This window comes from Euphorbia lathyris, chromosome 7 (genome assembly GCF_963576675.1).
Source record: "Euphorbia lathyris chromosome 7, ddEupLath1.1, whole genome shotgun sequence".
Classification (NCBI taxonomy): domain Eukaryota; kingdom Viridiplantae; phylum Streptophyta; class Magnoliopsida; order Malpighiales; family Euphorbiaceae; genus Euphorbia; species Euphorbia lathyris.
The window spans coordinates 28845308-28917396 of NC_088916.1; the positions used below are offsets into that span (position 1 = coordinate 28845308).

The following is a 72089-nucleotide window of genomic DNA, read 5'->3' on the forward strand; positions in this document are numbered from 1 at the left end:
TGTTTATTTTAGTTAGGGTTTTTGCGATAGGATTTCGTATATACGATTTTTCTTGTACGATGTTGCAAATTTGTGGTCATTGTTGTTAAGGTTGCATGTTAGTGTTAATGACGTTTGTTGATTTGGGTTGCCTTTAATTTGATGCCTTGTTAGTTCAGAGTTGTGTTTGTAATGATCGTGAGATCAGAGTTGTCTTTAATTTGATGCTATTTCTTGTATGATGTACAGTGATAATGAGACAAATGAATGTTTATACTTAGATGTTGTTAAGGTTGCATGTTAGTGTGAATGAATATTGTTGATTTGGACTGTCTTTAGTTCGATGTCATATGAGTTCAGAGTTGTACTTTAGTTCAATGTCATGTTGATTTGTTCTGTCATTAGTTCGATGTCATGTGAATGAATATTGTTGAATGAATAGTGTGAATGAAAATTGTTGATATGCTATTACTTGTTTGATGTACAACAATCATGGCTACAATGCATACGTTGATTATTCATTACGGTGGTAAATGGGTAGACATGGACAAACAACTATACGTTGGAGGTAAAACGAGGATGGTGAAAATGGATATTGACTACATGAGCTACTTTGAGCTAGCGGATATTGGGAAGGATGTAGGGTACAAACACTCAGTACAAATGTGGTACAAGATCGCTGGGTTATCTGGATCAGAAGGAATTGAGGAGATTGTTAACGATAAGAGTGTTCGAGACTTCATTGACTTTAATGCAGGGTATCCGCATACAGACATTTACTACATGGAGATAAAGCCATTACAAGTTATTGATGACAATAGGTGTGACATAAACGATATCCCAAGCACAAATGTTTACCCTTCCTTTAATGGTGAGAATGATTGGAGTTTTGATATTGGTGCGAATGATGAGAATGTTGAGGTTGATGCCAGTAATGAGAGTGTTGCGGTTGGAGCCAATGATGAGAATGTGGAGGTTGGTGCCAATGATGGGGTTGGTGCCAATGAGGGGAGTGTGGAGGTTGGTGCCAATGATTGGAGTTTTGAGATTGGTGCCAATGAGGATAATTTGGAGGATATGGGTGCCAATGAGGATAATTTGGAGGATATTGGTGTCAATGAGGATAATTTGGAGGATATGGGTGCCAATGAGGATAATTTGGAGGATATGGGTGCCAATGTGGATAATTTGGAGGATATGGGTGCCAATGAGGATAATTTGGAGGATATGGGTGCCAATGATGATACTGGTATCAATGTTGACACTAATGAGGGAGGGTCTGCTTATGACGACAGTGATGACACTAATGAAGGAGGGTCTGATTCTGATGACAGTGATGTCAGTGATGCGGAGGATGAGGATGTTCACACTCCTAACAATGATGACATGGGGTCTGATTCTGAAGATAGTACTTATGTTCCAAATGGTGGTAGCAATGAGGAGGATAGTGAGTCAGAATCACTAGAGGAAGAAGTAGAGCCGATTGGAGATATCCCAAGGACATATGCAGGTGGCAATGATTTGGAGGATGACGATATGGCAGAATTTAATGAGAGAGGATATGATAGTGATGAGTTGCGTAGTTTAAAGGGCTCTGATGATGAAGGTCCACACTATACGGACTTCAATGAGAATACTGGTTCTGCCATTCCCGAGCTATGTGTAGGTATGAGGTTTACTAATGTGCGTGTGTTTAGGAAGGCTCTGAAGGATTGGTCTATTCATAATGGCTATGACTACATCTTCGTGAATAACAATCAACAGAAGGTGACAGTTAGGTGCAAGCATAAATGTGGATTCAAAGTGCATGCTTCTAAGCTACGTCAATATGACACATTTCAAGTGAAGACATTTCAGCCAGTCCATCAGTGTCCTAGGGATAACAGAAACAGGCTTATAGGTTCTTCTTACATTGCAGAGAAATATCTAGAGGATTTGAGGGACAATCCCAGTTATGATGTTGATGCGCTAGGTAATAAGGTCCAAAGGGAATTGGGATCTGAGGTGTCTGTAGCAAAGTGTTACAGAGCAAGAAATCTTGCAAAGAAGTTGGTTGATGGAGCTGCAAAGGAGCAATACAGGAGATTGTTTGATTATGGTGCAACAATAGAGAAACAGATGCCCGGTAGCAGAGTCAGATTTAAAACTGAGCTTGAGTTGGAAAGGGTTGAAGTGCTTAGAGAAGGAGAGCTTTGTACCCAAGGAGATAGTTACTTTCCAATATATGTATATGAGGTTCAATGCACAGTTAGAAGGTTTTAAGTCTGGCTTGAGACCAATAATAGGGCTTGATGGGTGCTTTCTAAAAACACCATTAGGTGGCCAGATTTTGTCTGCCATGGCAAGAGATGGAAACGAACAAATGTATCCATTGGCTATGGCAATGGTAGACAGTGAATACAAAGCATCGTGGGAGTGGTTCTTGGAGAATCTATTCAATGATTTTGGGAATCCCAGGGCAACAAAGTGGATTTTTATGTCTGATAAGCAAAAGGTAACAATACTTTTGTTCCTTATTAAGTTTGATCTAATTATTATGGAATTAGATAGATTTTTATAATTGTTTATGTATTTGCACAGGGTTTGGTTGAAGCTATGGAGAAGTTGATTCCTGGGGTAGAGCATAGGTTCTGTGTGAAGCACATGTATGACAACATGAAGCTCATATTCAAAGGACTAGAGTACAAGAAGCTGTTGTGGGATGCTGCTAAAGCTAGGACTGTTAGGCTGTGGGAACACTATATGGACAAGCTTAAGGCATTTGATGGAGCAGCATGGACATGGGTGATGGAGAAAGATCCCAAGACATGGGCTAGGTGCTATTTCTCAGTTGAAACAAAATCTGATGCTGTGCAAAACAATATGAGTGAGTGCTTCAGTGCTTATATTAAGAAGAGTAGGGATAAACCTATGGTTAGTTGCTTTGAGTGGATTAGGAAGAAAATGATGAAGAGAATTCATGTGAATACTGAAGGTATGAAGAAATATAGGGGTGATATTTGTCCTTACTATCAAGAGAAGCTGGAGAAGCTCAAATTGAGTGCTAGAGGTTGTATCGCGACTCCCGCTGGGCAAAAGCTTTATTCTGTTGATTGTGGGGATTACACAAGCGTTGTTAATTTGCAAGATAGGACATGTAGCTGTAGGATGTGGGATATAAGTGGTATCCCTTACAAACATGCAATATCCGCTATTTTCAGGAATAGGGAGATGCCTGAGGCATATGTGCATGAGTACTTCTCCAAAGCTGTTTACTTAAGTGTATACAGTCATATAATGGCACCAATACCAAGCAAGGAGGAATGGGAGAAAACAGATCTTCCAGACATCCACCCATGGGTTGTGAAAAAACCTGCAGGAAGGCCTAAGAAGAAAAGAACTAGGCAGTCCGATGAACCGAGAAATCCATACAAAGTAACAAGAGCAGGAGGAATTGTCGTATGTGGTAATTGCAAGAAAGAAGGGCATAATGTTAGAGGTTGTACCGCGTCTGTTACAGGCGAAACCGGCTGGCAAAGGAGGATGAGGAGAGCCAAAAACAAAGAATTGAATGTCCATGTAAGGTTATATCTAATGAGAAATGGTCATTTGTTTACATTATCTAATTTTTTGTGCATAATGATTTAGTTTTCATGTTTTTTTGTAGTCCTCACCCCCTAGACGGGCTAGAAGACCAAAGAAGAACGCTCGTACATCTGCACCATCATCTCGGCCTTCATCATCTGCATTGCCAAGTAGGCATGTAAGAACACCATTATCACAGCCACAACCAACATCAACTCCACTCTCTGTAAGAATACCTACAGTTTCAAGTTCGCAGCCCCAACCAATGACGAGTTCACAGCGCCAAACTATGGCGAGTTCACAGCCTCCAAGTGCAAGTAAGACGACACTCGAAGATATCTTGCGGAGGCTGAAAAAATGAGCTTGGGATTAGATGTTTTTTTGGATGCTTATAGCATGTTAGATGTTTTTTGGGATGCTTATAGCATGTTAGATGTTTTTTTGTGGGTCTGAAGTACCCAGAGCAGTACTCTGTTTATGTGGCTATCGGGTCTGAAGTACCCTGTTTTTGGATGCTTTGTAGTAAAATTTCTATGTCTAGTGGGTATGAAGTACCCTGTTTTTTGTGTATGTTATTACAGGTTTAGTTAAGACGATTGAACGATGTTGACTTAACTGCTTTTGTAATGCATCTTTGATGTTTTTTTTATAAATTACAGGTCTATACAATGCTTACAATTATGTGTCAATTACTGCTTCAAGAGCTTACAATTATGTGTCAATTACAGTTTCAAGAGCTTACAATTAAGTGTCCATTTCTTTTCAATTACAGGTCTCTACAATACAGTTGTGTGTCAATTAAGTGTCCATTTTTTTGTCAATTACAGGCTTCATTGCAAATACATAATGAATGTGCTTGCTAATGTCGCCAATATCAACCTTAATCCATACCTAAATAACCTACTCCAGTTTACCCAATACCTTTACATAATTCTAACCAAAACATTAAGCAAACATTCCCATTTTGTGTCAACAAGAACAACATGAAATTTAAGCAATTCATATCATAGAATTCCAATACCAATTCATAACACAAATTAACATTTCATACAAAATCCCATTTCATGCCCAATTGGTATCACAGAATACCAAATACATACCAAAAAATCCAAGAACAATTCAAGAACAATTCAAGGTGCCAAAGAATTCCTATCATTGTTCCCTAAATCCAACCAATACATCTCTAACCCTATTATGACAATAACCAAGCAAACTACATTTCCTATACAGCAGTTCCATGTCCATCTTCTTCCCTGCCTCTCACTCTACACAGCGATTTCTTTTTCTGCCACCATCTTTTTAGCCAAACTCAACTCCACCTCCAACTCTTCAATCCTTTTCTGAGCAATTGCAATACCTTGTTCGTATATCTTTCTCTCCTCCTTCAATGAAAATAACACCATCTTTCCCCTCCTGCATGGCAATTCATCAATCCATTCAAAGAAATTACAGCCCTTCACCTCCTTAAAACGCCCACAACCAAAAAACCGTCTGCCCATGTTCCCCGGCGTCTTAGCTGTTCGTAGTGGTAAAATGAATCCGCAATTGCATCTCACAGGTCCTGACCATTCTTCTTGACTTCCCTGCACCCACGAATTTGAGGATGTTCGACTCATCCTACCTGAAACGCGTTCGGGATTACAATACGGTGGACAGAGAGTTACAATTCGTGCCAGAACGGGAGTGTTGGGTATCCAATTAAGGAATTAGGGTTTGCAATTTGGGAGAGGGTAATTGAATTAGGGAAAGGGGGAGAAGAAGAAGGGGTGCGATTTTGGGGATTTTTGTTTTTTGGGTTTATATATAAAATATTTAATTTAATCCCTGTTTTGCCCCTGGTCAACGTTTGGGTCAAAGTGCCACGTAAGCAAAAATGACGGAGTGAGTGAAAAAATCCGTTCTTTGCTAACGACGTTTATCACAGACCTCCGTTTGTAAAAAAAAAAAACCACAGGTCCCAGTTCGCAAATCCGGTATACCACAGACATTTTTTTGTACTTATCCCTATTAATTAATCAACATGATTTGAAGGAATTTGGATTTTAGGTTTTCGATTGAAAGAAGAAATTGAGAAGTAGTAAATTGGGGGAAGAAGAACACGATCTGGAGCTTATATAGGTCCCCCAATAATTTCAGACAAATCTACCCTTTGCCACATCACCAAGTTAAACGGTGTTTTCTCCTTTTCCATAATTCTTGTAACGGCGTAAGGCACATTCTTTTTTTTGGTAAAAACAAACCACATGAGTTTTTTTTTTTTGAAATTCATGAAACCATGAGTTTTTTTTTTAAATTTACCATTTAAAATAATACTTTGTTGGTCTCCAAATATCTAATCAAAATATCCTTTATGGTACATTATACAATATAACCATTATTCACTTAGAGTTAGTTTATAATAAATGTTGGTGAGTAAATGATTCATTACTTGAGATAATGTTGACTATAGTTAAGGGGAAAAGAAACATCTATAAGATTTACCCAATTTTGGAAACTCTAGAACCATATATTCACATATGGACAAGTGTATAAATATTGAGTGGTAATAATCTCTAAGTAGGGAATGACATGCATACATTCACATTTAGTAATACAGATAAATTAGGAACACATGACATGCATTAAGGACACATAGTATGCATTAAGAGAGTAAGATATGTTTTAAACCAATTAAAACCAAATTAATAAGACTATCTAGATATTAAGGTTTAAGCACACATGATTCTGATTGATTCTCACTTATTGGAAGCTCTATCCAAAACTTGGGCTAGTAGCTCTTACCTAAAATCTGTTCGTAACAAAAAAATTCCCTAATCATCCGGGTTTTGTGGCTACCAGCTCAAACTAATTCAAACCGAGTAGATTCTTTTGGAAGTCAAAACTATTTCATCAACTATTTTAATCACGATTGCATTTTCATTTCAAAGATTCGAATCATGATCGAATTGTTAACTAATTCAAACTAATTTAGTACCTTCACTCGTGCTTGGTCCGCTAAGCAAATCATTGATTTCTTAACCATCATGAAGGGTGTAGGACATTAAATATCTTCCATTTTTCCAAGGAAAAAGCTCCGATGCTATCTTCATCATGATTTTAAATATTCTGCTGCAGCAAGTAAATATTTGATACAATTAGTTGTAACATCATTATTTGATCAACGATTTTCTTCAAAAGTCACAAAGTTGCATGTGCAGGTCTTCATTCCTCCACAAGCATCAAAAGAAACCAGAACATAAATTTCAAAAGGGGATAAGATATGAAAATAGGACTATTGTTTTTTGGGAAGTATCAATTTAGGTTCCACGTACAAAATAGCACTACCATAGGCTTAACGTTTAAAAAAAGATATCAATTTTGGCCTCGATAACAGAATGAGACATGTCATTGATATTACTCCGTTAAGTTCTGTCATTGACATGTCTCCTTCCGTTATTGGGGCCTAAATTGATACATTTTTTAAATATTAAGCCTATATTGGTGTTATTTTGTAGGTGTATGCTAAATTGATACTTCCCTAAAAACCATATACCTATTTTGGTACCTTATCCCTCTAAAAAATGAATCCCATTCATGGACCATAACCAAAATTCTACACATATACAAGATAAAAGACCAACATATATGTATGCCAACATTAAAGTTTATAAAGTTTGCTATTTACAAACATAAAAGTCGTTTATGAAAGTAAATGACCGAAGCTAATTCTGCTCTAGCAAGTGCATTGATGATAACAGTTACCATGGTAGATGGGGAGAAAGGGAAGAGTAAAGATTTAAAACATTTCTCTCACAATGTATGTTAGAGCATCATAAGGCTCCTTATTCAGGTACAATGGTTTTCTTCTGCGGACTTCAATATCATGTAAAAAAAGGCTTAAGCATGGTTCTCTTTTATTAATTACCTCATGCTATCAAAAACTATAAATGTCCAAAAACCTAGCTATCTACATGAGCTTTGTGCAGTTAAACATAACAAATTTCAACATCAGATGATCTAGGCTTCTAGCAACATCTGCAGTAAGAATTATCACTTGGATTTCCAATCAAAGGGTGTACATAAGAATCAATTTCCTTTTAAAAATTTAGCTCTCAAGTCTCAACTACCACAAATGAATACATAACAAACGCAATTCATTTATTTATAAAGGGAAATTAAGAAAATAAGTAAAGGAAAGAAAATAGAAGGGAAACACTTGTTAACAACCAATCAAGCAAGCACAGAATAGAACACAACATTCACACCAATTTAGATATCAAGATGCCTAAAATGAAAGATCTAAGCCCACATTCACACTAAAATGGAATCAAATTAAAGTGGAATTAACTAAAACTCACACCATTCACACCAGTAACATAATAAAAAAGTAGAACACATCACTGGTTCAAAAATAGATGGAAACTGCTGTTGTGGTGAATGGTGGTAGAAACTTTCGAACCCAGCCACCACTTAACCTATGAAATACAAAAAAATTGAAATCAGAAACTAAACAATTAGGAAAAAGAAAACAGAAGATAGAAAATTTAGGGATAAATAACAAACCCACATTGACCAAGTTTAAAAGTTATAAATTCATCAGTATCTCTTAGAGAATCGAACTGTGGAGATGGGTTGCTGGAATAAGGTCGTTCACGTATTTGTGCTAAAGAGCAACGATGGCAATGATCAACGCGGTCGTCCGGCCAGTGATTGAAGAAACTGATGACCAGGGTTGGAAGCAACAGTCATTAGAAGAATTAAGCAATAATTAAGAGCAAGAGAAATCAGGTGATTTGGTTCCATTTTCACAACCAAATCAGGACCAAGAAAACCCGAGGTGGAATTCTGAAAGTCGTAGCGTTGGGTTTGGAAATAGAAAAGAAGAAATTTAATTAATACTTTATTTTTTTTTTGGAACCAGTTAATACTTCTTTTTTCTTTTTAACTTTTAGTAAATATGGAGGGAAACGAAAATTTTATGTGGAGGGAAATGAATTTTTTTTTCAAAACATATATTGTTGCAAAATTTTACAATTTTCTATAATAATAAGGTTGTTGGAAAACATTGTTGTTTGATAATATAAAATATAAACTTTTAATATATAAAATATAATCTTTCAACGAAATAATTATTATTAACAATATTTGTAAAATGTAAATCAGATAATATTTTATATATTTTACAATTCATTTTGAATTATGTAATTCAATAGTTTTTTAAATTTATTTTTTGCATTTTTAAAGTTTAAAAGTAAGTTGAAATTTATTAATACTAAACAAAATAAGGAATTTTTTTTTATTAACATAAAAAATAAAAACATAGTTCCTTCAAAAAAAAATAGATGACATTAAATATATTTTAATATTGAATTTATATTATAATATATATTTATTGTATTTTTTAAATTAGTTAATTTAATAATTTTTAAATGTTTTTTATATTAATTGAAATATAAAATAAAAATATAATATTAAATACATTTAAATATTAAGTTTATATTATAATATGTATTTATATTTATATTTTTTTATGAAAGTATTTATATTTATATTAAAACATTAAATGAACATTAGTATAATAAAGATATTTATATAATTAATATATATTAATTTATTTTCTTGAGTTTTGGTAACAATTGATTTTGAAGCAAAATATTTCAATTTTAACGCAACAACCACTAATTACTGCTATTATCTTTTTAGGAGATGGCGCATCCTATTTGAACTACGTGGGACTTGTGTATCAAGTGTCTCATCAGTCGGATGGACTGCGCGTTCTTAACATTTGTCTCTGAGGCAATGTGGTTTGCTCGTATCACATGAACAGTCTATAGGGTGTTGAACTGGGACACAAATGTTTTCGTGGTTAGGATGATATATAGCCTCCTCCGCCCTTCTGAATTCTTTGATTTTTGCCATTTGTGCCTCGTGGTCAGCCCTGGTGATGTCCATCTCTCTATGGACTTAGTTAAGGTCATGGGTAAAGTGTTGACTTATTTCATTAAAGAGCCACTAGTGATGGGGGGTCTAGAGGCTCTTCATGGCGTTGGTCGTTAGAGACCCATTGAGAATCCGGATGGGATTCTACCATGCTTTTTTCTTAAATAACTGGTCCTAAGGGTCTACTAGATGTCTCTCGATGGGTGAACTTTGTTGGAGGAATCATTGTTTCTGAAGAGGACTAATAATTCCACGCTCATCACACCAATAATATCATTGCTTCTGAGTAGTCTTTTAGATTCTTCTTCCTCTAGCCTAAAATAAGATTAACAGATGGTCAGAGAGGGCCCAATGTCTGATGAACATGTTCCGATACTTAAGTTAGCAATGGTTGTAGGAGGGCCGAAAATATTAAGAATATTGATACTATGTAATTTTTTTTTGATAGAAATTGGGACGAGATAGAACTTGGACGGGGAGAGCACCCATGTCCCAAAAACTGTCAAATCCGCAATAAATTAATAAAAGAAAATGTGAGTATTTGAATAAGAGAAGAGGAAGGAGAACAAACAAGAAGAAGAGGGAATTGATACTATGTAATTCACATACCTTGTCTGTGTCATTTACCTTTGCTCTTTATAGTGGTTATCACATTTGTCATTCTGAGAATGTACCCTTATGAGTCATAAGACACGTGCCAATCTTCACCTAGTTCTATCGTACTCAGTTTGTGACATCGTCAGATGGTGCACTCGGCCATGTTGCACACGCTTTGTCAGGTGGCTAGACTTCATTGAACATACAGCCTTCAGACCTCTGGTGTGTCAGACGACGTGCACTGCTCCTTGTCCCTTGTTCTTTGCATACCTTGATCCAACTTTGTTCTTCTTATATCTATATCTATTCACGGACTCAGGTACCCGTCCGCTCGTCCGCCCCGCCCTGCCCAGGTCTGTGTCCCCTAGACTGGACTTGGACATGAAAATTTATCCTTAGGCCCCGTCCGGCCGAGACGTGCTAAAGCCCGCTTGTTTTTTGGACGGACTTGAGAATTATAAAAAATAGCATGGGCTGGTCCAGCCTGACCCGTCTATTCCTATTAGTTAATAAACACATATATATATATTAATATTTATTTTTAAATATAATTTTTTATTTTTTATTATTAAAAATTAGAAATATATATTTAGGCGTTTGATTTTTAAGCTCGAGCCCAGTCCGCTTAAATCAACAACAGGTTGGGCTCAGCTTGGACTGAGCATTTTTAGATAAAAACCCGATGAGCCTGGCCTAACCCGACCCACGAACAAGTTTACTTATATCGTACAACTGCGTAGATGGATGGTAGGGATCCTTTCACGTGTCCAGACGATTTCATTCGCATCATTCGGGAATATTCTCTTCTTAGATCGAATGAATTATTTGACATTTTCCATATTAAGGGGTGACATTGATCCACGTATCCAAGGTGTTTTCATGGAACATTCTTTAGGGTATCACTAATAGAGTGGTCTTCTTGTTTAAGAGTAAGATGGGCCATGATGTTAGTAATATGTAAAGTTTAGGAGTCATAATGTTCTATGATAAATATAAGGACAAAATTGAGAAGTTATGAGTGTAATTTTTCCGTGATAATATTGATACATAAAACTTTTTTGGAAAAAGATACAAAAATACTCCAATGATGGCAACAAGAGCAATTTTACTTCCTAAAGTCCAAAAAACGTACAATTTTACCCATAATGCTTCTAAGTTAGGCGAATTTTTCCTTCAATGTTTAAAAGTTAGATCAATTTTCAGATTATTAACGGAACATTCTATACATTCATGAATCTCGTTATCTCCACTCCATTTGTGTTTTATGTTTTCAATAACCAGAAACAAATAAAAAACTCATGTACACGCGCGATTTAAAAAAAAGTTCAAAAAAGTATCTCGTGTTCTACACCAAATTAAAAACACGTGTATACACACGATAAATGATAATATAATGCATAAGTAAAGTAGCGATAAATATATTCATGACTGTGCAGAGTGTAAAGGTAGTTAAGAGCAAAATTGATCTAATTTATAAACATTAAAAATATAATTACATCATTTATGTCATTAAAGTTAAAAGGAAAAATTGCAAAAATGGGTCAAATAGGAGACCCATTTACATATTTAACACATTTACTCAACCTACTACATATCTAGACTGTTTTTGTGTGACTTTCCCATTATACCCCTAATCTTTCCACTTCCCCTTTACGCGAACGGGCTCTCCCCTATTCTCATTGGTTACGCGAAACGGTTGGCTCCTCCATTAATGATTCCCAGACTTTTGATCTTCCTATTTTCCTTTAAATTGCACGAAATCTGCACAATTTCTCCAAATCACAATGCATTTCTCTTCTTCCTCTCTTCATCTCTTAATTCTTCATCTTCCTAATGCTAGAAAACGAAGCCATGGTTCTTCATCTTCCTGTTCCTGCTCGTTACTTGGTTTCTTTCTTCTTGTTACCATCAAAGAAATGGCTATTCTACGTTGTTTCTATCGTTTTCCCAGTTTATCATATTGTTATTGTCACTTTTATGGGCGAAAGGTGCGAAAAATGTAAGTATCTACTGTTTTCTCTGCGTTTTTCATGAAATTACTTCGCGTAGTCGATGATTTCGCGAAGAGCTGCGATGAGAAAGAGCCTGAAACGTGACGATCTGCCTAGCGAATCGATTATTTCGCGAAGTCTGCTAGTAGAAAAGTTCATAACTTCATTCGCAGCCTTCGTGAAAGCATCGATTCGCTAAGTAGATCGTCACGTTTCAGACCTCGCAGACTTCGCGAAAGCATCAATTCGCTAAGTAAAATAATCCTCTTCCCTACACATTTACATTCGCGTGCTTCACTAAGCCTCATTTCACGAATCCAAATCGTCATTTTTCCTGCCTAACACGATTAATTTTTTTTGAAGGTGATTGAATACATTACATCCCTTTCTGGAAGTCAGTGTCCTCGGATGCATAAGAGATGACTTTCCTTCCTGTATAGGGAGAAATTTCCCTCAAGATTGGCACATTCACTTTGAAATGATTGGTTAGGAGAGATTGTGCCAATCTTGGTGTGCACCATGGGACACATTCATCCCAAAAGGCCTGGACTTCCATTTCCCATCCCAAAAAGTCTGGACTTCCTGTAGAGGGAGAAGTTTCCGTCCAGATTTGTTAGGTTCACTTTGAAGTGATTTGTTAGGAGTTTATTGTGGCAATCTAGTTGTAAATTTTGATAATGTTATGATTTTAATGTTGTTATTGTGGCAATCTTATTGTAAATTTTGATAATGTTATGATTTTAATGTTAGAACCCGTTGTTGTTTGGCATTTTTTGTTATACACCACTTAACGAATTTTGTTAAACACACAACCAGACTTCACATATGCTAATTGAAATCATCAACTAAACCAAACATTAGTTTCGCATGCTTCACATATGCTAGAATATGCAAAGTCAGACGGGAGGGAGATAGTCTCGCCGTAAATATTGAGGGTATTATGGGAAAGTCACACAAAAACCATCTAGATATGTAATATGTTGAATAAATAGGTTAAAAATGTAAATAGACCTCCTATTTGACCCATTTTTATAAATTCCCAAGCTAAAATGGCTCTTATTTATTACTAATTTTAAATGTATTTTATATCATATGGTTTTTATTTTTTTTACGACGGTGATCATCTTTTTTCTTCTATTCTTTTTAACTTTTTTGTGTTTGAAATTATCGTGACTTGTGAAGTTTGTGCATTATTTTTCTTTTTATTGGAAAGATTTGTATGCTTAGAAAGGAGAGGTGGACTTAATAATGGACAACAATTGTTCCTTTTTATGCATGGTGATGCTCCTTACATTAAAATGATGATTCTCATTATTATTATATCTTATTTTTAATTTAATTCTTTATTGTTTTGTTACAAAAGCATACTAAATTCATTTCTTTTTATTTTAAATGACTATATACATCAATTACCAAACGAATCTCATTCATAAATTCTCATTCTCACCGACTCTCTCCTCAAAAAATCGCTCAAATGGAATTGAAAAAGGTATCCAATGATATATATATATATATATATATATATTGATATATATTTTTTGAAAATAATAAGACAAATAGGTAATGTTTTCAACTTACTTTTGTTTTCTTATATTAATTCTGAATGTCCATTTAATTTATTATATTAAGCCTATAACAGAAGGAATGGCATTCGCAATTCTCATAATCATAAATACGCTTCAGTTCATCAGATTAGGAAAAAAATAGGTATCGCGGCTCTCCTTAAACCCTATCGCCGATCTCCTTCAACCCTATCGCCGCCGCAGGCTGCCGTACCTGTGCCGGCATGGACGAATTTGCAGATAAACCGCCAGACGATGGAGTGACCCTGAATGACTTGGATGGTGGAACCACTTCGACAAACACACACCATGTTGCAAGTCGGTCGTACAAAGACTCGGTAATGAGGGAGCCGAGGTCGGAAGAAGCAAGGCAACCTGTCGACCTGCTCGCCACTGGTTTGGTTGAAATTACGCTGGATAATCCTCTGAAGCCGAAGTTCACTGTTCCCCGGAATTATTGGCCACTTGGGGGAAGCCCTGGAAGGATGCATTGGTGGTAAAATTGCTTGGTAGAAGTGTTGGGTTTATTGCATTGCAAAGAAGAGCACTTGAACTCTGGAAGCCAGCAGGGAGTGTGGATATCATGGATGTAGGACATGGCTTTTATCTGGTTAGCTTTGACAAACCTGAAGACAGAGGAAAAGTCATCCAGGAGGGACCTTGGATTGTCCAAGGACACTACCTCACGGTAAGAACCTGGTCTGAAGATTTCAATCCTTCTGATGCCACAATTGCTTCCACTCTGGTTTGGGCCTGATTCCCTAAATTGCCTGTTCACTTATATAATGAAGATTTTATCATGACAATTGCTAACACTATGGGGAAAGCGGTTAAGGTGGATCGTAATACCCTTAAAGCTTCGAGAGGTAAATTTGCAAGAGTGTGTGTGGAATTGGATTTATCAAAGACGCTTATTGCTGAATTCGAGGTCAATGGAAGGTCTTACAGAATTGAATACGAGGGGTTACATGTGGCTTGTACTAACTGTGGTAGATATGGGCATGTAAGGGCGAACTGTGTCGCTCCTAATGTGTACGATGGTACTGTAGCAGGCTCTGGAGAAGGTCCTGCAGAGGCTAGTCCTATGGAGATGGGGGGGACAACCTGATAGCACTCCCTTGCCCAATGCTGGCTGCTCGACGGATAAAATAGGGGCAGAATATGGACCGTGGATGATGGTGGTTAGGAGAAAGACCCCCTACAAAAGGAAGAAGGTGGCAGTGGGAGATGAACAGGTCAGCATTCAGCAGCCCGTCGCACCTGTGAAAACTCTCGGGACCAAAGGTTCAGGTAATTTGCATAGTGGGTTTGTTGAAACCAGCAAAGCTAGTCCTTCTTCAGGACATATATTCTCTGCAACCAAGAGAACTGATCAAATTGGGAGAGGCAAAACATTCAAAGAACAATCCCCTCTGTCTAAGAATGTCTTTGGGCCTCTTCAAATTGATTTTGGAAATAAGATCACTGATATTGAATTAGAAGGTAACCCACGAACTAGGGGGAAACGAAGCAGAATTGACGAAATGGGAGGGAACCTCCCGTCTAGGCATTTGAATGTGACAGGGAAACCTACTAGGGCTGATGGGGAAATCATGGCGACTACCACTGGAAGAACAGTGCTAGCTGACGTGACTAATAAAAAGAGAATTGGGGAGAAGCCGTTGCCTGCGACTGACCTTCCTGCCGCGCATTAGCTGTGAGTGTGGGCTTGATCCTTTCTTGATTCTGTTATGATGAAAGTTATTACTTGGAATTGTTTCGGTGCAGGGGGCTCAGCTTTCTATCGTGCTACCAGACATCTTTTATCGGTACATGATCCTGACATTTTAGTGCTATTAGAGACATGGTTACCTAGCAGTAGGGCGGTTGTCCTTTGCAGGAAGCTCAATTTCTCTCAAGTGGAGTGTGTTGAAGCAGATGGTTTCAGTGGGGGCATCTGGATATTTTGGCATACAGAGCGAGTTCAGATTGACATTCTTGAAAGAAATAAGCAGTTTATCCACTCCAGAGCTATGATTAATGGAAGGACTTATCATAATCATTGCTTTCTGATTACCTTTGTTTATGTGAGACCGCAAATGAGTTTCAAGAGGCAGTTTATGAGGGAGCTCCTGGAACTTAAGGAGACAATCGATGAACCGTGGATCATAATTGGTGATTTCAACTGTATCAAGTCGCCTGAGGAGAAACAGGGAGGTTCCACACGCACGCTGGATAAGTGTGCTTTCTTCTCGAATTGGATAAATTCTATGGATTTCATTGATTTGGGTTTCTAAGGTCCGCGATTCACTTGGTACCATGGTCTACTAAAAGGACCAGAGTAGCTTGTCGTTTGGACCATGCTTTATGTAACCAGTCATGGAGAGCTAGGTACCCTGATGCGATGATCCGGCATCTCCCGAGGAATAAGTCGGACCACTCTCCACTGCTCCTAACCTTGGATTGCATTATTCCTGCTCCGGTTACTCGTCCGTTCTGCTTCCAAGCGGCGTGGATGCTGCACGAAAATTTCATGCAGTTTTTCAAAGATAGCTGGAATTCGAACGGAGGGATTAACACCAATCTTGCGTAGTTGACTCCGATGCTTCAGAACTGGCACACTATGGTTTTTGGTATGCTGTCCAACAGAAAGAAATGAATCTACGGCAGATTGGCTGGGGTTCAGAGAGCTCTGGGAGCATAGGTGAACAATGGGCTGTTAAGACTTGAGAGGAAGCTATTGGCAGACTTAGACACGATATTGGATCAGGAGGAGATGATTTGGTTCCAAAAGTCTCGAGTTAAGTGGCTGAACTATGGGGACTGAAACACTTCTTTCTTTCATACTTCAACCCTTATTTGAAGGCGGAGAAACAAAATTGACGGCCTTCGAGATGACAGTGGGTGTTGGTGTTGGGACCACAATAGCGTGACAGATATGGTGGTCGATTATTTCCATAAATTGTACACGGAAGAGGAAGACATTCGCGGTCCTATGTTCACTCTAAATTGTTTCCCTACCATTCCCGAGGAGGCCAAGAGGACTCTGGATGATGTTTTTGTGGATGCAGAAGTGCATAGCGCCATCTTTGGTATGGATTCCGTTAAAGCACCCGGCCCAGACGGCTATCAGGCCGACTTTTATCAGAAGCTCTGGAAGTTTGTCGGTAAGCAAGTCTGCGAGTGCGTCTTGACGGCACTTAATACTGGCGTGATTGCTCCAGCTCTCTCTGAAACTCTAATCTCTATTATTCCAAAGGTACCGAACCCTGAATTTATTTCCCAGTTCCGTCCTATTAGTCTCTGTAATGTCTTGTACAAGGCTGTTACTAAATGCCTGGTTAACCGCCTTAAGCCCCTTCTAAGCAGTCTAATTAGCTCGGTATTGAGTAGTTTCATACCAGGTAGAAGCATTACAGATAATGTTATCTTGGTTCAGGAAGCCATTCACTCCATGCGCCAGAAAAAGGGAAGAGTTGGGGATATGATTCTAAAAATTGACCTTGAAAAGGCTTATGATCGTATCAGTTGGCATTTTCTGAGAGAGACGCTCTCTCTCTTGAACCTGTCCCAGCACTGGATTAATTTAATAATGAATTGTGTTGCCGCTTCTGAGATGAAAGTTCTGTGGAATGGAGAGGCCTTGACCGGATTTGCCCCCTCTAGAGGGCTTAGACAAGGAGATCCCCTCTCACCTTACCTCTTTGTCTTGTGCTTAGAGAGGCTTAGTCATATGATCGAGGATGCGATTCAGTGTGAGAATAAAATGAAATAATTAGGACAAAAGTAGGGGTTACATCTATTGAGAATAAAATGAGGGAAAACCGACTAAGGTGGTTTGGCCATGTAAAACGAAGAGCGTTTGATGCGCCGGTTAGGAGGACTGAAGAGTGGCAAATGGATGTAGTGGTGAGGGGTAGGGGAAGACCTAAGCAAACTTGGAGGAGGGTGATCGAGAGTGATATGAGTTTATTGGGGATTGAGGAAAATATGGTAGTGGACAAGACAGAGTGGAGGGGGAGAATTTGTGTCGCTGATCCGACTTGATTTCACGGTTTTATATGATGGTTCATGTTAGCCGATCCCGAATCAGTTCGGGACTAAGACTTTGTTGTTGTTGTAATGTGACTAAGGACTCATTTGTTTTCCATGTCATTGTTTACTGTTTGCTGTTACTATTAACGGTTACTAATAGGTATTATATATTAGTTTATTTTTTATTTAAAAGAATCTGTTTCAAATTTTTACTAAACACTTTTTTTTTTGTTTCCTTTTTAAAATTAAAAGATAAAAAACAATTCTAAAAAATAGAAACAAAATAGTTAACAATTATATTATTCTCAGATAAAAGGACAAATTTTAGTACTATAGTTATTGGAGAAAAATATATTAATTTAGGCCCTTAACATTTATCGGACGGTTCACTATCATGACTCATTAATGAAAGATGTGTTTCTTTCTTGTACAGTTTGATGTTCTGTATATCCTTCAAACTCTAGCATTTTAACCATTCAATAAGATTTAAAATTGCAAATATTCTATTAATAAAAAAAAACAATCTTAATGAGATTTGAAAAATTATACTGTCTAGTAAATATTAGATATAAAATTATATTGTTTTATACATACACAATAACCGAATGACTAAATTGATAATTTATTCGTATTTTTATAAAGAGAGATTGTGGAATAAATTTTGGAGGCGATTTTATGAGGCAATTATTGAAAAAAAGAATGACAATATGTGTTACTCTTGCCGAATTTTAATTCGATTTTACTAAATTGTATTTTTATATGATTATTATTATATTTAGATATTAGATAATAATTATTTATGAGAATAATTTTAATAATTATTATATTATAATTAAAATAAAATTTAAATTTTATAAAAATATTTTGAATCAGTGCTTCTAAATGGGAGGCCCTGGGCTGGCTTACCTTAAAGCAGTCCTGGAATTAATTGGCCTAATAACATAATATATATATTATTTTTTTGGGTTAGAAATGTGATGTAATTTTTATTTATACGTTACTTATTAAGATTAAATCTTTTTTTTTTTTTGAAAGATTAAATCTAATTTTAATTTAATAGAATTTACTTGGTTCATTTCTGTTATGAATGAATAATTAATTAGACCCACCTGACCTAATTAATTCTTACCATGTGTCCAATGGTGAAAACACACCAAGTAATGGTACTTTATAAAAAACAAAGTAACTATAGAAGGCACCAAAACAATGCTTATATATATTATTTTTATTTTCTTTATATTTTATACTTATATGACCGATGAGTCTAAAAAAAAAAAATAGAAGTCTTATAAACTAATACAAAGTAGACCGAATTAAAATAAAAGAAATCTAAATTATGTCAAGATTTATGAAAATGTTATTATTAGTTTTTACTTTTTTTTAATTAAATTTAAAAAATATTAAAAAAAATTCAGACCATCTTGACTTCCAATTGGATCGTCATGTCTCTGGTTGTCCTAATTTTTATTGGAAAAGCAATACCTCTCCGTCCCAATATTATTCAAAAGCAATACCTCCCCGTCCCAATATTTCCCCGTTGCTCAGCCTATATGAACCACGGGATTTCCGGATGTAGTGCTTCCGTCACTTTAACGATCCTTGATGACTTTCTGTTGCAAAAATTCATCCAAACCTCATACGTACACACATCTTCCTTATCAATCCGGGCTGTCCATGACTTAGGTACAACAGGTGCTCTAGGAACGGTGAGACTCTGTGATACGACAATATCCATGCTCTGAGCTACCTTCTCAGCTAATTTCTTAGGTCCCTTCTTGGCTACCTTCTTAGTTTCCTTCCTAGCCACCTTCTTAGACAATTTTCTTTTCTTTTCCTCGGTGTATGGTGTTGTCACGTGATGCGATCACTTCCTTTGTCGCACCGCCCTAAACGGCTGAGGCTGATGCACATCATCTATTACGGCTTGTGTATTCTCGTTTAAACTGGTAATTTCTTCCTGTCAAAACATAATGACCGAACACACTTTAAGGGACATATTTAAAATAAATATAAAACTACATGTATATAAACTATCGTATACCTTTTTATGGAGTATCTCTTGTGGTTCCGTGTCATCGCCGACTTCAATCACCTCCCCACACTGCTCTTCCTTCCTCTCACCCTCTTCCTTCTTATCCTCTCCAATCTGCTCTTCTTTCCTCTCACCATCTTCCTTCTTATCATCTCCACCCTGCTCTTCTTTCCTCTCACCATCTTCCTTCTTATCCTCCCCACATTAATCTTCTTTCCTCTCACCTTCTTCATTCTTCTTTTGTTCTTCACTATGTTCCTCACCATGCTTTTCTACAACGTTCTCCTCTCCCACATCCCCACCTATTTCCCCCACAAAGTCTAAATTCATATACATATCACCTCCATTACGCTCTCCCATCCGATCTGCCTTAATCTCATCCCTTAGCTCCGCCATCAACTCCTCCATCAACTCCACCCTCAACTCCTCCTTCAACTCTGCCCTCAACTCCTCCTTCAACTCCACCCTCTCCCGCTTATTAGACTCATTTAACTCCGATCTCATCTTTCGCACCAATTCATCCTCCAATGAATCTTTAAGTTCCACCTTCAACATTTCAAATCTCTCCCGCATCCTTGCCTTCCTTTCTTCTTCCTCATTTGCCTGTACATTCACTTCATTCTTCTTCTTACACCTCTTCTCGTTTCTAATTCTCTCATCCTCATCCATCTCATCATACTCTTCCTCCTCATTTTCCACAGCCTCTTCGCCCTGATTACCTACAACATTCTCTTCCTCATTCTCTTCCTCATTATGTACCTCATTCTCTTCCTCATTGTTCTCATCTTATTCACTTAGCTCAAACCCCTTATAAGGTTCAAATAACACATCAAGGTCTATGGCTTTCCCATCTAAATAATCCTTGATTGGCGCATACCAATCACACTTTGCCTCGTCTTCCTTGATAACAAGTTTAGATGCTTGCACATCAGATGACTGAACACATGAAAAATCAAACCCAACTCCATAAGCACATGTTACTTACCTCCAAAGCACACACTAATTATTTACATAAGACATATGTACTTATCTTAAAAATTTCTTCAGCTTCTGAGAAAGTTATATTCTTTGCATTTATCCACCGATATATACGAGGGTACACGGTCTTTGATCTCCTCATATAGTATTTAGAGGGTGCACGCAATATCTCCAGTATCCAAGCCTACAAAGTATTAAATAAAAATCATTACAGTTGAAATCTAACATGAAGTAAATCAAATGAATATAGGAAACATACATGGAACGCTTGTGCTAATCCATGAAGCTGATATGGGATGACCTTCTTCTTTCCTTCTTCCTTGTGGAACGCCTCAAATGCCTTTTTCCTTGATGGAGCCAAAACAGCCCGTTCCATCATCTTGTACAGCTCATCCCAAGCAGACACACCCCATGGAAACGAGTTAAACACAGTGGGGAAATCAGTTAGGTTGATGATATTGTCATCAACCTTTTTCAATGGATCAGTTGTGAGTAGGAACCTATGTATAACGAACAACATAGCCATTGCCACCGCATCATCGTTATTTTTGTTCTCCTAATTAGTCTCTAAGAAGGTATCAAATATATTTTTGTGATTTATGCTCCGTCTACCTCCGAAGTAGAGATTCCTCAATTTGTTTTCCCTTTTGTAATTACTCATCTGCTTCAAAATTAGCAACGGATCATCTAGTCTCAATCCGGTTATGAGTGCGAATTCACGCTGACCGAATTTCACTTCAACACCATTGATGTTGAACCACATTTCTCCGAATTTTCCCTCTTTCGGTTTGATCTCCATTGTAAGAACCCCATGGCATAGAGGAGAGGAAAACGAATACACTTCGAAGTCCACCAAATGCTCGAAGCATGTTTTCCTCAACATGTCCAACTGCATTGTAGATAATTTTTCTTTCACTTTCGTCATCACCTCAACATCAGAACGAACTGTGATAGTAGCTCTTATATCTAAGGTGTCAAGTAAATAATAACTTCACGAATATAACATTCGCGAACTGAAAAGATTATTTGCGAATTAGCATATGCGAAACCTATACATATGCCTCGACTGATTCGCGAATATGATTTGCCTTCGCAGATTGAGATGTTCGCGAAGTAAACTCATATTCGCGAATTGGTCGATTCTACAAAATTAAGTCGCCACAACTGATTTTAACTATTTCTAAGTGTCATTCTTACAAAACGAAGCTATGAACTAATGAAAAAACACAATAAATTTGTAAACCCTACTTGTAAATCGCAGGAGAAGTAAAAAACCGTAGTATAGAAATAGAAGCGTTAAAACCTAATCAAAAAGCACAAAATAACATAAACCTAATCAAAAAGCACAAAATAACATACCTTCTTGCCGGTTCTTGCCATTGGAATCGGTTTGGAAGACGCTGGAAGAAAAAATGTAAAGATTGGTCGTGTTGAAAATGCTCGTCGTTTGAGTTTTTGGGCTGGCTTTTCAAATTCGCGAATGTTAGATAGTTAGGGGGGCGGGGTGAAAAATGCATAAGTTCTTATATATATATGAAGGGCATTTCGAGGAAGTAGCCAACGTATAGTCTATGTATGTAAGTTGGTTGATAATGAGTCTGAAAATGTAAATGAGTCTCTCATTACACTCAATTTTGTAATTTACCCTTGTTAAAAATGAATAAAATAAAGCCAACGAGACCTAATCGGTTCATCGGTTCTTGGTCCGATTGGTTCGGTCTGATATAGCATTACTCATATTAGTTCATTAACATACCAATTTAATAAAGCAGTCCTAAAAAAAGGTTAGGAAATTAAAAAAGGGATTGAAGTAATTAGTTGTAGTATTTACTTTTATATTAATTAGTTAAAAGAGTGGACTTAAAAAACAAGCAGCCATAAGCAACCAAACAAAAGCAAGCTTTCTCTTTTATAATTACTTCCATAAAAGTGATTAGCGAGACAAGATAAATAATAATAATACCCATCGCTATCATGCGCCGTGGAGTCACTATCCCTATCGTCCTTTAAATAATTCGAACCAGATGTATGCTCAGTCTTTTTTATTTCTTTTTTCTTTTTAATTATTTCTCCTTTGGTTTCAATTTTTCCCTCTTCAATTCATCGCCGATTTATTCGAGCCGACATGCCGGCGCCGCCGTTTTAGTCTCCCACAATCTACTTCTCAGATCTGTAGTGTCACTTTCAGGTATTCGATTTTCTCTTAGTTTCCCGAGAAAATTTTGCATGTGAAAGACTTGTGTTGATTTGGAAGTAAGAGAAATGGCTTTTTTGATTTTCCTGTAAAGCAAACACGGTTTTAAGAAGTATGCGCAATCAACGTTTTTGTTCCAATTTTTATTTTTGCAATTATTTAGATCTTTGCTGAGGATTCTATAGTTAAATTGTCGATCATTAGCTGTAATTGTCTAAACTGTGTATTTCATTTACCCTCTATTTGTTAGTTCATTTAGATCAGTTTCTTAAACTGTCTGGTTCTGCCATTGCTGTCAAGTGTCTCATAGAATTCAGCCATTGCACGCCTTTTGATTCTTTTGATTTTGTGTTTCTCAATCATGCTTCGATAAGCATTTTGAGTCATCTATTGTGTTGGTTGAGTTTGGATGCGTATATTTTGTGGTTTGCTACATTACATGATCAATCAGTTGCGAACTGTTCTTTCTGTTGCATAGTGGCGTCTCAATCCTGTAATTAGTGCAATCCTTTTTTCTTCTCTTTTCTCTTTTTCGTGCTTTTTGGATTTTGAAGTATATGCTAATGCTAAGGTTGATGGCTTTGTAATATTGATATATTATAATATCGGCTTAGAAATCGGATTAGATGAACTGCTAATGTTAGCAAATTCATTAGTTAGAAACAGGTTCAGAGTTTAGATGATCCTTGCAAACTTCAGAATTCTGTTTTTAATTTTCAATTTTTCATTATCAGTTTTGCATTGTGATGTTATTTTTCTTAACATGGCTATATCCTTTTTCTGAATATCTGGAGTGTCATAACTTGTCTAAGTGACATATAGGTGGTGTATGAAGGGTGGATGTGTTACTGCAGAACGGCAAGAAGGGAGCTTCTTTTGAAATTGTAGCTTTGGTGCCCAGATGTTTAGAACTGATGTTATTTGCAGTAGAAGGAGGAGGATTTTTCTCTTCTTCAGCTTCTGGGTATAGCAAGGGCCTGACCCTTCTTCTCTTGGGTCATAATCACGAAGACAAACCCATGAGAGTTACGCCGTGGAATCAGTACCAGTTGGTGGAAAACGATCCAGACCCTGACCTCCAGCTGGCTTCCCTCAAGAACCGGCTTTCCCGCGGGTGCGCTTCCTTGGTTTGCTTTGGTCGCACTTCTGCGGGGCTTGATTCCCCATCCCCTCTCAAGGTAGGTCCCACCCAACAGCAGGATGCCTTGCCGGAACCTCTTGCCGTGGACAAGGACAAAGATCAAACAACTGAACTAGATGGTGATAATAATGTGAGAAGATGTAGTCTTAAGAGTAGCTTGAAGAAGCCATCAAAAAGTATGCCTATTTCTGCTGAGAATGCAAATCAGCATAATTCATTGAGTGAAAAAGGTAGTGATATCCCTGGTCATACAGAAAGGAGAAAAGTGCAGTGGACAGATGTTTGTGGGAGCGAGCTTGTTGAAATCAGGGAATTTGAGCCAAGGTAGGAATATGCTTATTCCAAATTAAGATTTTATGAGCAGGGAGCAGTTCATTCAAGTTTAAATCATATTTTTTTTATCATTTCAAGAGTTATGTTTTGGTGTTCCTTTCATTGGTCTGCTTTTTGTGCATGTATCATGGGAATGAGTTCAATATGCAAACATGATAACATCAAAATCCTTCTTATTTTTAGGTTTTCATCTGCATAAGAATTTTCACCCTGTCATTAGTTTTCTATGTGGTCAAATGGTTCCTCTTAGTGCATCCTTGGCTGTTTAATTAAGATATCACATTATAGATTGGTTGGGTTTTGTTCTTGTTCATCAACTTTTATCCATAGACGAGAATGTAGAGCACAGCTCTGCTCCATTGAGGCTTTTTTGCGCACTACTAGGCCTGCTAATAATGCTAAGTTTGCTAATAATGTTGATTTTAGATCTTCTGAATTTGTAATTGGAAAATTTTAGGTGTTTCCTGTGAAGCACATCAACATAGTTGAACTTAGTGAAATTATTGGTTTCATGCATGTCAGATTTTTCTCCTTATAGGTTCCTCACCGAAATGTAGTAAAATCATGATAGTTGTTACAAAGACAATATGCATGTGTAAGGGATGGGCATAAGAGACATACCTTACCATGAGTTCATATACAATGAATACTTGAGATACAGGGACAGCATAATTATGAGTTATGTTGGTATTGGCAATCTCTGCTCAATACTCTGGAACTTCAGCCTGAACATGATTCTGTTTCTTCTTTGTTATTTATGAATACAAATAGAAACTTCCACTTGCAAAGCAAACATTTTATTTTTTACAGCTAAGTTTCACCTTTTTCTTGCATCTGTTTATTGTTTTGGTTGTGGTTTTGTCATAATATTTTGTCTTTTCCTTGCTTCTTGATTGTGTCTCATCATGTTCAAAATCACTAGCACAATACTTCATCAATTTTCTCAGGGACAAGGCCAATTTAAAGTGTATATTGGATATCTAGCTGGAAATTAATGTCAGTTACAGTGCATTTGTTGCTAATTTGGAAGACTGCATAGTGCGTCCATGTCAGATTTCTTTCATTGTGTGAAACTAGATGAATGGGGAATAATTTGATACTCCCTTCAAAAGAAAATACATCTGTATTATACTAGTAAAGTCATGTAAACTAGGAAGGTTAAATAGTTAGGCCTATGATTAAGCTATATAGAAACTCTAACAGCTATGCGGAGCTGTGTACATTCTGTAACACAGTGCATCAACTATTATAGACTTGTTTTTCATACATCAAATGCATCGAGCTTATTGGGGAGTAGGACAAAAACTTTGATGATTAGCCATTGTGTGACCATTCATTTCTGAATATGATAGATAGGCTTCCCTTAATAGCTCATATATCCGAAGCTGTAAAGTTAATCTAACGTGCTGTATGACAAGTCCTTGAAATACGAGAAATAAACAAAATTACTAATTGTAATTAACCCTGGTCTTTTATTTTTCTTTTTTGCTTGTGACTTCAACAGTAACTTAAATGTTGGTTACTGTACATAACAATAGAGAATATAATATCTGTTTAACAATATCTTAAATGTCCTGCCTAATAGAATATTTTGTAAGAATGGATACTACAGGGCCTTTGCCCTTCTACCAGCAATAAAATGGTGGATGCACATTTTTGTTTACAACCTAACTTACCATGGTATTGCATGTGACATATTGAGTATGTCTTTAGGTGTGAACTCCTAAGAGTTTCTAAGTTAATTATCGTGACACTGGAAGAATTATTCACTAACACTCATACTTGAAAATTTGATCTGTTCAATGTATGTTTTGAGTTTTATGGATGCCCTTGTTTTGTATAACTAGGGGCAATCGTCAAATACTTTTCTACTGCTTGAGCCAAAGGTCTTGAGTATTTTTCAGTTTTGGCTTGATTCTTACCGGTTAGTTATTATTATACATATTTTAGAATAAGTTATTAGCCTGTACATTATAGGATGAATTTGAGAAGCAATGTTAGAGTTTGAGGATGCTTTAGAGGTTTGATAATATCCTGGGATCTGTTAGAACTTCTAAATTGGAATGTGTTTTCTTGTTCTAATAGGAATATCTCAGGGCATTGCCCAGGTGCTGTATTCTTCATTCACCATGGAGCTGGTGTCTCAGGCCTTCTATTTAATAATCAGTTCAAGCTGGAAAGTAAATTTTGTGCATCATTAGCAATTCTTTGTTTTTCTAGTGAAATGTGGTTTGAAAATTTTGTGGTCATGTTTGAAAGATTGACTGCTTCCAATCATACGTAAAACATCAATGTCAGCTTGCATCCTGCAATCTCACCATAGTCTGTGTTTTGAGTAGAAGTCTCTTACTTGAGACTAGATCATTTTCCATTTTTAGGTAAAAAGAGAAGTTTTAATAAAGTTTGAATTGCTTGTGAATATATTATGGTGCTGAAATTGAAATCTGACCCTGTGGCAGTGAAACAACGGGATCGGACGATGAATTCGAGAATGGAACCGAAAAAACTTGTTCGTGTGTGATTATGTGATGAATTTTTATGAGCAAAAGAACATATAATGGGCCAAGGTATGGTGGAAACTGATGATGGGACATCGAAATTGGCATTGAGTCTGTCTAACAGAGGTTATCTGCTTTCACCCGGATCAACTGATTTATGGGTAGAGGAAAAGAAAAGTATAGAAAGAAAGAAGCTGTATCCTTGGCCTGCTTCCTCGTTGGACTCTGATAATTTGTGTCTATATTAAATTGATGATGATTTCAATTTTGTTTTTGTTCAATTGTTTTGTTAGTTGTGATTGCTTTTATTTTTCAATCATGAGTAATGTGCTATAGTATTTTCTCAGTTGATGTCATTAATATAAAAGATACATTTCATATCCATTTCAGGAAAACCTTCTGTTGTTGTTATGGTTGCAGGACAGGACACTTCCTGTTTGATCTCTGTTAGTTTGCTGTGTTTCTTTCTGGTCCCATTTGTCCTTTTTTTTTTATATCCTCCTATTTTGTTTGTGTATTGGAAATTCTGTACTAGACAAGTGTTTTGCCTTTGCTTTCTCTCAAGTTTTATGCAAGAGAACTAATATGATTGTTATTTTCTGACCTGTATCTATACGAGACAGTGATAGATTTTAACTCGCACTTAAAAACTTATTATGGCTTTTTGGAAATCTTGTTTCATAATTTATTATTGTTGGAAATACAAGCAAATGACCCTTGACGAAGCTCATATTTTTCTACCTAACGCTTTGTTTAAATCACTTTCTGATTCATAATTGATAAAGTTGGATATATTAACTTATTCCACTAATTAGAAAGTATATCTTAATTCAAACACTATAAATATTTTATGCTTACTTTTTTTTAAAAAAAAGAAAAAATCTCTTACATTGTCTAATAGCATAAATGCAATATTTTGGTGTGTAAAAAGGTAAATTTACCCCATAAAACAATCATAAATTAATTTTACATCTACCTATGTGACGAATAAAAGCATTACCATTAAAAATAATTACAAACAATTCATGTTAAATAGATGAATGCGGTTTTTTTTTTATATACAAAAGCAGACATATGTTTCATAAAATTAGTAAAAAAAAAAAAAAATTTGACTAATAATACAATGTAGTTAGATGACATGATATGTTGGACTATGTTTAACTTGATGATAAGTTAGTTAATAAAAAAATTTATTTGTTTTTTTTTTATTCACAAGTGTATCCACCGTCGACAACAGTGACTATAAAAAAATTTATTTGTTAATTTTGTAAATAAATTTCTTTATTTACTTTGTAAAATAAAAAAGAACGCCCGGTTCTTTTCTTTTTCCTACAATAAATTGGAATAGATAAAATTGAATTTACCTAATAGGCAAATTTTAAAATTTCAAGCTTAACATGTAAAAATGATCGATTAATTAAAGAAATCCGTGTATATAAATTAGAGTTTGAGAGGCTGTGGGTGGAAGAAAGGCAACTAATGCCACCTGTTGAGACTTGGCTACACCATATCCACACACCCCTCTTCTCTTCTGAGTCCTCCTGATAGAACAAAGCAAGAAGAACGCTCCACTCATCCATACTTTCCAGAAAAGAAAAAGATTGGATTTTGTAAAGAGAAGGAGCAAGATGTCAGTTGCAACCTCAATGCCATATATCAAAATTCCAAACCCATCATCATCATTATTATCTTCTTCATCTCCATCTTCATCTTCGTCATCAACCTCAACCTCTTCTTGTTTCAGATTCTCTTCCACCACTAAGCCTTGTACTGTTACTATCAGGAGCTCTCAGTCTGAAGGCCCTATAAGGAGACCTGTTGCTCCCTCTCCCCCATCCCCATCCCCATCTCCTCCTTTGAAGCCTGTTCCCCCTTTTTCTCCTTCTTCTCCTCCACCTCCTAAGCCTGCTGCTCAACTGCTTGTGGACACTAAAACTGCTGTCACTTTAGAGTTTCAGAGGCAAAAGGCTAAGGAGCTTCAAGAGTTTTTTAAGCAAAAGAAACTTGAGCAGGTTAATCAAGGTCCTTTCTTTGGCTTCATTGCCAAGAATGAGATTTCTAATGGAAGGTATATTATGCTACCCTCTTCACTACAAGTTTTTTATCTTTTTATCTGGGTATTTGTGGAAAAGTAGATTCTCATCTTAGTTCTATTCTGGGTATTGAATTTATTGAGGATATAGAGGGTTACTGATATTGTATTTGATTCACGGAATTATAGGAGAGAACTTTTACAAATCTTGCTTATTGTGATTTCTTAGCCATTTCCAACTGAAATTTGCAGAGCAGTGCTGTTTAATTTTGCCTGTTCATACTTGGACAATGAATGCCTATTCAGCTTTTAGGAACAGGCGTTCTAAAAATTACTTGGATGAGTTAAGAATTTTTGTTTCAATGATGCATACATTTGACAGAAATGTATTGTTACAACATGATAATTGATTAAAGCTCATTGAAATCCCATAATGATATGAAAGTGAAATAGAAACTTGACCTGATATTGCTTCTTCTATTCGACAACTGTTATTCAAAGTGAGGTCTAGCTTACATTTTAGAAGATAAATTAAGTATTGGAAGCATTCCTTCCTTTTTGGGAATTTGTAATGCATACCTATTTGGAGTAGAAGGTTGAAGCTTCCAATTAGTTTGGATCCTTTTCTGTTGAGTCATTTAAATATTATGTGGCGGTGTTATGAGTCATTTGTATGGTTAAACTCTTTTGTTGATGGAAAAGTCTATGTTAGAGCTTGGTCCTTGGGATGAGTAATGGCCTGTGATTGACAAGGGGCTATCAATCCGGTAAGACAGAAAATAAGGTGAGTGATACCAGAGGTCCCAACAGACTCACTTTATTGGCGAAGTCTGGGCAATGAGATAGGAAAAAGGGTTCTGGGTATATATTGAAGACTAGGGTTCTAAGATACCTTCCGTGTTGGAGAGCATTGTCTTGGTTATGGATGTCCTTTGATTATGTCATCTTTGCTTCTTTTTTTTATCAGATTGAGTGATTTAGTCCTTCAATTACTGTTTCTGACTGAGTGTACATGCCTTTTAAGGATAGGATAGGATAGATGTTTCAGATATCAGAACTCAAACCACATATATAGGCATATGGCACTGTCTAGAAGATGCACTTTGGTGAATGCGTTATTTGCATTTCTTTCATCTTCCTCCTTAGAATTAAGGAAAGAAAGAGTCTTGGATGCTGATTTGAGTCTCTTAGCCTACATTTAAAGGCATCATTAGTTGCATAAAGTTGACCATAGTAATAACCTGGCATTTATGGTTATGATTGTTTATTTGAACAGATGGGCAATGTTTGGGTTTGCTGTTGGGATGCTAACAGAGTATGCAACAGGATCAGACTTTGTTGATCAAGTAAAAATCCTTCTCTCCAATTTCGGGATACTTGATCTAGAATGATTCAACTCTTTCTCTCCACCGGCTAAAATACTTACTTTTTTTTTTTTTTTTTTGGTTTTGTGCATTTTTAAAGGCAACAATACATTTTAATTTTCTGTAATTGCTGTATCATATCCAACAACTTGTTTCTTCTATTGTTATTTATACACTGTTCCATATTTTGAAGAATACAACTGCATTTTGGACTATGAGCTTCAAAAAACCCCTCCTTAACACAAGAGAAAAATGTTTTATGTCATCCATGCAAGTATATTTTAAATGGCATTGGAGGGATAAAGAGTTAATTTGCTATTTGGTTTTTAACTTGGGTCAAACCAGTCCAAACTCACGAATTATATGTTGACACGTGTTATGCTCGAAGTATAATCATATGGGATCATTGATATTGATCCTGTAAGACAAGTTAAAAGGGCTAAATTAACTTTTTGTATAGTATCTGAGAAAGTTGTTATGAATCCTTTTGTGCAACGGGCAGCACCTGCAATTCAGTTGATCTTCATATTCCTACTGTTAGTGAGGGTTGAATCCAAGTGTTTTTTTGGTGATGACAAAAAAAGATTATTATTCAATTATAATTAAATGAAATTTCGAGTCTTGAAAGGAAACTAAAATTAAATGCATAATGTCGAAAAGTATCTGTTCCAGACAATTGTGTTCAAGCAGGTTGAGGTTGCTCAAAGTGTTAGTCAAAAACAGAGAATTGAACATCCTCTGTAACTGTAATGTGCCTTTCTGGGACACAAACAGGCTTATGAAGTTGAACTACTCAATTAATTCTCAACAGATTATATTCTCATTCATTCAATGACAATTAGGATTATAATCGAACCAAACTTTGACTTGTTGATGCTTGGTTTGATAGAAAATTAACAAGCTTGAAGCTCAAAATCCTATTCGGGAGCAGCTCGTTTATTTTGTATTGAAAGTCCACCACCGACTTTGGTTATTTTGTATTGAAAGTCCACCACCGACTTTGGTTGTGGACCAAAATACAAATCTACAATTTGATAGAAAAATCTAGAGAAAAGCTAATAAGATATTTACATCAATAATTGCATCTAGAAGATGCATAATAATAATAATAATAATAATAATAATAGAACCACATAATTTTTGCGGTGCATAATAATAATAATAATAATAATAATAAAAATAATAAAAGAACCACATAATTTTTGCGGTTCATGTGATAGTGTCAACCGACACACTATCACTATAAATAGGAGGTTGGTTTGTTTTTGCAAGATAAGCGAGAGCACATACAAATCAGAATAGAAATAAAGTGTGAGGAGAATAGTGAGAAATTAATTAAGTGGTGAGTGTGAGCTAATAATAATATAAATAGCATTAAGTAGTGGGTTGTAAATTTTTTAGTTTTCATACAAATAAATTTTATTCAATCTAGTCCTTTACTTTTGTTCTAACATTTTGTTCACGAGTTTTGCTCGTGAGCAGCTCATTAATTCTTTTTATGACTTTGCTTGCGAGCAACTCATTAATTCTTAGCTTCTATTTATGAGTTTTGCTCTCAAGCAACTCATTAATTATCGGCTTGATAGAAAATTCACAAGCTCGGTTTGAGTTCAAAATTCTATTTATGAGCAGTTCACAAGCAACTCGTCAATTTTCTTTATGAACTTTATTCGTGATCAACCCGTTAATTTTGTTCATGAATCTTGCTCTTGAACAACTCATTAATAATGTTCATAAGCAAGCTTAAGAGCAAAGTTCGTAAACAAATAAACAATATGTTCACGAATAGTTCGTTTAATGTTCATTTATTATGTTCTTGAACGAGCTCATCAATTTAAATAACCTAATAAAATAATAAATATTATGTAATTTTAAAACCTACAAAACTAAAGTTCCATACAAAACTATTTAGTTTTACATTTCTCCCCTCTAAGAATAATAGTAATATTATTATTAAAAAATCCAAATCTAGCTTGTTCATGAGTCTATTCATGAATATTGTAATCAAACTTGTTCATGAGCTTGTTTATTAATCTATCACTGAACCTACTTTCAAGCTGGGTTTGATCTTGTTTATACTCGGCTCGTTTATAAATCAAACCGAATTTATCGAACCGAACGCCGACATGCTCATGAGCAGTTTGACTTATTTACAATGCTAACGCCAATCTATAGGAATGAGTCGATCATACAAACTGACATGGCATGACACCTCAAAATGTCTGTATGGCTAATTTTTAAATTTTTATGTAAAAGAACTCATATGTCATAGCACCTCTAATGCATGTATTATGTATCTATATTCAATCCTTTGAAATATTCATGATTTCCCTTGTTTCCTTGATAATAAACATAGCCTTAAGGTGTAAAAGTGTTTCAACTGAGTACTTAAGCCATATAATAAACATTCTTTGTTGTAAAGCCATATAACTCAAGGGTACATAGCATTGCAAATAAAAGAAGTTGTTTTGATTTGTCAACTTATTTTATATTTACAAATGTGTGGGTAAGATACAAAAGAATGAGATTTGGTGTTAGATTATGCAAAGAAAATGTGATATTCATTTCCAAATAGCATAGACAAGAGTAACAAAAAACAAGCCACAAACTAAGCGCATTCCCTTGTGCAAATACAACATCCTTGCCTCAAGTCTTTCAACCCTAGCTTCTACATTTGCAATCCTTGCCTCCAACCTCGCCATTTGTGTTTCCCATCTCCCATTTCCTCCTCTACGTTCATCTCCGTCCGCTAAATCGTCTTCCCATGGCTCATACCGGCACATCTACTGTCATCAGTAACAGACTCTATATCAAGATGATGGAACTTCTACTACAGTCTGTCTACACAAGTATCATGCTAGTTAAGGGTGTCGATTTACGGAGACAGAATCCCTATTGGCATGGAACATTTGGTACCTTTATCAATTTCGCATCTTATCCCACAACTGCAAATGGTATAACTAGCAAAAACAAAGATTATCTTGACTCAATGTGTTACATCCAATCCAATCAAACACTTTGAAATACAAAAAGTGGTATTTGCACAACACATTTGTGTCTAATGGTTTCAAAAACTTCATTTTGTGTCTAAAGAGTTTTACAGGGATCTCAAAGCCTCTGTTTTCTTACAATGGCATTCTATCGCTACACATATAGATAACCTAACAGGAGTAGAGAAAGATGCAGTTATTATCAAATTTAGATTTTTCCACACAGTCAAGGAAAACAAACACAAATAAAAAGATCCAATTTGAAGAAATACGATGAATTTTTCGAGAAAACTAAACTAATAAGTGATGTCTCCACTCCAGTGAGCGAATTGAAAAGTTAATCCTGCAGTTTTCCTTGGAACTTGAAATTGATAGAAAGCAAAAGATAAGAAAAAACCTTAAAGATGAAGAGCTCGAAACCCTACCTAGCTAAGAGAGACGAAGCAAACTCCTCCTGCTCAGCTTCAATTCAGGGTATCAATCGAGATTTTGCTTGGATTAAGATTGAGAGAAAAGCATAAAACCCTAGACTGGTAGGTACGAAGGAACCCGACAAAATATGATACTGAATCAGGTTTAGGCCCACCATCCATCTAAACCAAAACTTTACGAATTGGGTCCCCTTACGTGGCAAAATCCTTGAGAAAATTCCCGCCATACCAGATTGAGGAAAGAATGTGTTTTTTGTATGCATACTGGGTAAAGTCATCAAACTTTTACTAGTATCGAAAACCACAAAGAGTAGAATTTCAAAGATTTTCACTCCGTTTCTCTCGATACGCTAATGCTAATATTCCAAAAGCATAATTGCCGGCTGGCCGAGGCCGGCATTTTCTTTTTTCTTTTCTTATTTTTTTCTTCCTCTCTGTCTCTCTCGAACTTGAACACTTGTCCTACTGTCTTTTCTCTCATGTTCAATAAAGAAGCATTACTCATCCATCCTCTAAAAACACCAAAACTGGTCTCTCTGGACTCATTCCCGCTTTAAACCATACCATGGGTTGTGCACAAAGCAATTCTTCAACAAATTCATCCCCAAATCGCTTGCACAAGCTCAAAATGGAAAATGGGTATGTCCCAAAAGGAGCTCTTGCAGGCCATAGAAGGTCTAATGCCCAAAACTACTTGGGTAGTAGAAAGAATAACTCCGATCCACCTCCCAGGAAGTTAAGCGATCAAATTGGTGTTGGTAAAAAAGATTCACCTTTGGAGATTGATGCAGTAGAGGTAGTCAATGGCTGGCCTAAGTGGCTTACTGATAATGTTCCCGCTGAGGTTTTGGCCAATTTGGTTCCAAAAAGTGCTGAAAACTATGATAAGATTGACAAGGTCAGTATATAATAAATTGCAAAGTTCTTTCCTTTTTCATTAGGGTCAGCTTCACTAAATTATCATATATAGGCAGGGCAGGGTACTTACAGCAATGTTTATAAAGCTAGAGATAGGGATACAGGGAAAATTGTTGCCCTCAAGAAGGTCAAGTTTGACACATCACAACCTGAGAGCGTCAAATTTATGGCCAGAGAGATAACTATATTACAGGAATTGGATCATCCAAATGTGTTAAAGCTTGAAGGATTAGCTACATCCAGAATGCAGTATAGTCTTTATCTTGTTTTTGATTTTATGCAGTCTGATTTATCATCCATCATTAACAATCCAGAAGCAAGGCTTACTGAACCACAGGTAGTAGATTCATACACAATATTCTCTGGTTTCGATTACATGGTTTGAATGCTTATTATCTTTGGTTTCAGGTGAAGTGCTATATGCAGCAATTGCTTTCAGGTCTGCAGCACTGTCACGAGAGGGGAATTCTTCATAGAGACATTAAAGGGTCTAATTTGTTGATTGATAAAAAGGGTATGCTAAAGATTGCTGATTTTGGACTTGCAAACTATTATAATCCTAAGCGTCCTCTTACAAGCCGGGTTGTGACACTTTGGTATAGAGCTCCTGAACTTTTGTTGGGTTCTACTAATTATGGAGTAGGGATTGATCTTTGGAGTGCTGGATGCCTTCTGGCTGAAATGCTTGCTGCCAGGCCAATCATGCCTGGAAGAACTGAGGTAAACTCAATTCAATTCGGTTAATTCGGTTTCTGTTGTTGATGAGATCTCAAATACTAAATAACTAAGTTTCATATGAACATTCCTTCAGGTTGAACAGCTACATAGGATTTTTAAACTGTGTGGCACACCCTCAGAAGATTACTGGAAAAAATTGAAGTTATCTACTACATTCCGGCCTCCAAAACAATACAAACCTAGTCTTTTTGAAGCTTTTGGGGAGTTTCCTGAATCATCTTTGGGTCTATTGACTACTCTTCTTGCTCTAGATCCTGCATACCGTGGCTCTGCATCTTCAGCTCTTCAGAGTGAAGTAAGTATCACCATAAATAACATATCTTGTCTCTTGTTTTGCTCAATTCAGTTTGGTGGATTAATTCTTTGTTTATGCAGTTCTTTTACATAAGCCCTTTACCATGCGACCTGTCAGGTTTACCGGTTATTTTGCGAGAGGAAGACGAGATTGCCCAAGCTAATCAACTCAGAATGTAATGTCCTTGACAATGACAACTAGTGTAACACTAACATTTATTGCAAGAATTAAGTTTTGTGGTTTGATCTTGCAGCCACAGAAATAATTCTAAAATGAAACGAAGGTCTCGAACATATCGTGAGCAAAGAAGTAAAGATGTATTAGCTGAAAAACCAATAGCAGATTCAACAAACTCTGAAAAGGTATGAATGAATCCTTCACCTTCATCTTGTTGCACTTGTAATCTTACAAATTCAGTCATATATAATGAACTAGTACTGATTTCAGGAGGCGGAAAACGTTGAAAAGCCAAAAAGCCAAGAATCAGCAGGAGGTAGCAGTAGTGGGAGCAGCTCCTCCGCGCGGGCTGAATTGTCGCCGGTTCCAACGTGGAAGCAAAAAATGTCTCCAAAAACACAAGGGCTGCCTCCATTACCAGGCTATAATAAAAGCAGCAGCAGCAATAAGTACAGTAATCAGAGCTTGTACAACTTAAATAAAATGCATAGGTCTGCTTCCACTAGAGAATTCAGAAAACTAAATCAAACTCAGCATTTACAACTCTATGCCATTGAAAACTAAGGCAAACATGCCCAGTGAGTGGCGGTACAGAACCAAAGTTGGGAGGGTCAGCGGATAAAAATTTAGTAAGAAAACACAATTTTTGAGATTAATCAGTCACGGAAGAATCCGTACTTATGTTTAGCGATAGAAATTTCCATCAGTAAATCTAATTTTTCGTTATTTTCTTATGGAGTCGGGAATGGACAGACTCTTAGTGACCCTGTAGTTCCGCACTTAACCATGCACCTTTGTTTTTGAGTTTGTTATTATAATCTCATACTGTATCCTCACATTTTGTCATTTTTTTATAATATATTTGTTTCTTACTATTTTCAACCTTCAAAAGAATTAATTTATCATCATACCAAAAATGTATAAAGAAAATATAAGGACGCATTAATAAAAGTTTAAATTATGGTACCTCTAGTTGGTACTGGTAGGTAGTATTAGTTATAATAAAGGCAGGTAGCATTATTTAGTCATTTGGTATATTTAAAATGTTGGTATTTGATCTAGGTTTTGGTAACATTTACTCATTACATATTAAAATTAATAAAATGTGAACCAATTTAGATAGAATAATAATAGAGAGCGAAATTGATCTTTCGATTATACGCGGTAGAATTGAAACTTACAAAACATATGAATTTTTTTTTATATATTTATGGAAAAGTATTTGATCTAGCATGCATGTTTCAACAGATAAATCTAACACATACTTCTGTTGGATTAAACTTTTGGCTAATCTTGCAATTTTAATGCCTAAGAAGTATTTTAGTTGACCAAGATCTTCCAATTCTAATTCAGTTGCCAAGTATTTTTGAAGTGAAATAACTTCAGTTGAATTCATTCCCTGTAATGACCGTGTCATCAATATATAAAATAAGTGTGGTTTGCCCTAACATTGGGGGTGGGTAGACCTATCCTTACCTAAATTTTTCACTACAACAAAAGAATCTTCCAAAGCAAGATAGAGGGAACTGTTTCAATCCATACAAAGTTTTATTTGGTTTGCACACTTTGTCATCACAATTTGTTCTCGGAGGATCCAATGTATACTTCTTATTTAAAAGCTCCATTTAACTTATCAAAAACAAAAAAAAAAGCTCCATTTAGAAAAGCATTCTTCCAATTAAGATTTTATGTATACATTAAGAAACGAATCTGAGACCTAATTTAAGCGATTAAAGACCCTTTCTACTCAATTACAAATTTTAGGCATTTTAAAAGTCACCAATTGTTATTTGAAAAATGTTACCACACCTACTAAAAGTTGTTTGAGATAAACGCACTCTAACCGAATTTAATTGAAAATTAAATGAACAAAAATAGTGTATATTTTAAAAAACGGAACCAAACCGATAGAAAATTTGTAAATAACCCAACACAAATAAAATTGCTTTATTATTTATTTTTCACTTTTATTTATGTTAAGAAAAAAATAATTCAATTAACAAACTAATATTTTCTAGTACACATAAAATATATTAAAATTTATAACTAAAACCAATAAAATATGAGCAAAATTATATAAGTTCTAAAATTGGATTGGTTCGTTTAATTTAATTCTTTTATAATTGGAACCGAACAAAAAACTGAACCAAAATTTTACTTAAAATTAAAATCGAAATGAACCGAATTAGAAAAATATTTGAACCAAAAAGGTTTTTTTCGTTTGATTAATATGTTATAACTAATTGTTGCTCTACCCTAGTTTTTGTATTTTGAGAGCTCGAGTAACTTGATCTAAAAGAGATTAATGCAACATACAATAATAATAATAAAAAGAGATGAAGGGAGTGTTTGTTTCAGCTTTTTGGAGTGTTTAGCGTTTTACTCCAAACCGCAGGAAATACAGTGTTCGGTTAGGTTTATATAACCGCATCGTTTAGCATTTTTTATAGAAATGTCAGCATTTTGAAGCTTTTCACGAAAAGCTCCTGTTTGGAGCTTTTCATAAACAACTATTTATAGTTATTTGTTATTGACAAAATTATCCTTATTATTTCCACAAAATATAATTATTCTTTAACATTATTTATATTTCTACAATATAATTACTGGAAGAACAAAGTTTTGTTGCGTTGGACAAAAAAATTTCAAATATTTCGCTGAATTTATAAATATTAATTTTCAATTTTATTATTAAATCACAAAAAATATGAAATTCCTTTTTTAGAACTAACTGATATGTGCAATTAGTGTAGAATAAGAAATAAAATATCTGCGCTTTATAATAATGTCTAAAATTGACTCAACTTGCCAATTTTAGAGGTAAAATTACTCTTAGATGCCAAAATTATGGATAAAATTGCACCATTTTGGACGTGTAGAGTAAAAGTGCTCCTAGTTGTAAATGTTATGAGCTTTTTTTCACCTTATCCCTTTTATAATTTCTTTGTTAATTAATTTAAAACATGTCCATATTAGACATTTTAAATCCGAACAACAACAGTTCAATATAATTACCAAACACTAATAATTAAAAAACTAATAACAAACAGCAAACAGCTGCAAACAGCTAACATGAACCACAATATTTATTAGCTAACAACTGAACCAAACATACCCTAATTCAAGATGAACTAACTATAAGAGTCATTTAATTAAGTGTAATTAATTTAGTGTTGTCAATCTGAGATGAACTGATTAAGAGTTACTCCCTCCGTCCCACACGAATATAGACATGAAAGTGTATGCACACTGAACAAGAAAAATTAGTTAATTTTATTAAAATAATACATATTATTCTATTTTGACTAATTTACCCTTTTCTTCTTGTAACTCAAAATACTCCTATGTTAATAACATATTGTTAATCCCAATATATAAACCTTATTTCTATAAAAAGAAAAATATGCTCCAATAGAATTTTTTGTAGGTGTATGCGTATCGGTCTTGATCACATGCACCTTAATGAGCATGTAGAATTTGCTCATTCACCGTTAGATCTAGGTTTATTAAATCTAAGCTTCAGGATGCTTTGAATGAGCATGTGATTAAATGCATGTTAGATAAAGTCAAGGTTAATATTAAAGGTATTTAATTTTAATGTATTGGAAATGTAAATTTCCTAATATCAAAATAATTATTCATTTTATTTAGGGGAAAGTTCAAATAAAACCCTTGTGGTTTCACTAATTTTCAGATAAAGGATTGTGGTTTACTTTTTGTCAAAACGAGGACTGAGGTTTCACACTTTTAATAATGCTATTAAAACTATCTTTAACGACCTGAAAATGAAAATTTTCAAGAATTAAAGTTGTTCAATGTCATATTTTCTATGGAACTACATTTTCGATTTTAGAAAATCATCTTTTTTAGAACTTTCTCTCTCTAAACATTAACTTTCTCTCTCTTTACCAAACGTTATCTAAATAATCTCGAAATAAAAAAGTTGAAGAATTAAAGTTGCTTAGAATATTATTAGTTCTTAAAATATGTCATTTTTGAAGTTGTTAAGGGTGATTTTAATAGTATCAATCGAAAAAGTCCTTATTTTGCTAAAGTTGAAAACCTCCGTCCTCGTTTTGACAAAACGTAAACCAGTCCTTTATCTGAAAATTAGTGAAACCACATGGGTTTTATTTGAACTTTACCCTTTTATTTAAGCTTCATAATTAAGGGGTATATTAGTAAATTAATAAACTAAAGTTGGTTATATGTCTATTTTATGGGACATTAAAAAAAGATGAATTTGTATCTATATTCGTAGGACGGAGAGAGTACTAATATTTGAGTAATATCAACTATTGGATAAGATTTTGAAAATATAAATGAGTTTTTAATTTTTTAAAGTAGACATGTAACTCAAAAAATTTCATACAAAATATGAAACCTTTAAAATAAAAGTTTGCGTGCAAACATTGTAAATGATGTAATGGCATAGCTTAATATACAAAAACTATGTGTAAATATAGAGGTAGCAAATAATAAAGTGTTTAATTTATTGAAAACAATATAAACAAAAACATCAACTTCAACTAACCAGAAATATGATAGATTATATTATTACTGAGATTCGATTTCTCGAATCGATTAGTTGCAACTTACAACATAATAATTATAGGAATTAGAGAGAGGGTCAGAAGATTATATTTATTTTTATTAAAACTAACAATCTTTCTTTATCCAACAAATGATTAAATATGAATCTAAGTATCATAATCAATTAGAGAAGAAGTAGTTATGATAACAATTGCTGGGCTTTAATAGGGATATCTTATCACAATACTCCATTTCTCAACTTTCCCATATCAACATGTGACATCATTTGATTCTCTTCTTGATATTGTATGTGGCGTTTTAGAAACCTTTCGATCAACTGTCACATGTTGTAATTGGAACCTTCGGATCTACCAAAGACTACCATGGACCTTTGGATCTTACAACTAGTCCTTACTCTTCAGCTCTTTCAAAGCACCTATTGATTAGGCATCAGAGAGGGTTCACCGGACTCCAATCCCTCTCAGACCTTAGGTTATTTTTTACAGGTTGACACCGGAAGGCTCGGCAAGACATTCAGACTCCCAGTCACAAATTTAGATACACAGTTATCTTTGGTGCGGTGAATGTGAAGCCCGAACAAAACACGTAAAATTCATAAAATTCAGCAATGGCAAAAGAAAATCGCATCCAATCATAATTGCACAGAGAAAATAGAGTAGAATCCACTCATGAGTCTAGACACCAATCGCAGCTGGAACCTTAGTACCAGTGACTGGTGGATGAAGTGTCTCAACAATTTTGCCAGAACTTGGGAGTGAAAAGGAGATAGATGACATAATGTCGCGCACGCGTTAGAGATGGAAGACCTTAAAGAAAAATTAAGAAACACTGAAGAGAATATGCAAAACAATCTCAACAATATAGCAGAATCCAGCCATCAATTAACACAAACACTCATGAGGTACACCTGAAGCCCGTCACCAACAAGAAGATATTCCAAATCAAGAAGCCTAACAAAAGGAAAGATACAAAAAATCCCCAAAACAAGCCCAAACATCATTTAGAGGAAATGAGTAAAAGTAGGAGGTGATCCTTTCACGGGAAACATGGTGACAGAAACAAGCTGAAAGAAGAGGATGAAGATAAACCCATCAGCAAGAAAGAGATGTACGAAATCCTCAGGAAGGAGATTTTGGAGAGGTCCAACACACACACCGGAAAATGAGAAAATGGGAAAATGGGAAAAACAAGCCACAAAAAGGAAAATGGGAAAAACAAGCCACAAAAAGGATTTCAATTTGATTATGTAAATTAAAGGTATTTGGAGGCTTTCAAAATGTAAATAAGAGTTTTCAACTTCTTTTTGTTCCAAATGGTTTTCTAAATGGCCTGTTTTGAAACCTTAATCCGTTCCAACGACGGATTAAGCGAGCCTTGTAACTAAAAGCGTTTTTTGTAAATAATAGAGTTTTGAATCATTTTTTACGGTTTAAACGGTTTTTGTACAAAAATAAATGGACTTGTATGCGTAATCACGTTTTCGGTTGAATGTGTATTTTCCACATTTTCGAGCACTCGAATCGTTCCAACGACGATTCGAGTGAGAAGCAAGTAAATCAACGGGGTTTTGAAACGTGCCTAAATCGTTCCAACGACGATCAAGGCACGAACCATGTAAATAAGTTGTTCTTTGGGGAGTGAAGATTAGTTTAGACTTAATGTATAGCTTAAAGTATATTTCATGTTGTAATTAATCAATTCTTCTACCTCCCCCATTCTTCTACATACTCTAAATTTATGCAAATGGGTGATTCTTTATTAAAATGACTTTCAATAATATATGCTTAAAATGGTTTTCAAAAACGAAATAGAAAAGGTTTCAAATGAATTTTAAACTTAAAGAGATATACGATTAGTCCGTTAGCGCCTAAGATGCTAAGTAGGAGGCCGGTGGTTCAGAACCGGGCGATGTTGGGGTGCCTAGTAGCCTTTCTCCGAAAAGGAGCTAGCCTTCTCGGCTCGTACCCAATTTCCCGAACCTTCACCGATCTCCCGCAAGGGATCGGTGTTCATTTCCCATTCCTGGGTGGCGACTCTTCCATACTCCGAGCTCCAGTCCTGCCGAGCAGCTTGATTCCGCGATTGGTTGCTTTCGGCGCCAATCACAGCATCTGTCGTCAACGGTGTCCACCCCCGGGTCTTCCGGGCGAGGCCGCGGCACCTACAACATGTCAAGCTTCAAGTGTAGTCAAGAGAGCGACCATAATCATGCGTATTCGAGAGGTGGTTGCATGCCTACTTGCAACTATATTATGTCATCCCGTGTAACAATCCACCACGGGAAATTTACGAATCACACACATCAAAATATCATTCTCATTTCTCCCAAAAGAGACGAGTAAATGGGCCCTATGAACGCTTCCAAATGAATGAAGCCCTATAAGAGCTTCTAGACTCTAGGGGGCATCTTATAACATGTGAATTAGTATCAGTACACATGTCTCCATCCTAGCCAGCTAGGAGCATTGGGAGCCGTCAGATTCAACTAAACAGGAATACATCCATTGCTCTAACACATGGACCAATAGGAGAAACTTCAAGTCTGAATCATACTATAGCTTGCTATATTGGCCTAGAATCAAGGTAGTCTAAAACGAGCATGATATGTGTTGCCTAAATTATATACAGTTATCTTGCGATGAATCTAGGGATAAGTGATTCCCAATAAATTGTAACACCCTAGTCCAATACAATGTAGATATTGTCCGCTCTGGTCCAAATCCAACACCTTAGGCCTCACGGCTTTAAAACGCGTCTGCATGTATTGGATTCACATCTTACTAATAAACCCCAATCACTCCCTCTCCATTTCCGATGTGGGATTCAATTCATTCCTGCCCCCATCGCCATCCCTTAGGGTCGCTCTTTGCACAAGCCTTCTACCCCGGTGCCACCCAGTCCGGACCGGGTCGTTACAGAATTGTAACATCCTGATCTAATACCATGTAGATATTGTCCGCTCTGGTCAAAATCCAACACCTTGGGCCTCACGGCTTTAAAAAGCATCTGCATGTATTGGATTCACATCTTACTAATAAGCCCCAATCACTCCCTCTCCATTTCCGATGTGGGATTCAGTTCATTCCCGCCCTCATCGCCATCCCTTAGGGTCGCTCCTTGCTCAGGCCTTCTACCCCAGCGCCACCCACTCCGGACCGGGTCGTTACATAAATACTCCTAGAAATCCCACAATCAATGTACGTACATATATATTCTCTACAGTTAATCTCAATTGCTTAATAATTTATCTTATACATGACTAATTCAATCATCAGGGTGGATTCGCTAGTGACCTCGCTCTAACTATCTTTTTGTCTCATGGGAAGCACTAGAAAAATCTCTTTAGTCATCTGAGTATTACTTCATATAATCTCTTAGGTATCAATGACTAACAACTAGTTTTAATCTGGATATATTTACTTTTACATAACAGCCCTTACTTTTTAGTGAGAGAGAGTCCCGCTTCTTTCTAGACTTTGCCCCTTGGTGTGGGTTTTTCTTTTTTGCCTTTGATCTACTCCTCCCTCTTTTTTCTATTAAGTGGGTTCTCTCCTACCCAGATCTACTCCATCTTTGGTTTTTTCCGACAACTGCCCATTGGATCTGCTTCTCCTCGGTCTAATGGGGAGGTTTAGGATGATGGGGGTTGTTGCACGAGCTAGAAAGAACTCGGGATCTCTTCGATTTTGAGGGGAGAATCGTCGTCTTTGGCCGGATCTGGCAGATTCTTGGAAGGTAGTAGATCGTGGGAAGGGGAAACGGAACAATACTCTCTTCAACGGGTCTCTCTTCAATGGTTTCTCGCCCTCATCAACATGTTTGCTGTTATTTCTCAGGTTTCAGTACCTCCGTGCAACCACATGTGGTTAATACGAGATTTCCGGGTCTGTTCTTGGGATCTTCATTTTCAGTCGACTGATGGTGGCCATGAGGTTCAGAAAGCTTCCTACAAGCTCAAGGATAGGGTTTCAAATGTGTTTTGTCCCTTCACAGATTTTATATAGGGTATTCCTGACCTTAGTGTTAAATCTGATGTTGGAATTTTGTCTGTGGTATTCAGATCCTTATTAGCTTTGTTTCGATACTATATCGTAGCAGGTTTATTTCCGTCAGCGAACCGGGTTGTCCTTTCTGTTGTTCGGACACCGGCTCTCAGTCTGACCATCTATTGTACGTGTATGATTTGATTTTTAATGAATTGTCTCTTTGCGTAAAAAAGAAAAAAGAAAAAAACAACAACTAGTTTTATAGGTATTTGATACTAATATAGTTAATAAGGAGTTCTACCTAGGCGTGTACACATAAGGGACTTCTACAAATCCCTCCATACTACTCATGATATTAATTTCCGTTTGTGGTTCGTGGTTGACAATCATAGAGCAAGCCTCCTTGATAATTCAATGTGTTCATTTATTTCCAAAACCTATATCTTCGTTAAAAAAAAAAAAAAAAAATTTGTACAGTCAATTTAACTTTATGAGGATTGAATCTTTATTTCCATATACTCCATATAATACTCTACTCCATCCATTCCATTAATTATATATTCCTTTTAACGTGTTTTACACAAATTAAAAAATATAATTAATATAGAATCAAATTAATAAATATATATTTATTACCTAATAAAATGATTTGACAAAATTTAATATTTAAATTTTTTTAAAACTAAAATAATTTATATTTAGAGAATGGAAGGACGTAAACTTTAGAATGACTTGTAAAGTGGAATGGAAGGAATATATTTTATATATCTTAGGATGGATGGATATAAACTAGTTTGGTTTAAACCGAACCATACAAAACTGATAAATTGATCAAAACGAATCAAATTGAAAACCAAACCGAACCATAATCAGTTTGGCTTTTCAGTTGTCGAGTTACAATTGGTTTTGCTCACCGTTAATATCTACTAATTTAGTCCTATTTGCATTTGGTGGATTTCTGAATCTTTTACCATAATCTCAAAGCTATATAAGAATTGAGGTTATCATTTTCATAATCAATTATTAATTTTCTAGTTGTATAAAATATTTTATAGTGTTAACAATATTAAAAATAAAGTAAATCAATGAAGTTATAAAATGTAATGAATTGGATGTGGAAGGCATGTGTAATTGTTGTGTTGGGTTGATTAGGTATATGTTTATGTTTATGTCTGCCTAACAGAACCATATCAGGTGGTGGAGCCTAATCTGTGTGTGTTTAATTAGGTTGGTTTTGGCTTATACTGAACACACACATATATATATATAAAACAATTGATGATTAATATTGCCTTATGATCATACTGTTTGTAATTATCTAATCCATAAATAAAATTTACATAGATTATATAAAAATATTTTAAAAAAAGAACTCTTGGGCTGTTGGAAAGAAACAAAAGAAAAAACAGAGAAATTTTGAATTAATTAACAAACAAAGTTAACTTCAAATTTTTGTTATAAAAAAATTAATTTCATCTGAATACTTAACTCGTAATTATTTGATCCAAAAATTAAAATTGATAGAACATGTTTTATTATTAATATTTGAACAATTATTACATGTTTCATGGCTTGTTTAAAAAGAAGATGAAGAAAGAAAAAAGAAAAAAAGAGAAAAGCTCAGCTTGCTGTCCTCCAACATAAACATGGAAAAGGCATAGAAATGCATGTAAATGTATATATGGATTGAGAGGTAGAAATCAAAACTACATATGTACATAATTAGAATAACTAGAAACCATAAGGAGCATGAGGGGGATTGAACTTGTTCTTGATCCACTTGAAGCTGTTTCTAACACTTGATTTGAGCTTTCCTTCGACACTGAATATATTATAAGATGCTATTCTTTTCTTTCTTTTCAATTCAGGATCATTTGATGCTGCAAATCCATTTCCCTTCCCGCTCCCGTTGAAATTATATGAACTCGCTGATTCCAACTCACCTGAAAAAGACGACGAGTATTCTCCTACTCCTGGATATGACTTGCTCTTCTCCATCATCTTAATTTCTCAACTATATCTATATAAGACCCTTATATATATATATATAATGTTGCAATGGGTGGACACATATGATATATTGAGGATGAAGGGTTGTGATTTAAGGGGTCCACGAATGATCCAGTGTGGTGGCAGACCATGTGGAGATGTTGGAATGGATAGATGTGATTTTTAGAATAAACCACTAAGCTAGTGGTGGATTGTGGGGCCGGTCGGTCCATTTCAATTTTACAATTACAAATATGCGGCCATCATCATCATCATTTAAGTGACATGCTTCAAAAGATATATTCACATGCTCTCAAAAACGCTCCACTCAATTTTTCTTATAAATAGGAAATGATTTTTTTTGTTATATGAAATTGTCTACACTTCCTAAAAATCCACCTATTATAATATAAAGGACAGTGAATGTTTAAATAAAAGCAAAGTAAATAAGTTTAACACTCTTTGTAAAGTATTTCTATTCCTCTTTGGTGGCGTATTTGCACTCAACTTCGCTGGCAATGGCAGGATATCCTCAAATATCATACTAGTATTTTTGCGGATGTTGGAGCAACTGATATTCAGCCAGCAATGAGAAACTTTAGACAAGGTTTGGTATTTCAATATTGGAGTTAACAAGGTGTCCTTATACGAACATAAAAAAAAAAAACATGACTATCACCGATAATTTTGGTCATAGCAGAAGGTATGTAGGGTCATAGCAGGAGTTGCGATAGGAATAAAATAAAATCGTATATAAGATAATAATAGACACGAGTTTACAACTGTAAATAAAGTAGTTAATTTATTTATACCATGTTAATGACAAACCATGGATAAACCTGTAATTCTTGCACCATAACTTGTCATCAAAATTTTGGATACTCCTTTTGCATCTTGGACATGCTCAATACTATCTACTGATGCGGAGCATCTCCTTCAAGAGTCGAGTCTAGATGAGGGAAGCCGGAGAGGAATGAAGCACAGAGGATCAAGAGAAAATGGGCCAAAACAGCCCCACATGGTGTGCCAATCATTCCGCACGTCGTGTTGAGTAGGGTCTGATCCGGGGGAGTGGCACGAGGAGCCAGCATGAAGAAAATGCACTTATAAAGTCAGAAACTGACCCACATGGCGTGCCACTTAAGTGACAAGGCGTGTGGGCATGCTCCTACCAAAATTGGTTGAGTTCTGAGGTCTTTGCGGCAGTAGCTCCATCTTTGGCGACGAGTCGATTCGTTTCGGTGACGGAATGTTAATTTTCACCCCTTAATTACCATTGTGTCATTTTAACCCTATTGTTTGTACTCTCCTTTTATTTGCCTAAATGTCATTTTGACATTCCATTCTCATCCTACCCCTTAGCACTCTTGTTAAGGTTTCTAACCTTCAATAATGGGGGATCTTTGATTTCCTAAGGATTTAGACCATAAAACCGGGATGAACTCATTCTAGTTTAGCTAGAGAATAAATATTTTTATTAGTTTACGATTAAAACTAACACGTCCCGATTTAATCTACATCGTCTACCTTTCGAAGAATCTATTTCTTTAAGCTTTATTGTGCACGTAAACTTCATTCCTTATAACATAGACAAATTATAATTGAAAGAAATGAATTATTTGCTTAAATAGTTTTTATTTTCCAAAAGTTGGTCATTTGACCTTGTCGGTGTGTATATCAATTTGAAGCAATTCATAAATAGTTTTTCAGTTTAACTCCTTTTCATCCTCGATGTTAGTAATACGTGCAGTCCGGACATGATTTTTTTTTGCAGAAAATGGAACGGTTTTTTTACACTATATACAAAAAAAAAAATGTCAGTATGAATAATGTGGAAGTAGATATTTGAAAAATAAAAATATGAAATGAATATATAGTGTACGTCTCTCTGAAGGATATAATCTTTCAGATGTCTAAATTTCTGAAAAATTTGGCCGCGCTAGACCTATTAAGCGTGAATACACTATAAAACGAACATATGTTTTCACAATAAGAATGAGTGTATTTGACATGCAGTAACTAATATATATATAAAGATTGGATATCATTGAGAGAAAAACAATCACAACTGGCTTGTCTTTGGAAATCGAAGAAACAATTCTTCGGGAAACATGGTCTTATCTCCAATAGAGTAACTCGCATTTCTGCCCCTCTAAAAAAGTTTTGCTATTGTAAGCGCATTGGTTTGTATAAGGAAGACCATATGTGGGTATTTTTCAAACATTAATGTAATTCATGGATATTAATGTCATGCTTTGTTTTTATTTCGTCTAAAGGTCGAACTTGTTCAGTATTCCCAATTTTTGTAACCAACCCGAATGCATTTTCCATATGAAAATAAAAATAGTGTGAATATCTTTAAATAAAATCTAAAAAAATCAGTCATGTTATCTTTAAAAATGATGTAATATTCAATTTGAATGGATATACATGTTTGTATATCAAGTAGTCTATCAGTTTGACGCATGCTTCAGCTTGAGAGAAATTGAGGAAATTGAATTTGTAATAGGAGACATCTATATATTCATGTTCGAGGTACTTGATATGCACATCATATGACAATCATAGTAGGAAAGGATGGATAGTCAATCGATACTTTGTAAGAGCATGTAAGATTGTGAATCCGAATATACACATTACCTTCTAAGATCATGGCACCAAACTTTCCAGCTACCTCATTTTAAACGGTCGTCTAAATCGTATCATCATAATATAATAAAGATAATTGGAAGCAATGGAAAGTAAATTTTAAACAGAAAAAGCATACAAAAAAGGAAATGCATTTTTTAAAAGGTAAACTCACTTGTTCATCAATGAGGAGTAGTTCAAGACTGAATACATGCTCGACATTTCTCGAATTGAAGAAGTCCCAAACCCTTTCTATGTGGACTCTGATTTTGATGTTCTTGTTGTTCTTGTTGATGTCGAAGACATATGCCATTAACTGATTTGCAGAGAAGAAAACAAATGTGATTAATTAACAATATAAAAAGTACATGCCTCTGATATAACACATTGAATAAAGGTGTGAAATATTTGGAAGAATGAGCCAATAATCGTGCGTTATATTTAAGTGGAGCATAACAAAGATCCTCCTAATTCATGAAATATTTTCGTGTAGATTATATTTTTTCTTAAATATGACCACTATGTATTGGCACAAGAAAGTAAATAAATGTCAAATTCTAATAAAGGATCATTGACACTATCAAACATTTGAACTGTTTGTAACATGAGAAAAATAAACATATAGTTGACTATGTGTGAAAATATGTTGATCTAGATACAAACCTAAACGCTTAAGTGTTTCATCCTGACTCTTATTAATTGTCATGCAATAACAACTTTTAATTGCGAACTATCGATGTTGTAAAACAAATGGAAATTGTTTTTCTGAATGCTTTAAAGTAATGAGTGGTATAAAAACTCGATTGCTGGTATAAGTGCCACTTAAAATATAAGTTTTCATAATCATTTCATCCAATTTATGATAATTAGCTGAGTCTCATTTCATAGACTAATTGCTGGAATGATATCAGGAAGAAGCATAACATAAGTGTTAATTTTGAGTGTGAGTTCATGACTAGGATGCCTATATGGGTTTAATGAGTTCAAGAATTCAACTAGGTATAAGATTTCAAATTCCTCAATATTTGTGGTTGCCTTACATATCGAATCACAACTATAATATGTATGGTTTGTGCTTGGGACCAGATTTAACATATAATCATTAATTATGTGTGTAGTATTGTTTCTAAATGTTACAATTGCCCTTTCATGCAAGTAAGTAAATGATGTGTAGTTTGTTTCAAACTCTAGATATATTTCACTCATGATTGTTAAAACAAGGTTTGTTTCCAAAGGTTCTAAAAGTTTCTTAGGTATATTGATCCCATTTTGTTCAGTATCTACTAAATAATTTGAATGATTTTGAATGCCACCATCTCCTAAGGAAAGTAGTCAATCTGCAAACGAACTGAATCCATCATGATAAAATATGTTTCATGTTTCACATGGTTTTTGATCCATTTGTTATAACTGGAAATATTTTTCTAAAGTCATCTAAAAAATCTTTGGTTTCTCTCCAAAAGGTAGGCCAGTTACATTGTTGAGTTAAGTAGGTAACATATCTTTTAACGATTTGTCAATAGATTGAAAGCAAAATGGATGATATTCATTGGAGCTTTATCCCAAATGATAAAATAACCATTATTGGATTAACCTAGCAAGATTGGAACTTTTATAATATTACATCTAGAGCAAGAAGTTGGTTCTAATGGTATTTTAAAGCGTGAATGGGCAATTCTAACTCTTCGCAACAACATAAAAAAATTCGAAAAGATGTTATAACCAAAACTATTTTCCATTCTGAACACAACTTTACTATTATATATAGTTTCTTATAAATATGTTTTTGAAGTTCCTCCATGGTCATAAATACTGGGTAAATTACATACGTGGTGTACAATATTTACCTCTTATCACACTTTGGTGTACAATCTTTAATTTTGCACAGTAAAATGTACAACCTTCTGGTGACCTCCCACTAAAGTGTACATCCGGTATTTGTGACCGGTCAACACAAGTCAATGTTGCCACGTCATCATTTTGACCACTTTAAAAGTCAAAAATTCACCTCCCTAATATAGAATTACTAAAATACCCTCGCCCCTTCCAAATTGAAAAAATAGAACTCACTCCCTCACTCCCTTCTATTTCTCTCTCTAACTCTTCTCTCTCTCTAAAAGCTTTCAATCTCTCTCTTTTTCCATTTCTCTCTCTAAATTACTAAAATACCCTCGTCCCGGCCCGTTATATATATATATATATATATATATATATATGTATTTATAAATTTAATTATATAAATTAAACGAGTCCATAAAAACCCTACATATATAAATTTATAGATAATTATATAAGTATCAGTATTTACAATTTACAATTAGTTTTCTAAGACTTATTAACTATTATGTTTATTATTTTTTATTAAAAAAAGTTAGTATTTTATTTTAATTGATTTTTTTTAATTTAGATATGGGTTTGGGCGGGCGGGCTTGGGATTCCTTTTTTAGGCCCGAGCCCGCTCGAGCCCGAGCCCGACGATATTAGTGTGGGCTTGTGCTGGGCTTGGGCTTATCAGATTTGATCACAAGCCCGATAGGCCCGGCCCAGCACGGCCCATGCCGAGGTATAGTTGCATTAGATAATTAATTAATTAGAATCTTATTCGGAATAGGATTACTAATTAGATAATTAAATAAATACTTATTATTATCTAAATAATAACTAATTATATTTAGATAATATTACTAATCAAATTAGTAATTTAATTATTGTTAGGGATAATTAATTAGAGTTTCAATCTCATTAAAATCTCCAATTAATATTATCAGATAATCCTTTAATTTTATTCACAACTATAATCCAATTATAATTATTAATCAAATTAATTTATCCCTAATTTATTTACAAATTTCGGCCCATATATTAGTGTCTCACTAATTACATTTTCGTCCTCTAGTTCCAAGTCCCATATGCGACCCATTAGGTCCTTTATTGCCACTAGCGTATATATCTTTGAAATGAATTCATCATGATTAATTCCAACATATATATAACGGAATACCGTCGTGAGATGTTACTAGCAGAACCTATGATATTCCCCTAGAGCAATTAAGAAGTCAGGTTGATAACTGACGTTAACATTTCTGCATTAGGTACAGTATAATATGATCCTTCATCAACTATATCCTGTCGGTCAATTCCTTATAACCATGGAACGTGTCAAGGTTACATATAATGAAGATTCCATTTTTACTTGTACAGGTTGAATTCACTATGAAAGATAAGTTAAGTGAAATATTCATTTCTAGTCTTAACTCTATCACCTTGCAAGGATTTCAGTTTAATTCACCACAAACGGGCATTTGGATATATCTCCCACTTATCGGGAGTGATGAATGCTCAATCTGACATTAACTATTCTGCAATCACTTTATGTGATACCCAACTCTGCTCTCACACACCCCAAGCTCTCAGCTGTAGTGGATCGTGCTTGCACAGAATCAAAGCATCACACTCCATAATCCAGAATCACTAATTAACAAATGTTTGAGTCTGAGGATTAGTTATACCTACTAATACCAAAGAGATGAACAGTTGACACATTAGATAAATCAATCCATACGGTTATCTCAAGTCGGGTCCCAATCCTAATGAACTCCTTCACCGGATCCATGTAACTGTCTAGATATCTAAATATCTAAAGCTTGTGAGATCAGCTTTCTGTCTCGACAGAAAACACTGTTACATGCAAGTCTCAACAGTAATATGCCAACCCCTATAATATATTACTTGACTTGGGTCAACTTTAAGTTTATTGATCTTATTATAAAGAACAGTCTCACTTCATGCTTGTATGAACACTTTATAATTACTTAAACAAACTTAGGATTACTTTCTTTATGAAAGATTTGTGCCTTTATATATAGTTGCATTTTAATGCTATATATATCTGATTAAACAAATAATTAAATAAACAATTTATTCATTAATATTTATATCCTAAAACAATTATCTTTAGGACACTAAACTCCAACAGGGATTACTATAGCTGCCTTCCTACACAGATGGCTTTACAGGAACGGGGTAATATTATGGTATCTTAGTGTTGTTTATGTAGGCTACAGTTGGAATCGACTGATCACTTATTCGTGGAATGCTCCTTTGTCTCATCTATCTGGCAAGCCATCTCACGCTTGTTTGGTAGGCGGCTGCCCCAAAATGGAACTCTAAAGGATCTGCTAAACTTTGTTTTTTCATTATCTTTCAGCCCTCAGATTGCATCGCTTTGGCATAGTGTGGTAATACATGTCGTATGGCTTACCTGGAGGATCAGAAACGCATGTATCTTCGATGATCAGACACCTACCATCCCGGTTGTGTTGTGTTTGCTCTGGTAGTATATTAGGCAATCCGACAGCCTAAACAGGGGGACAATCTGGAACTCTTGGGCTGAATGGAGCATTCTTAATTCATTGATCATACAGCCACGGCTTCAGTGCGCTCCTCACATCATACCGGTTATTTGGCAACGCCCACCGATTGGCTGGCTGAAAGTGAACACGGATGCATCCGTAACGTCGGACGCAGCGGGATGCGGTGGCATCTTCAGAGATAGCACGGGTCGCTTCAGGGGAGCTTATGCACTGCCTTTCACCTCTCTTCATCCACACATAGCGGAACTAAAGGCGGTCATCGTTGCAATCATTTGAGCCTTCGACAATGGTTGGCATGCCCTTTGGATTGGAAGTGATTCAACCTATACAATTTCTGTCGTGCTCTCTCGCACTGATCAAGTCCCCTGGATTCTTTTTCTGGATTGGAAAGCCTGTCTCCCCCGTCTGAACCAAATGCAAGTAGTAATTTCACATGTCTATTGGGAATGTAATAAGGTTGCTGATAGTCTGGCTGCTATAGGGCGACAAAGCACTGCAGACATTTGGTGGGACTCACCTTCAGATTTTTGTAGACCACTTTTATTTGAGAATGCTAGTGACCGGGCTGTGTTTTGGTTCACTTAATTTTGTTCCTCTCTTGATGTACTTGGTTTGATTTTCTTTTTCTCTTTAATAAATTCGGGTCTCGGGTTGCGGTTTTCCGGGAATGCCAATCTAGTTGGGATGTCCTGTGCCGTTCTTCTCGCCTCCTCACGTTTAATCAAAAAAAAAACCCTAAATCAATGCATGTGTATAAAAAGTGAAAAAGAAAAATAGGGTGAATATAGATTTAATATAAGAAAAACCTTAAAGTTGAAGGGTTAATAAAATAAAGTTAAAGCTAAGGCACTCATAGTGAGAGGCTTAATAATTTATTAAAAGAAAAAAAGTAGAATTGGTTAGTGAATTGTTAAGAAGGAAATAGTAGACTTTACATATATAAAAGGAAGCATGTTTTTGTTGCTATTTTATATTTATTGCCTATGTTGGGGGGAATTAGTGCTTTGTGGGGCTTTCATGTCTCTGCATTATTATCAAAATATATTCACACCAAACTAATTAATAATTATATCTCTAAGAGATTCAATTATTACTTCCCAATTTTTACTTGCATGCTACTGTAATTTTTATTATCATATCACTCAACTTTTCATGCTAGAATCCTAGGATTGGCTCCCTACCTTTACTAATATACATTTTCATATATTTTATTAGTCTGTCTTTCGCTATATCTTAACATGAAGCTACAACTAAATAAGAATTTTGATTCAATTAAGGTTGATTTGAGCGATTAAGTGTTAAGAGATTTCTAGTTTGAATGCTAATATACACAATGAATTTTAATTGAAAAAAAAACTCATCTACAAAATGTCTGACGAATTTCATACTGAGTAACCCGGAAAATTATGATTATTGGAAAGTATTAAATAAATTGATCTGATATAAAAAGAAGATAGTAATGAAATAGAATACAATCTATTTTCTGGTGTAAAAAGGGGCAGCTAGTTGTTGTCATTTAAGCAAACACTATCATGTGTGAGAACTATTCTTTGTCTTTTCATCATTTTCAAAATAATTCTAGATAATATAATATAATATAATATGTATGGCTTTTAATTTTAGAGGACTCACTCATTAGTTAATGTGCTATAATTATTACAAAAATACTATGATTGAATTTGCTATTCTTGGAAAAGATTGAAAGCTTAATGTCCAATGGGCCTTCTTAAGACTATATCCCAAAATAGCAATGGGCTAATGGGTCCATGTATTTATTTACTCTTCTTTGGGAGTTTGCCTCTTGTCTTGATATGATTAACTTAATTATCTATTTCGGAGAATACTTTTAACTTTCTGGCACTTAACTAGCTCTTTTAAAATACCCAACAGTCACTACTAATTATTTACAGCACATATATAATCATTCACAACATCTTTTTGGTGTTGTTATAATGATGTTAACTTTGAGATGATTTATTAAATATATGTGTGGTGTTGTTATAATGATGTTAAATTTGCATGTACGTGAATTGTGATGAGATCTTAAAGATCGGAGATTGATGAATGATCTTTGAATGAGAATGATTTGAATTGAGTTCGTTATGAGATGTTGGAACACATGAGCATATAGCTAGTTTAAGTAGGTAAAAACAATACTCGTAAAGTTATTGAATTTGTGACCACAATCCCCTCTCGATATATGAGGCAATATAATGAATTATTTTTAGTATCAATATCGGTACCGAGAGAAAGAGTACTGATATGAAAACAAGTTCTTATATGGGGACAAAAACTTATTAACACTTTGATATATTTTTAAGCTCATGTATGTTGATAAGGACATGATATCACATATGAGTTGATCTAGAGATGATTGGGCTTATTGTACTTAATTTTAGTTGGGTACTAATTAATAAAAAAAACTAACTTTTAATTTGATCTATATATGATGTATGCTATGGTAAGCAAGGTTTGTTTGTGATGTTTCGAATATATATATATATAATTTTTACGTACTTATTGGGTGGAGAGCTTATCTCTTCTCATGTTAAACACTTTAAATTGGAATTTGAATTAACAGAAATTATATTGTGAATCGTTTTAAGTCGACCAGTTTGTCAAATTATCATTGCATTTATAATTTTTTGGTTATATCTTTATTATTATTATTATTATAACATTGTTGTTTTGGATTTGTAGCCTATCAGTAAGATGGATTTATGTTTTGATTGTTATTGGAGTTCACACTTCTTCATTATGAGATTTATTGTTTTCTCTTCTACATAATATAAATGGCTGATATAAATTATAAGGTTATTTTTAGTGGTAGTGGTTTGGTTGTTTGTTGTCTATGTGGAGTAACAACCAATGATTAGGAAGGTTATGACCAAAATAAGTTTATACTTATTCTAGTAACAAACCGTAAATACTCCCCTAAAATCCATATTTTAAGTATTTGCATGCCATGTCACAGAGAGACTTACACGTGATAGATCTGGTGTGTTACACCCGTATATAATCATAAGAATTTGATTTTGAAAAGGTGACAAAATTATGTTTTGGTCTGTGAAAAATTACAATTTCGATTCTTATTATTATAATTAATAAATTTTTGACCTAATATAATTTTGAATACCAACTCTGTTCCAGTGACATGTTACTAGACTAAGTTATTAAGGTCTCTAATTACAATGGTTATTACCAACCTTTGATGCAAGACATGTTTTTAATATGACTTGAAAAGGAGTTGCACATCATGTCCTAAGCATCCTCATTTGCAGAGCTGTGCCAACATTCTCAACCATATGTTTGTCTGTAAAATATTCTCTTATAAATAATCCCATAAATATGTTGTTGATTAGATTCAATTTTGAGTCGCAAATAGTTAACATATGAAAACAATTATATACTAAAGAATGAAGAAAGAGAAATTTGTAATCGATCATCTTTCTTTGGCTGAGTGGCATGTATTTCCACGGTGCTCGTTGGGCCGACACTGACACTGAGAGACGAAAGCTAGGGGAGCGAATGGGATTAGATACCCCAGTAGTCCTAGCCGTAAACGATGGATACTGGGCGCTGTGCGTATCGACCCGTGCAGTGCTGTAGCTAACGCGTTCTTATAGTACAAAATCGAACTTACTTAAAAAAATGTACTTCAAAGAGAGATGATTATCTTATATATCTAAGGAGTCAATTTACTTTTTCAATTTAGTAATGTGGATGTTTAATACAATTATTATTATTATTTTTATATTTTTTTATAAAATTTATAAAATAAAATAAATAAAATAAATCTTGAATTGAGGTTTTCAGTATTCATCTTCACAGATATTTTCAGATTGCGAGACATAATCCCACTTGTCACGGGGCTAATCCGAAGGCCTAGCCAATGTCCCGTGTGGCGCCGAGGTTTCCCCGAGTCTCGGCCAGCCAATACCATCCGAAGGGATCTATCCCCTTTTACCCGTAGGCATCCCGTCAATTCATATGTCTGTAATCCGTCCCGGAGGGGTTTATCGTGGTTAAACCTCAATATATAGACAACTCGCATTATGGGCCCACCAAAAGTGTCCGTCGGGATTTCACCCGAACGGAGACATCCGACTCCCTTCCCGAAGGCCGAATGCCCGACTCTTCTAGTCCCTAGTGGATTAGGGTGGATCACTTAAACCAGTCCCGACAACTGGCCCAGGGATTGGCGGAGATCTGACGCCTGAGACCATATCCCCCCTATAGTGTTTCTTATACCAACTCGGGTCATACTACCGATGGACACACACATGCTCCATACACCACTACTTATCCAAAGGTATGTCTAGAGGTTCCCATTAGTCCTCATATTTTATGGAGGTTCCTTATAGAATATATTGGGCTTATAGCCTTTGAATCATGCTGGGAAAGTTGCCCCATTTGGGAGAATTGGCGTGGACATAGTCCACGAGCCCGTTCTTCCCGCCGCCGCCGCTGCCGCAATTCCTCGCCGAGGGCATGGTGTTCCACAATTCCGCCGCAAACTTTTCCCGATGCCTTTGCTACGCCAATGCCAACGTCTTAGTCCAAGCCACGGGCTGAGATTTGCCTACGGCCAAATCTCCGCACGTGACATTTGTCAAATTCATTTGATATGTAACGCTGATATTGATGGAAACTCTAACATTAAATCATGGTTCTAATACAGGGGCAGAGCCGCCTAGGGCTATCGGACTCCGCCCACCTCTCCCCAACCGTTGGGTCCACCCTTAACTAGTATCGGGTCGATACTTAATAACTCCCTAAATTTAGTTTATATTTGTGTGTTTGTAGTGTTATCTCAATATTCTAAGTTGGTTGAGTATTATGTTCTAACTCAAAAGGTTATGAGTTCAAAACCTTTTATTTATCTATTTAATTTTTTTTATAAATAACTACATTATTATTAATAATTATTTTCTATATCTACTTTATCTTTTTAACTTTTTTCAACTATTTTTTTCCTCAATCAATTTTTTTTAACCTTTTAGAAAAATTTCACATACTGTGTGAGGCTAAAATTATCCTCCCTATATATCAATTCCTGACTCCACGGCTGCTCTAATACCATATCAAGCACCGATTGAATAATTAAGATCCAAAAATAGCATTATTAGTATCTCTAATAGTAATCACACTACTTATAACATTTTTACAAACTTATTTATATACAAGATTTTTCAACTTGTAGAAAAATAAAAAAGGAAGTGGTTTTTCACCTAAACACCATGTAGGGACAAACCGATACTATAACCTAAAGTCCATTTAAAAATATATTTTAATATGGTGGATGAAAGATTTTAATCCCCATTAAAATCATTAGTTAGCCTCCCAATCCAACCATCAACTTCCTTTAAAATTTAAGCTTTTTATAAGTTTATAGGGTCCGTTTGGTATGCCGTAATGTAATGTAATGTAATCAAGATCGTAATGTAATCAAAGTTGTAATGTAATGCAATGGAATAGTGATTCTATTACCATGTGTGGTTGACAATTATGATGGAATGTAATTACCATTACAATACTTATATTTTCCTAATTAAATGCAACCATAACATTTTATTTACATAATTAAAATCAACGAAAAACATGAAAAATGTAAAAAAATCGAATCGAAACCAAATACAAAATTAGATTAACCGAAATCAATAAACTAGTATATAGTTTTTCGCTATTTCATATTTTTTTACATTTTTCTGGTTTCTTTTAATTTCCATTTTCAATTTTTCACGGTTTTTCTATTTTCTCATTTTTCCGGTTTTTCATTTTTTTTTCATTTTTCGCATTTTTTCGGTTTTTTGTTTTTTCTTTTCATTTTTATCGTTTTCAATTTTCACGTTTTTCTACTTTTTGCATTTTTGACAATTGAGATGTGAGATTTGAGAAATGAGAGGTTAGATGACAATGTAATGAAAATTCAAGTCATTTTTCTATATAATGTGGATTACAAGATTTCTTCAACAAAATTTAACCCAATGTTTTCTCATTCCATTACAATGAAATTGTAATATGCAACCAAACATGGTAATAAGCATTCAATGTAATGGTCATTCCATTACGAATGTCATTACATCTTACCAGACGGGACCATAGTGTATTTGTACATGCAAACAGGTATAATTGATTTAGTAGGAATGGACGGCTAAAATGTGAGAAAATGGAGGATTATGATATTTAGCTTAAGATATCTCAGGCATATACTTTAGGGTATATACTTTTTATAATATTGTAAAATTATTAAGTATGGAAAAAGCCTCTCCACTTGTCATTTTTCTTGTTCTACTTTGTCATCAAGATCTTCCATATATCTGTAGATGGCCAATTTCTTCCAATTGGGTTAGGAATTACAAAATTGATATTGTTATTTATTCGTAAGTTGACATTAAAACATTTATATATATATATATATATATATATATATATATATATATATATATATATATATTAGCATTCATTTCTCCGTTAGGTACATAAATAAATAAATTACACAAATACTCTTAATTGAATACAAATATACCTTTCACATTACAAGTCAATAACAGTGTTATAGAAATAAATTTAGTAAACGGAGTCTGACCCATTTACGGATTCATTTATAGTCCATTCATAACCTAATCAATTAGGGTTAGGTTTTTAGGTTTAGCCTAACTATAAATAGATAGTTACAGAGACTAAACCTAACACGCAAAGAAATCCTAACACAAGAGAATACAATAGCCAGAGACTATACAAAGGCAATTCATCTGTTCCCTCTTTTTGTAGTTGCTGCCCTCTTTTGTACTCGGAGTGCGTTCTTAGTTCGTGGAACAACGGAGATTGCTCCTCTGGTGTAGCAACCTCCTAGATCAGTGACATGGAGCCAATGTTGATTACTTCCGTTGTTGTTTAATGGATCTGCGTTACAAGAGGTAATAAGTTGAATCTGTTGATTTATTAGATCCGGGTTCATTACCTGTCCTTTTGAGGTTAGAGAAATTCATTATGGCTATTAGAGTCTGCAACTGTTTTACCTCTAACATTATTGATTATATAATTAAGGGTATAACATTGATAAATTAAACCAATTTCCGACATTCTTAAAACACATATATATTATGTTTTCATATTTTGTATTGATTGTATATCAGTTGATTTGTAAATAAAAAAAATTAAATTTTTATGATTTAATTAGAAGTTAAAAATACATATTACCTCAACGAAATATTCGGATTTTGAAAAAAAAAAAAAAAGATTGGTTCAATATATATAATACTTTTTTATTTTATTTTTCACATGTATTTTTGGTCTATTGTTGATAAGTAATACCATGACAAAAACATGTCCAATGAAGTTAAGATAATTTATGATAAAGGAGAAAAGTAGATAAATGACATATGAAATTAATTCAAATTGTCAATGGTAAACCTTTAATTACTCTATTTATGGTTAAAAAAAAAAGTAAAATTACTCTGCGACTCTGAACGTTAAAACTATTAAAACTTTTCTTTTTTTAATGGGGACTCTATTTATGGGGATATGTCGGATGAGTTCTCTCCATCCAGGGGTATTCGTCAAGGGGATCCTATGAGCCCCTTCCTTTTTGTTATTGCCATGGAAAGATTGTCTCACCTGATCCAAGAGGCGGTGAGCAAAGGGACTCTCCACCCTGTTTCCATCAACAGACATTGCCCCCCTGTTACCCATTTACTCTTTGCTGATGATGTCATGCTTTTTGTGGAGGGTAATGAGGAACAAATTAAGGCTGTGATGGATATCCTCGATTGCTTTTGTGAGGCTTCTGGCCAGAAGATTAACATCCATAAATCCCGTATGCTTTGTTCCAAGAATATGGATAATAGCTTGTGTAGAAGACTGAGTGAGATGTCTGGCATTCCCCTGACTCAATCGTTTGGGAAATACCTTGGGGTCCCTCTTCATAGTGACAGGGTGTCCAAAGCCTCTTTTAAAGATATTTTGGACAAATCTAACGGTTTGTGTGCTAGCTGGAAAGCTAATTCTCTTTCCTTTGCAGGTCGCCTTACTTTAATCCAGTCTATCAACTGCGCTGCTCCAAATCACATCATGCAAGCCTGTAAGCTCCCTGAGTCGGTCCTCAACGACCTTGATAAAATTAATCGGCGTTTTATGTGGGGAGAGTCTGGGGATGGGAGGAAGATTCACCTGGTCCCTTGGAAGGAAGCCTGCCAGCCTAAGAGCAGGGGGGGGTCTTGGTATAAGGCAAGCTAAGGACAATAATAAAGTCCTGTTAATGAAGCTTCTTTGGAGAATGTGGCAATCCCCCTCCTCCCTTTGGGTTCGTCTTCTGTGCGGCAAGTATAGGAAAGATAGAATCTTTGGTGGCCCGAAGGAGAGGGTTGTCAGCTGTTCCTTCCTCTGGAAAGGGCTTAGTGCTGTTTTTGCTGAGTTCTGTACGGGGATTGGCTTGGAGGTGGGTAATGGGAGATCCATTAGTTTCTGGTATGACACCTGGATTGGTGACAAACCGTTGATTGAGGTGTGCATCGCCCCTCCGCCGAATGATCTCCTCTCCTGGAGAATTGCTGATGTGGTGGACTCGGAGGGAGACTGGATCTGGTCTAAGTTCGACTCCTTTCTTAGCCTGGAGACCCTCCTTAATATTAGAAGTGTGAAGATTAGTAATCAGGAGGAGGATAAGGACAGACACTGCTGGGCCTTGACTAATAATGGTTCTTATTCTTGCAAATCGGCCTATGAAGCTTTTACCCCTAATAGGGCTGATCCTCCTTTGGAAATTTGGAATTCCATTTGGGCCCTCAAAGTCCCCTACCGCATTAGGAGTTTCCTATGGCTGGGAGTCAAAGACAGGCTCCTCACGAATGCAGATAGACACAGAAGGCACTTGGCTGTATCTGGTGCCTGTAGCAGATGCAACGACCATGTGGAAACATTGTGCCATGCTTTGAGGGATTGCCCGAATAGTAGAAAGGTTTGGGAAGGGGTCCTTCCTCACCACATCCTTCCTTCCTTTATGGGGTTCTCTGATATTGACTGGTTCTCTGAAGGCGTTAATGGGAATTTGTTGGCCAGTATGGAGCACGGGGCTATTCTCTTCGCTATTATTTGTCACCAAATGTGGAAATGGAGGAATGAAGAGTTATTTGCTGAGAAGACTGTCTTTATTCCTGACCTCCAGTTTTACTTCTCGAAAAAACTCTCTGTTATTACAAAGAGTTTTGAAGGAGAGCCCCTGGTTCACCCCTCCCCGGTTAAAGAGGTCCAGTTAGTTGGTTGGAGGAAGCCCAGGGAAGGGGTTGTCAAGTTGAATACGGATGGCTCCTGCCTTAGTAATGGCAGAATTGCTGCTGGTGGAGTTCTTCGGGATGCTGGTGGCGCCTGGCTGGCTGGGTTTACCCATAACTTAGGTACGGGCTCCTCCTTTACTGCAGAGCTCTGGGGGATCTTGTCTGGCATTAAACTCGCCATTCGCATGGGTGTTAAAAGACTTTCGGTGGAGTCTGACAATTTGGAGGCTATCAACAGGATTTCGGATAGACAGGCTGTTTGTCTTAAGAGTCAGAATCTCATTAAAGCCATCTTGAGGCTTCGTCCTGCCTTCGATTCTCTTACCTTCTCCCATATTTATAGGGAGCAAAACCGCGTGGCGGATCGCTTAGCAGCTGCTGGGCATGGGGGGATGTTAGGTGTTTCTACCCTTTCCGTTCCTCCTTCTTTTCTGTTACCTTCTCTTCTTGAGGATAGGATTGGGGTCAGTCTTCCTAGACTGATCCCGGGTTAGGTTTTTGTTTGTTTGTTTTTTTTTCTTCCCTTCTTACCAAAAAAAAAAAAAAAACTTTTCTTTTTTTTTTTACTTTCTTTTGGGCGGAAAAGAAATAAAAAGTAAAGCAAAAGGATTCGCATACAACGATTAGTCCATATGCTAAACCTATGGAGTGTTACTTGTTTAGAGCATCTCTAATGACTCATTTGTTGGGATCTTAAGTTAAATTTTGAGGAGTTTGCGTTAAAAATCAACTTTAAATGACTCTTAGTGAAAATAGTATGTAAGAAGTGACAACTTTTACTGGCGTTTGTAGCTCAAATAGGTTGTTTAATAGACTTAAATACTAATAAAACATGCTTATTGTGCCGATTGTTCTTGGAAAGGGTATGCCTGCTCACTGAAGGTGTCCACATTGTTCGTTGGATGGAAAGAAGAGCGAAGAATTAAAAGGGTGAAGGCTGAGAACCACTAGTTGAGTAAAACATGGGTCCAAAATTATGTAATCAGCCATCACCCATACAAGACCTTTTCTAAGACTATTTCTTAATGAACAATGTCTTTTTGTAAGTAATGATATGGTATGGGCAATATCTGTCTGTTCTGCAGACTGTTTCTGATGTCTCGTAATAGTTTGCCAAGCTCATCCCTTCCTTATCAAGAACATTATTTTGTTTTTCTTAAGGCACTACTTAAAGACCTTTATAGAAGATCTTTGACATCAGACTTTAGATCTGAGAATTAGTTTCTAATTTTGTTTTAGGTACTATTTTTCGAATCGCAATAGTTTATTTCTATTTTTCTCTTTTGTTTGTGCTTATTCAATTATGAATGAGTAAAACCACTAACAAGTGGGAGCTGATCTGGAACAGGTGGTAAATGGGTGGACTCTTCTCCTTTTATTTAAGTACACATTTACGTTGGTTATTAAATGGTTGATTAATCTTAATAAGTTTAGTGAACCTATATATTAGTTGAACAATATATAGATTCAATTATTCCTAGTTTTATTTCGCCTGTAACATTAGCTTTTTGCCCGATTGAGGCTCATTAATGGATGATCGTTTAAAAAAATCATTGTAGGGAATTTCCAGGTTATGCATGTGTTGTGACCTTATGAACCATGTCAGAATAAGTATCAAATCAACACTCGACATAAGCCAAGAGACAGATCTTATGCCATTCCACTTGGTCGTATGAAACTGGCATGCATCCTCGCTCCCGGCAGGAGACTTCTATCGTCAGCTTAAAGCATGCACAAAGGACTATGCTATTTTAAAATTTGCTATCTAAATAAGGTAGTTTCAAGCCAAGAAGAAGGACTTCACTCGGCTAACTTATCACTTCAATCGATTCATTCCTCTCTTTTCAGTCGAGTTACTATGTTCCTCATCTAAAATATTTTAAAAAACGAAATCATATGATGTTGTCTTTAAATAATGCTTTAATCCAACGCGTAAAAGAAATACTTATATTCGCATTGAATTCCCCTCTAGCACTTCTTACTTGGTGTAGCTTGTTACATGGGTCGTGAGTGGGAACTTAGTTTTAGGAGTGAAAGCAAGTTAAGACAGCGAGAAAGTGTCGATCCGGGAGAAGTCGAAGAGGATAGGAAGATAGGAAGAAGTAGGGAAACATGGAGTGTGAAGGACGTGAAGATAAAGAGTTGGAGAAAGATTTCCAGTCTACCATTTATTTTGGCTTAGTTCCCAGGGAGAAAAGAGAGGCAATTTCAAGAGTTGGCGAATCCGTCTTGCAAAAGAGGAAGTAGAATCTATTGACTCGACAGTATTGTTGTTGCAGCTGGACATGCCATTCATTAATCCAACTGTAGTATATGGTACATGTCAAAAAAACTATTTGAACCAAAAGTTTAATTCATCGTTAAGGTTCAACGATATCTTTTATATTAATTCCTGACATACTTTCAGATGTGAATGTTCTGTTGGTTTGTAGAGTATGTAAGGTGCTGTTTGATAAAACTGAAAATTAAGTGCTGAAAAAATAAGTACTGAATTTTAAGTGCTGAATATTTTAAGTGTTGAAAATATTAAATGATTTAGTTTTAAAAAAAAGTATAAGTTGATAATGTTTAACTTAAAATGATAAGTTAAATATTTTGACTTATCAAAATAAGTGGTTTTTAACTTAATTAACTAATTTAAGTGGTGGAAAAGCAACCGTTATCAAACACACTTAAATTAAATAAGTGCTTAACATTTTAATTTAAACAATTAAGTGTTTTATCAAACAAGGCCTAACATAGGCCCATCTTACTATATATTTTTAATTTTACCAATTAACAAGGTTGCAACGATTACTCTGGATCTTGACCACTTAATTTAGGTTACCATGTCAAAAAAATCAACCGAACTAAAAAATTAAACTTATAGTTAAAACCCAACTATATATTTTAAAGTAATATTCGATAATACGGTAAGTATATTATAGTTTCTGGACAGAGATAATGTAACACTTGAATGAGCCCTTGCACAAGCCGCCTAAGTTAGGAGGGACTCAATTTAATTTTAATAGTAGAATTTATTTTCATTTTCTCAATTATAATCTTAAACGGATATAGTAAAATATAATAAAGTATTTTTAGTTTTAGTAATTTATTTTCTAAAAATATAATTGTTATATGAAATATTTTTAACTATAGTTATTATATAAAAGTATTAATATTATGTACATATATTTTTTAAAATATATAAGGGTCCAATTTTAATATAAAACTCCACAAATGTTTAATAATAAAGCCATATAAATATCTACGCCCGTACGTAGGTCCTAGCATCAAAAGAATTTTTTACTGATTATAGTACTTCCCAAACACACCATGCTAATATATGAAACTTGTTTATTATGAGTAGAGAGCACTTGATTGATATGGGTTATTTTGCTTTGTAAAATTTACAAATTGAGTTATTTTTGTTAAAAAATTACTACCGTGATTATTTATGGAATGATTTAGAATAATTAAAAAGATTTATTTTACAAATTATTCAAAATAGAAAATTTGAGTTTACAAATTAACTAAATCACAAGTATTGTTCGATCATAAAATTAAGTCACACTAGTATTGTGTCCGCGCGTTGCGCGGATATATAAATTTTTTTTTTTTACAATTATTTAAGATTGTTTAATTTTTTAATTTTGTATCATTTACATATAATGATATTGATATTCTTTTTAAAATATATATATATATATATATATATATATATATATATATATATATATATATATATATTGGGATGTTTTGTAAGTTATTTTATTACATCTATTAAATATAAATTATATTAGATATAATATTTTCTATTTTTTTGCTACTATTTTTACAACTCGTGAAAAAGGCGTCCAAAACTCTCCTCATCAATTTCTCTTTGGTTGCACTATTATATATAGTATTTGTAATAATAATAATATAGAATTCATGCTTAAAAAATGAGAAAAGAACTTAAAATGGTAATAATAAAAATAAAAAATACAATCTACATCAGTGTTTGTATAATTTCTAATTTAGAAAAGTCTTTGAAGAACTTCCTTGTATACTATATTTGCGGCATAATTTTTTCCAGTGCTTTCTTCATTTGTGATCAGTAATTGTGAAAAAATAATATATGTTTATAATTTTGTTCAATATGCAAAGAAAGATTATTGTAACTTTACTATTAAATTTTACTATTAAATTTTACATTGGAAGTGCAGTCCTTGGTTTTCGTTCACATTCTTCGCACCAAAATGTATCATCTTTCGTCTTTACTTTCTTTTGGTAAATTTCACATGCCAAATAGTACCATTCAAATTTTTCATTGATGCTTTTTATTATAGCGGCCACTGTGAAAGTCTTCTCCTAACCAATATAATTATTATAATATATTTTTTTTATTTTGAATTAAAAAGCATAAATTTTACATGCTCCTCTCATTCTCATTGAATTTTTTTAATATCATCTACATTCACTCTATTCCTGAACTTCTTATTCTTCAAATCCTCATTGTTGTCTTCATTGGGTATGATTCGAATGGATTCTTTGGTTCTGACATTCCTATAAATAATAAAAAAGACATAGATAATTAGTTATTGACAAAATCATTAATATACAAAACAATTTTACTTGTTCATAATTTCTTCGACTTCGCGAATGTTGAAATTCAAATATATCTTGGTTGATATAGTCGAAGATATTGTATATTGACCTACAATTAAAAAAATATATTTTATTTATTACATACAAAAATATATTCGTATCTATTTAGTAATTGTGCTTATCCAAAAACTTCTTCACAGTCATTAATGTTAAAATAATAACAAATGGTTGGTCTTTTGTGGAAATTGACCTTCCATCAAAATCTATGGCTACTTTCCCGCACAACGTGGATCTAATCATTTTCCCTCTATAATTAAGGAACCAAGTATAAATATATATTTATTTTGATAAAAATAAGTGAAATTAAATTAAATTGCAGAAAAATTATAATTACAGATCGTACTCATAATTCATCAGCTCGAGATCTACTTTCTTTCGTTTCTTTTTACTAACATCAATTTCATTGATCGAGCTTATTGTTGTGATTCTTCCAACAACATCTGCAAAATTAATATTGTAAAACAATTGAAATTAATATTTAATTTGAAACTGAATTAAATTATAAAACTATAGTTCAAATATCTCACCAGTTAGAACAAAATTGTTTTCACATCTATCAATAAGCTTGTCAAAAGTAACAAATTCAAACTTTTGGAGAGCACTTTTACAATCAATTTCATCAACTTGTGTTACTTTAGTTGTTAGAAGAAACACAATCTTATGCTCATTAAGAATAGGCATGTAGCTTTGCGAAGCTGGTATAATTTTGAAGTTCTCAATAACATGAATTTTGCCTTCATGTAATTTTCTTCGAAATCTATCAATTTGAGCTTTACGGATAATTCCATGAATGGTGCTACCCTATTTTGCAACAAAAAAATTATATGAATGAATTTTCAGTTTTAATGAATATATAAAAATATTACATAAATACCTCTTCATCTAGCAATATCATATCCAAACTCATTACGGAATTGTTTTCTTTTGTGTTAAGTGCTTCCCATAACCTAATAACTCTGACTCTTATTCTCCACGTGTCTTTTTCGGTAAAGAGATAGCTAATTTGATTGAAGCGAGCCTTAATTTGCAACATTGTCATACTGCATGAAAATATATTCATTAAAAAAAATTCATAAAAAAATCATATAACTGTAACAAAATTCATCATACCGTACTTGGAGATTTAAGTTTGTAGGGATGTAAATTTGTGAAGAAAAAAATCACAAACTTCTTACATTATATATAGTACAATAAATTGTAACAGTTGATGTAATAATAATACTTATTAAATACAATTAATTAATGCAATATCCCTTCACCTACCCTGAATTGTTAGATGATTAAATTAACAATTATTACTTAATTAATTAAATGAGTATCATTACTTTATTATTATTATTATTATATTTAACTATACAAATTCTCTACATTTTTTTGATAACTTACTCGAATTTCATATTACATATCTAATTAATTATATTATTTTATTAAATATAAAATTTTAATTCTACATATTGTAATTGTAATGAGCATTAATATACATCCAATAAAATGAGCATTAATAACTCACTCGAATTTCATATTATATATATAATTAATTATATTATTTTATTAAATATAAAATTTAATTAATTAAAATCTTTTTTAATCTTGATTTTTAAATGTTTGACAATTAATGAAATAAGCATGTAAAACACTTCTCTCATTTTCTTACGCAATTATATATAGTATAGATATCTTCTAATTATAAATTTCAGAAATCACATAACTGCTTTTTATGAACTTTTAAACCACATCAACTTTTTAACAGTTTGTCTGATTTATCGGTTTGAGATTCGTCAGACACACTTTAAATTAAAACTTTTTGCGTATGTTAAAATTCAAATTCGATATCTAGTTTGAGCGATGTGATACTCGTGAGAGTATCACTCAAGTGCAAAATTAATTGGTTGGTAATAAGTGCTGAGTAGAATACTTGAATTCATTAATTATAGCAAATACAGTCAAGAATACACATTACTTGTTTTATTAACTAACAGCCAAAAAGTTAAAACAAGTACCACCACAAAAAAGACTGCCACCGTCCGTCGGTAGCACCACATAAGTCAGTCAACCCAACAACCTTATTTTTTTTCCATGTCCATGACATAATCTGAGCTAACTTCATCTCATCTCCGATGAAGAACCAGAATCTTCTTTATCCGTGACAGACACCAAATAGTTATCAGAATTCCTGAAAGAGCAATCATTTCTGATTTCCCCTGAATTTCCTGTCACCACATCCAATTGACCCATCTTTATCATACCAATGATGAACTTCTCATAAAACAAAGTCTGGTTCACAGCAAAATCAATAACAATTTGTCTAGTCCTCTTGTCGGTATACAAGTCTTGGTCGGAAGTGAAAAGACCCTGGCGATTCATGAGATCAACGTAGTACTTGTTGTCGAACGTGTTAGGACTCCTTAAATCCAAGAAAGTAGAGTTGTCGGTGTTAACTTGAGGGCAAGTTCGCTTGAGAGTGTTCGCAAAAGTCTTGTCCAAAGTTGGATCTTGAGAAGGATAGAGTCTCTCCGTGAAGGAGTTGCAGTGACCGATTCCGATAGTGTGGCCGCCGGAGAGAGAAACAGCATCAGTAGTATCCAACCCTTTTCTGGCTAGTCTAGCCAATATTGTAGTAACGTTAGCAGTGGGTCCAACTAGATTAGCAAATGTCGCATTTACCTCTGCGAGTTTTACCCCATCCCTCCTTCCTAATGGTACATCGTATTTAGGTCCACCTGTCTGTAACATAAAAAAAATAATAATAATAATCATTCACTAATTTCGATTTCGACATTCTGTAATAAAAATTAAATAATTTAATATTAATTACCAAGACGACGGAGTCGCGAGCAGCTATGGCGACAATATCAGAGCAGGAAACAACTGGGCCACACTGCTTGTGGACAAGAGCGCGGAGGTTGTTGACGATTTTAAAGGCCTCCTTTCTTAAAGATAAGTTGGGAAGTTCAGATTGCTCGCTGGGTCCACCGGCAGATCCCTCAAGCAACACCGATCCATCACATCCCTGTTATTTCATTTTAATAATTATTCAGATCAGATCTCCACAAAAACAATTATTGACTTCTCAATTACTAATAATAAAATAAATAAATAAAACTTGTGGCAGGCACACAACACAACTACTACTGTAAGAGAGTGTGCAGGACACAGATTCAAACATGTTCGGGGAAAAAAAGGTTTAATGAGATCTGGGAAGAAAGTAGTTACAAGAACAAAGCAGTCGTGGAAATGGAGACGAAGCAAGCCAGCAGCTTGTCCAACATCCTTCTTGAAAACTTTCTTAAGTTCATCTTTGATAATGGATTCTACTTTAGGACAGCTTGATTTGTAGAATGACCATGACAGACCATTCACTATCGGGGGCTTTTTCTGAGCTTCAATGCCCAAAAACCAAGAGGCTACCAAAAGACAAGACAGTAAAACCAGTTTAGTAGCCATTTTAGGTTTTGGGTTTTGTGTTGTGGTGTGTGGTTTCTAGGACAGACTTAACTCCTTTTTATAGCCATATAATATACGATGTTTAGTTCTAGAAACACTGATTAATAATGTAAAAAACTGACTTCGACTTTTGCAAGATTAATATATTTCAATGGCAAGGAATCAAGATTTTTGATCTTATCCTAAATTCAGATTTTTTATTGACCTTTTATGCAACTAGTACCAATAAATGGACATATAATTAAGGCTAAAAGAACAAAATTCACTAAGGAGAAGATGACAGGAAATCAAATAGCTACCTAGCCCTTTTACTTTGTCAATTTTGGCTCCCAACACTTTCCTAATAATTTTATATTTGGGTCCAACATTAATAATTTATGCAATGTCATCCTATTTTCAAATAACAATTAACTATTATTAATTTGTAGTTTTTTTGTTTTTTCTCCTTTTTTTTTTTATAGGTGGTTGTGGTATGTCTATATATATATATATATATGTTATCATGTTTTTCTTTATGGAAAAACATGAAAGTTTTATGTATCATCGCATAGATCTAACCCATTGAAAGATCATGAAGTTATTCGTAGAGAAAAAAAAACTATGAAATTCATTATGGGAGGAATCAAAGTCGAGGAAAACTTCTTCCCTGTTGTGTGATTTACATCAATACGACCTATTTTAGCAATAGCGGTAAGTTTAGACCTAGAATTACACTAGATGGATGTAAAAATTGTTTTTCTCAATAGAGAGTTGAATGAGGAGATTTACATGGAACAAAAGGTTTACAAGCTAATCAAATTGGCATATAACCTTAAACAGTCTTGTAAATAATGGTATATCGATTACATGGAACAAAAGGTTTACAAGCTAATTGAAGAAGATCATTGTGTCTATACTAATTAAACACTCTGGAAAAAAGGTTCGTTAGTTTATCATTGTATATCGATGATATCTTGGTAGCAGGAAATGGCATTGGGTATGTAAATCAAGTAAAAGCTTGGCTGAATTCAAGTTTCGAAATGAAAGATATGGATTAATCTGTAAATATTTTTGGAGTTAAAATTGCAAAAGATCATTCTAAAAAAATGTTGTCCTTATCTCAAAATACATATATCAACAAGATTCTCAAACGATTTAATATGCAAGATTGTAAATCTGTACAGAGCCCTACGTTTAATTTTTTTATTGAATTTAGAAATGTGTCCTAAAACATAAACAAATATTGAAAACGTGAAGAATATTTCATACTCAAGTATTGTTGGAAGTATGATGTATGCATGTGTATTAGACTCGATATATGTCATTCAATTGGCATGGTGATCAGATATCATTCCAATCTTGGACCAACTTATTGGATCATTGTCAAAAGAATTATGAAATATCTCAAAGGTACAACCGATTATTCTTTGTGTTATCGAGGTAAAGATCTGTAATTAAGAGGATACATAAATACAAACTTGGATG

General features: G+C 34.8%; 4 protein-coding genes and 2 long non-coding RNA genes across 9 annotated transcripts; 3 read left to right on the forward strand and 3 right to left on the reverse strand.

Annotated features, from left to right (window-relative positions):
• Positions 1–4580: 4580 nt before the first annotated feature.
• LOC136235026 (uncharacterized) lies at positions 4581–8374 on the reverse strand. 2 transcript variants are annotated; one of them, XR_010691618.1, is made up of 4 exons: positions 8090–8374; positions 7881–7997; positions 6518–6651; positions 4581–5164 (listed from the first exon to the last, which is right to left on the reverse strand). It is a non-coding gene; the product is annotated as an uncharacterized lncRNA (long non-coding RNA). The 2 variants fall into 2 exon arrangements; XR_010691617.1 differs by having other exon boundaries at positions 4581–6651.
• Positions 8375–22668: 14294 nt separating this feature from the next.
• On the forward strand, positions 22669–27397 carry LOC136235647 (uncharacterized). 2 transcript variants are annotated; one of them, XM_066025479.1, is made up of 3 exons: positions 22669–22824; positions 23653–24295; positions 26764–27397. In XM_066025479.1, exons 2-3 carry the CDS (start codon positions 23745–23747, stop codon positions 26831–26833), a joined length of 621 nt encoding a protein of 206 aa, XP_065881551.1. In that variant the 5' UTR covers positions 22669–22824; positions 23653–23744; the 3' UTR covers positions 26834–27397. The 2 variants fall into 2 exon arrangements, with proteins under 2 accessions (XP_065881551.1, XP_065881552.1); XM_066025480.1 differs by having other exon boundaries at positions 22673–22824; positions 23643–24295.
• Positions 27398–28260: 863 nt separating this feature from the next.
• LOC136201418 (light-harvesting complex-like protein OHP2, chloroplastic) lies at positions 28261–30410 on the forward strand. The gene is made up of 2 exons (XM_065992081.1): positions 28261–28870; positions 30111–30410. Exons 1-2 carry the CDS (start codon positions 28431–28433, stop codon positions 30223–30225), a joined length of 555 nt encoding a protein of 184 aa, XP_065848153.1. The 5' UTR covers positions 28261–28430; the 3' UTR covers positions 30226–30410.
• A 2186-nt stretch (positions 30411–32596) lies between these two features.
• LOC136201305 (uncharacterized) lies at positions 32597–33798 on the reverse strand. Of its 2 annotated transcripts, none has more exons than XR_010673780.1 (2): positions 33614–33798; positions 32597–33158 (listed from the first exon to the last, which is right to left on the reverse strand). It is a non-coding gene; the product is annotated as an uncharacterized lncRNA (long non-coding RNA). The 2 variants fall into 2 exon arrangements; XR_010673781.1 differs by having other exon boundaries at positions 32597–32984; positions 33614–33759.
• A 63-nt stretch (positions 33799–33861) lies between these two features.
• Positions 33862–36584, forward strand: LOC136201304 (probable serine/threonine-protein kinase At1g54610). The gene is made up of 7 exons (XM_065991937.1): positions 33862–34517; positions 34590–34874; positions 34946–35257; positions 35349–35570; positions 35651–35745; positions 35824–35932; positions 36018–36584. Exons 1-7 carry the CDS (start codon positions 34185–34187, stop codon positions 36309–36311), a joined length of 1650 nt encoding a protein of 549 aa, XP_065848009.1. The 5' UTR covers positions 33862–34184; the 3' UTR covers positions 36312–36584.
• A 32500-nt stretch (positions 36585–69084) lies between these two features.
• On the reverse strand, positions 69085–70665 carry LOC136200727 (peroxidase 12). The gene is made up of 3 exons (XM_065991153.1): positions 70395–70665; positions 69997–70191; positions 69085–69905 (listed from the first exon to the last, which is right to left on the reverse strand). The coding sequence occupies exons 1-3, from the start codon at positions 70623–70625 to the stop codon at positions 69285–69287; spliced, it is 1047 nt and encodes a 348-aa protein (XP_065847225.1). The 5' UTR covers positions 70626–70665; the 3' UTR covers positions 69085–69284.
• Positions 70666–72089: the final 1424 nt, after the last annotated feature.

Coding starts and splice junctions, on each gene's coding strand:
- LOC136201304 (XM_065991937.1), top strand. CDS start 34,185: ATGGGTTGTGCACAAAGCAATTCTTCAACAAATTCATCCCCAAATCGC. Junction 34,518..34,589: donor ACTATGATAAGATTGACAAG/GTCAGTATATAA, acceptor TATCATATATAG/GCAGGGCAGGGTACTTACAG. Junction 35,933..36,017: donor ATTCAACAAACTCTGAAAAG/GTATGAATGAAT, acceptor TACTGATTTCAG/GAGGCGGAAAACGTTGAAAA.
- LOC136200727 (XM_065991153.1), bottom strand. CDS start 70,625: ATGGCTACTAAACTGGTTTTACTGTCTTGTCTTTTGGTAGCCTCTTGG. Junction 70,192..70,394: donor TCCACGACTGCTTTGTTCTT/GTAACTACTTTC, acceptor ATGAAATAACAG/GGATGTGATGGATCGGTGTT. Junction 69,906..69,996: donor CTCGCGACTCCGTCGTCTTG/GTAATTAATATT, acceptor TTTATGTTACAG/ACAGGTGGACCTAAATACGA.
- LOC136235647 (XM_066025479.1), top strand. CDS start 23,745: ATGTTATTTGCAGTAGAAGGAGGAGGATTTTTCTCTTCTTCAGCTTCT. Junction 24,296..26,763: donor ATCAGGGAATTTGAGCCAAG/GTAGGAATATGC, acceptor ACCCTGTGGCAG/TGAAACAACGGGATCGGACG.
- LOC136201418 (XM_065992081.1), top strand. CDS start 28,431: ATGTCAGTTGCAACCTCAATGCCATATATCAAAATTCCAAACCCATCA. Junction 28,871..30,110: donor AATGAGATTTCTAATGGAAG/GTATATTATGCT, acceptor TTATTTGAACAG/ATGGGCAATGTTTGGGTTTG.